The 62,042-nt window shown below is 60.3% G+C and overlaps 3 protein-coding genes and 1 long non-coding RNA gene across 5 annotated transcripts; 2 read left to right on the top strand and 2 right to left on the bottom strand.

The window, feature by feature from the left end:
* Positions 1–8,908: 8,908 nt before the first annotated feature.
* On the bottom strand, positions 8,909–14,041 carry LOC111146389. Of its 2 annotated transcripts, none has more exons than XR_002640533.1 (2): positions 10,923–14,041; positions 8,909–9,718 (listed from the first exon to the last, which is right to left on the bottom strand). It is a non-coding gene; the product is annotated as an uncharacterized LOC111146389 (long non-coding RNA). The 2 variants fall into 2 exon arrangements; XR_002640534.1 differs by having other exon boundaries at positions 8,909–9,721.
* Positions 14,042–14,142: 101 nt separating this feature from the next.
* LOC111146047 (proteasome assembly chaperone 3) lies at positions 14,143–16,465 on the top strand. Its single transcript, XM_022501424.1, has 3 exons — positions 14,143–14,163; positions 14,655–14,891; positions 15,442–16,465. Exons 2-3 carry the CDS (start codon positions 14,676–14,678, stop codon positions 15,592–15,594), a joined length of 369 nt encoding a protein of 122 aa, XP_022357132.1. The 5' UTR covers positions 14,143–14,163; positions 14,655–14,675; the 3' UTR covers positions 15,595–16,465.
* Positions 16,466–23,982: 7,517 nt separating this feature from the next.
* Positions 23,983–29,679, top strand: LOC111146344 (transmembrane protein 184A). The gene is made up of 8 exons (XM_022501860.1): positions 23,983–24,228; positions 25,982–26,147; positions 26,460–26,550; positions 26,657–26,732; positions 26,818–26,909; positions 27,972–28,141; positions 28,664–28,861; positions 29,444–29,679. The coding sequence occupies exons 1-8, from the start codon at positions 23,983–23,985 to the stop codon at positions 29,677–29,679; spliced, it is 1,275 nt and encodes a 424-aa protein (XP_022357568.1).
* A 2,788-nt stretch (positions 29,680–32,467) lies between these two features.
* On the bottom strand, positions 32,468–43,949 carry LOC111146076 (MAF bZIP transcription factor K). The gene is made up of 3 exons (XM_022501456.1): positions 43,926–43,949; positions 36,007–36,086; positions 32,468–35,096 (listed from the first exon to the last, which is right to left on the bottom strand). The coding sequence occupies exons 2-3, from the start codon at positions 36,040–36,042 to the stop codon at positions 34,662–34,664; spliced, it is 471 nt and encodes a 156-aa protein (XP_022357164.1). The 5' UTR covers positions 36,043–36,086; positions 43,926–43,949; the 3' UTR covers positions 32,468–34,661.
* Positions 43,950–62,042: the final 18,093 nt, after the last annotated feature.

Raw genomic sequence — 62,042 nt, forward strand, 5'->3', positions numbered from 1 at the left:
GGCCGGACATGCCCCCTCTTTCGGCCACCTGAGCCCCGGAGACAAAGCGCGAGCCTGGAGCACACGGGCTCTACCACTTCTCCCCAAACTCCTGCCACCTGCCGTGCCATGCCGTGAACGGTCCCCACACAGAGCACAAACTATGACGGCAGGCTGGGCGCAGCGCCCCCCCCCCCCATAAACATGGCTGTTGTTCTCCTGATGGGTGGACGGACGCGGGAAGGGAACAGTGCAGCCTGGAGGCATCTGGAAATGAAAATGCTTTAATTAACTTTCCTTGATGGATGTTTGCAAAGCCTTCTAGAGATGAAAGCCCTCCATTCCCACTGTGACTTCCCGAGCAAAATAATCTGCGTAATGGGCTGAAGACACACTGGGAGAGCCTGACCCCCCAAGGTCAGCCTAAGAAACCAGAGAGATGCTTCCTGCCCAGGGAGGAGGTGAAGGGGGGGCAGGGCTTGTCTTCATCGTCACACCCCCTCCCCTCCCCAGGATTGGCTCTTCCCTCCCTGAACCATCTACCAGGCCAGGATCCCCAAATACCTGTGTGCTCCTTCACTAGCAGCTCCGGAAGGGGCCCGGTCTCCGTCCTATGTGGTCACCCCCACTCCAGCCCCACCTCCCCACACGGCATGCGTCCCACCACCTCCCGGGCCCCCAGGAAAGCAGCGCTGTTACTCTCCCATTGGGCTCAGCAACCGTCGTGCACCTGCTCTCTCTCCCACCACCCAGAGGCTCTCCCAAGGCATGACCTCTGTGGTCTCTTCCTGCCACTGTGTCTCCAGCACCTAGCCCCTCCTGGTCCTGATAGAGGAGGATGGAAGGAAGCCGGCCGGCAGAAGGGAGGGGCAGTGCCCTGGTCTTGGGCTCTGACCCTCTTGTTGGCTGGGCCTTGGGACCATCTCAGAAAGGCGGGGAGCTAGGGGGCTATGAGCACAAGTGGTTCTGGGCCTGGGGTCTGCGTCAGTTAGGACTTTTCTCCTGTGGGGTTTCCTGCCAGCCCTACCCAGGGGACAGCTTCTTGAGGTCCAAGATGCCCCGTCTGGGCTGGGCTCCAGCTTCAATCCAACCTCCTGAGGATTCCTGCCTCAGCCTCGCTGTGGCCCAACCCCCTCTCTGCAGCCCACACCCTTCTCTGTGGCCCATCCCCCTCTCTGCAGTGGATCTGGTGCCCCAGGCAGGCCCCTGCACCCCCCAGGGAGGCCGTCCCAATGCCACCATCCCCAGCGTCCGCCAGCTCCCTGCTGGTATGTCTTCTCTTCCAGACAAAACTGAAATCCCAGGGACCTAGGCTCTGGCCCCGCCTGGGCTCATCCCAGTCCAGGTGACCTGGGCTATCACAGACCCTCCTGAGCCATGGTTCCTGGGGACAAAATGGGGTCCCCAGGGGCGCGGGTGAACCCTCAGGATTCCATGCGATAAGGCCACTGATGCTCGTGGAGAGCGCCCGGCCTACCAATGGGCTCTCTTCTTCCAAGAGGAAGGGCTGCTTCGGCCTGATCGAGCCCAGTGCCGGGACAGTGCAGACAGAGGGATGGACAGCTCAGTCCCACCATCACCAGCAAACAGCCCTGCAGGATCCCTTGGGAACCCGCAATCCTCCGCCCCACACGGGGTCAGGGAAAGTGTTCCCAGGCTACCCTGGCCCGGCCCAGCCCGGCCCACCACCCCTCTCTAGCCTTCCTCGCCCAGAACTGAAGCGTGGGGGAGAAGCGAGCAGACTTGGGAGAAGCCCAGGTGCATCTCGCCCTGTGGATAAGGCCATCAGGGGAACCAGGCTTGGCTGACGGGCCAGGAAGACCCAGCCCAGGAGGGGAGGGGGGTGGGCCATATGGAGGGGACGACCTGCGCCATGGGCACCACGGGGCAGGGAAGGACACTGGCTGGTGGCTGCTGGCTCTGGAGCAACAGCCAGCAGGAGCTCCGAGCCACACCTGCCTGGGGTCCAGCCTGGCCGGTCCCCCATCCCTGGTTCCTGGGTGGCCAGTATAGGTGTCCCCTGAGTGCTTCCATTGGCCCGTATGGATCCCGGGCCATGGCTCTTGTCTGCATTTCTGCCCCTGCCCACCCTCCTCTGAGTGGGCACTCCTGCCCGTGTCCCACCCCCACGGCAACATGGTCCCATGACCCTGCCACTGCACACTGGCCAGCCGTGACCCTGGGGGCAGACTGCCCTCAGAGATGGGCACAGGAGTCACTCCCCACCAAGAGGGTAGTGTCTTTCTCCCCTCCCTTGAGGTCTCCCTCGAGGCTCCCTGTGTCCATGGCTTAACCTCAAGAAGGCCCGTGATTTCGGTCTGGGCCCCTGGAAGCCCACCCAAGACAGCCCCACGAGGGAGCTGGTCTGGTTTCCCGCAGGCAGAGGCCCCACAGAGGAGCACAGGCCCAGCACCAACCCCAGCCCACGCGGGCCACCCCCAGACACTGCCGCTCAGCACGAGGGCCGACCACATAACCACCTGCAGAACCCCAGTTCCCCCAGCACATCTGGAAACACCCTCCCAATGTCCCCCAACTTTGCTTGCACGGGCACAAGAATGCAAGGCCGGGCCGGCCCCTCTCATCACTGCCCCCTTGACCGAGAGAGACTCAAATTCACCCCCTATAGAGTTTCCCTGGAAGCCACAGCCCTACTCCTTCCAGAAGGCAGGCCCCAGCCCAATCTAGAAGGCTCTGGGCCTGCTTTCCCTCCCGGGGCATCTCTGCCTGGTGCCTGGCCTCTGGCCTAGGCTCGCAGACCCAGTCTGGTCTCTCCTGCCTCCCCAGACCCTGGGGGCCCCGTCTCCCCTGCCCCCCATCATGCGACCGTCTCTGCAGCAACCGCGCCCTCTCTCTCTCTACACAGCATGACGTTGGCAATGGAAAGCAGCTGCAAACTCTTGTCAGCCTCCCATGGGCAGGGAGCTCTGTGTTTACCACAATGAGAACAGCCAGAGGGTAGGGAATGGGCGCTGTGGCCCTGACCTCAGGGGACCAGCAGCTTCCAGCTCCCACCTCTTGCAACACGGGCTCCGGGAACCCTGAGCGGCCATGACTTCCATGTCGGAAGTCTGGCCAAGCCTGAGAGGCCCCAGGCAGGAACCACAGGGGACAGTCCCAGCTGAGCCCAGCCCCTAGCAGCCCCCACCAAGGTGCCAGGCATGGGAGGGGCCCTCCAGACCTGCCCACGCTTGACCTCAGTACCACCTGGTGGCCTCTGGTCAATGACACATGGAGCAGAAGAACTGCCCAGCCAAACCCAGCCCAAATCCCAGACCCACAAAACCATGAACTTTAACAGAATGGCTGGGGCGGGGGCAGAGGTGTGTTATGCAGCAGGGGTGCCCGGAACACAGGGTAGACAGAGTGTGAAGGCATAGACCCAGACGAAGTCCTTCTCCCTGTCCCCACAGCATGCGGGGAAGTGGGAGCATTTGGGAGCATCAGCAACATCCCCTGCCCTGCGGGGACACGTGCAGGTCACCAGGCAGTGTCACCGGGGCAGCCGTGAAGGAAACGCCAGGCAGCACTGGGGTCCAGAGAGGGATCCCACCCCAGGTGGAAGGAACCCCAAGAAGAGACCCTCAATGGCCCTCACCTGTCACCCCTGCCTTGCTCCACCCACACTGGGGGGTCCCTGCCTTCGGGGTCTATGTCTGGGGACCCCCAGGTCTTCTCAAGGACAGCCTGACACCTGTCCAGCACAGGCAGGGAGAGGACTCCGGGAAAAGCAGACAGGGCCCCAACTCTCGAGCGGGGCAGCTGTGTGACCTCAACCAGAACCCCAACCTCTCTGAACCTCTCTGTCCTCCTCCGACCATAGGGGGGATAATCACTACCCCTCACAGGGCTGTCGTGAGGTGGGGACAAGCTGACATCTGCACATGGAGGGCTGGGCTCCTGGGTCACTGCCAGCATCTTCCTGTCTGGCTCTTGTCATGGGTCCCACTCACTCCCTGGGGCACATGTCACTTTCCTTCCCTGGGCCCCAGCTTCCTCCACTATTCAGCTAAGGGACTGGCCTCTATCCTGAGATGCCCCGCCTCCCCGAGCTCTTAGGACACAGGGTGTTTGCTCAGGAAGAAGGCCCCGAGGACCACCTCCACCCTAAATCTGGTTTGTCTCTGGAAAGGACAGAAGGACAAGCCCCCAGGTCTGTGGGGGGAGCCCTGGGACAGAGGCACATGGGTGGGGATCTTTGTTCTAGCACTTTCCCCACCTTGCCCTGCTCTGCCCTGCCCCACCTAATCCAAGACGGTGTATGTCCTGGCTGGCCGCGCTCAGCCCAGCTGGTGACCCCTGGGGGGGTGCGGGGCCCTCCTTGGGGACCCCTGCCACCCCTCGCTCAGGCTCAGCTCCTTCGACTTCAGTTGCTATGCCCTGTGGCCTGAGCCCTCCAGCTGCACCCAGAACCCCTCATCTTTCCATGACATGCGTGCACACTGCCAGAGAGCCCGAGGATGGGACGTGTCCCAGGGACGGGCCCTGGTGCCCGCACTGCCAGCGCCACAGGACTGACCAGCTAGAAGGTCATGGTACTGGGAAGAGCAACTGGCCAGGGCGTCTGATCCCAGCACAGGAAACAGCAAACCGCCAGGCCCCGCTCCCCCCAGGCGGGTACCACAGCCCCATCCATCACTCACAGCCGCCCAGAAAGCGATCCCAGCTCTGGGCAGGGACCCAGCCTGCCCTTGCCGTGACCCCAGTGTCCGTGTGCACAAGTCGTGGGTGCAGAAGGTACACTCACGGAGCCAGCTCAGCCCGCCAAGCCCACCCCGGGAGCAGCAGCGAGACGGCAGACGGCGGTGGTCCCCAGCTTGTGGCTCAGGCCCTGGCTGCCTCTAGGGTCTGCGGAGGGATGAGGCCAGGAAAGCAGGTCACCCAAAGCCACAGAGGACAGCTCAGTGTCCACAGGAGGGCCGCCACCAGAACAGAGGCTATATCAGGTCTCCTCCGGACACTGTGTGTGGCACCCCTCCCCCTGTGTCCCCAGCCCCCATGGCCACCACCCCCTCCCCAGGCAGGAAGGGGCCCAGATGCTCAGAGAAGGGCAAAGGGGCCCGGCGGGCGTGGCTGACCCCTAATGAAGCCATCGTACCACCATAATGAAGACCTCATGTACCTCCAGTGACACTTAGCAAATCCAGGCACAAATAAATAACCCAAGTCCAATTGAATTAACCTTCAACTGATCAGCACGGCTAAACAAATTATCCCGAGGCCCGAACGAGATTAAAAGGCCTGGCGCAGACTGGGATCATTCGGCGGGAGGGTTCATTGGCTTTAACGAGTTTAAGCCAAACCCCCGATGTTCTTTTTTCTGGTTTCAGGGCGCTCTGCTCCCCGAGTGCAGCCTTCGGGGGGCCATGGCCCCTGGGGGTGCTGCAGAGGAAACCAGACGCACAGCAGTGGGGAGAGAAAGCGGGACACCCTCTCGTGCACAAGAGGCTGTTGCAGGACTGGTTCCCGGGGACGATGACAGAGCCCAGACTGATTCCCCAGGAGACCAGCAGGTACTGGCAGCAGACACAGGGCCGTCCTTGTGGCCCAAACCCCCTGCAGCGCCACTGTGAACAAAGCCCACCTTCCTTTGGCCCCAGGCCCCCCTCCCAGATCCAAGGCCTGGAGTGTGGGGGGGTTCTCCCTCCCCAGAGCAGCCCCTGCCCGCAGCACCATGCACGGGGACCCCACGCACACGAGGACCTGGAGTCATCAGACTCACAGACACAGAGAGCAGACAGTGGGACTGGGGGAGCAGGCAGGGGTCCATGCATCACGGGGACAGGATTTCCATGGGGGGATGGAACATTCTGGAGCTGGACATGAGGACGGTGCCCCTGAACTGAACGCTGAGAAATGGTTAAAGGGTTTCTTATATTTATTTTACCACAATTAAAATTATCCAAAAAAAGCATGTGGCCCGTGAGCCAAGAGACAGGTCAGGAAGAATGAGGCAGGGTGGGCGGGAGTCCCCAAGCGGTTATCCACAGGGGAAGGAGGGCAGGGAAGGGGCTCTGGGGAGGGGGCCAGCAGCTACCAAGGGCGCACGGGGTAGGGAATGGGAGGCTGGACTGAATCCTGACCCCACGCAGCCCTGGGTCCCCTGCGCCACCCCCCACACACCGGGGACCTGATCCTGTCTCCCTTTTCTCTGTGGCTCCCAGGAAGGTCAGAGCTAAACCTGAGGCCCCATAATAGCAACTCTGGGGGGAGCAGAGGCCAGCATGCACCCCTCTGTGTTTGCACCGTGGCCTTGACTGTCTAGTCTAGCTTACGATTCCTGCTCCTGATTTCAGATGCCCCATCCGAGGACTTACGTCCCTCCTGCTGCACACACCTGACAGTCCCCCCAGGGAACTTCTCGCCCCTCTCACAGGGTGGCAGCACCGGGTCGGGCCCTGGGGACGGGCTCAGCGGGTGCCCGTAACAACACCTTCAAGGTCTTTGTGGTTAGGTGACCGTGCCGCTGGGGGGAAGGAGACACCCAGATACGACAGAGGCGGACAGAGATGGGGACAGATGGGAGCGAGAAGTTGAGACCTGAAGGACAGAGGAAGTGAGAAAGCAGATGGGCTCCTCGGGGATCTGCCCCCCAGAGAAGAGGCAGGCTAGAGGAACCGGGGGTGGGAAGCGCCGGGGTAAGCAGAAGCCCCTCTTCCCTGAGGGGGAGTGAGGACCACAGGACAGACACCAGGGTCCCTCCACCCACACAGGGCTCTGCAGGCCACAAGCGTTCTGTGGCCTCTGCTGCCGCCCAGAGGTGTTCGCTGGTAACACAGGCTCTCTCCGCCCAGCCTTCCCTGGAGTAGGGGCCGCAGCCCTCCTGCACCTCCTTCTGGGCCAAGACCCAGCCCAACCGCCTGGGTTCTCCATGAGACTGTGGGCACATCCTCGGGGCACGAGGCTCCCGGGCCACGGAGGTCATGAGCATGCTTCCTGCCCCATGTCCTTTCCTGACTATGAGAACAAAATACAACAGGGTCCACGTGTGCCGATGGAAATGGGAAATGCCAGCACATCTGCACCCGCTGCCCCACCCCACCCAGGACCAGCTCCTGACAGTGTCACAACCGGCCTTTCCCACCAGGCCGCAGACCCTGTGTGCCCAGGGCCACCCCACTGCGGCCTCCCTCGGGCGCCTTCCTCCTCCTTTCAGCCCCAATCCACCAGTGCCGTTTCGGTGCCGACCTCTCTGCCGGGACCTGCAGCCACCCGCTCGCCACCTGCCTTCTCTGGGCAGCCCAGAGCCCTCGCGCCAGCTCCCACTGCAAATGCTCAGCCAGTGGGAGCCTGAGAAACCTCTCTCTCCTGGACAGATGGACGACTACAGCCCCTTCAGGGCATCAGGCAGGGCGGGCCCCAGCGGCGGCAGGAATCAGACCCGTGTGCCCCAAGGGGCTGTGGGTGACACAGTCCGGGCAGGGCCCTGCTGGCGTCAGTGGCAGGCCACGTTCTCCATGTGGGACCCGAGGCAGGGTGAGACCTCCCGTCGGTTCTGCCCGTCAGGGGCCATGTCTGTTTGCTCCCACATGGTGTTCACTCTTCCTTTCTGCACAGACCCTGAGGCTGGTTTACGAGGTATGGTTTCACGGGTGCAGACGAACCCTCAGAGTCACGTCAGCACAGCCACGGCCGAGGTGCAGATGGTCCCCTCTGGGGTCTGTTGTCAAAGCCATCCCTGAATCCCAACCGGCCCCGGGAACCCCCTTTCGGTTCTAATAAGTGGGCCCTCGCAGAGCCCCAGAGGCGTGGTCGGGCCTCACAGACTCTGTCCGCTCCTTGCTCTCAGCACAGGCTTTGGGGCCCCCCCGTGCTGTTGCAGGAACCACTAAGTCCTTCACCTCTTGGGAATACACAGCAGCCTCCCATCACATGGATGCACTCCTCTGTGTCGGCATGCCCCTGCCAAGAGCGCGTGGGGTGCATGGGGGTCTTCTGCTGGCTGTAGACTGAGGAATGGCCCCGCCGGGACACGTGGGAGGTGGTGGTCACCTCTCCAGGGAACCGCTAACCCGCTCTCCAGAGTGCCTGTGCCATACCGCATTCCCACCGGCCCTGCACGCAGCCAGTTCTTACTTGGCTCAGGTCCATGTCTTGTTCCTTCTGGAACCTTCCAGCAGGACTAAGTGTTTCCCTGTGTTATCAGTTCTGCATGCACAGAACTACAGGCAATTTGGACTCAAAATCCCCCCAAACACTTTGCATCCAGCCCCCCAAATGCAGATATCCTCCCCATACCACAAGTCCCTACCCTAGCCGACCGACCACCTGGTCTCCATTCCCCTGAAAGGGAGCATACTCACTACCACCCAGGCACAGCCCTGGCGTTTCTGGTCGGCACGTCCTCAAGCCGAGGTCTGCCCTCCTCGAGCCTCCACGTGGAGCAGTGGAGCAGTCCACAGGCGTGGAACAGGCTTCAGAGCCGTGAGGCCGCCTCCCGCCTTCCCAGCCAGCTCCATCCAGTCCCTGCCAGGTTCCTTTTGCCAGAGTCTCTGGGCTGCCTCTTCCTCCGGGGCCCTGCCCCTCCCGTGGGGAGCAGCTGTTAAGACTGGATGGGAGGCACCTGGGGGCCACGTGGCCCATGTGCCCATTTTACAGTTGATGGTTTGCAGCTGGAGGCCCAGGGAGGGGAAGGGAATGGTCCAAGGCCACAGGTGAGCCCACTCTGGAGGCCCGGGTTCCCTCGACCTCGTCCTCCTGGCTCCTGAGCCCCAGCCCCTCGAGCCGAGGCTTGACAGACCCCCCAAATGCGGCCCAGTCCAACAAGCATGTTTTGAGGCCCCGTGGCACTCAGCACTGGCTTCCGTCTTCTGGTTGGAAACAGAGCGGGAGCCGGGCCTCCATGCAGACAGGCGAGCTTTGCGACAGGTTCCACGCCGGGGGAAATAACCACTTAAAATATTGAAAGAAAGGCTTCCCGAAATTGGGCATGGATTAAGGTTTCATTTATTAAGGAGCTAAACAAATACGTGGGTGCAAGGCCATTGTCAGCATTTCTAAGGAGGCCAGAAAATCTCGCTCTGGGAACAGAACGTTATACCGGCCAAGCTTTACCGAGTTCGAGGGGATCAATGCGCCGTCCAGAGTTCCCGGATCCAGGTGGGCAGGGAACCGGATCCAAAAACAAGGGTTTTTTTTTATGTTTACTGTGCGGCGTTAAGTGAAAACGGTCCCACCGACATAAAACTCCGAAGCTCGGGACCGGGTAGGCCACACAGCCCTTGCCTCCCACGGCTGAGCAGAGGCTACACCCAACAGGGAACACCACCAGCCTCCGCGGGAAGATGATGTTGCTCCTTCTTACCCTGTGCTGCAGACATTCCAGAAAAGATCTTTAAATGCTCCCTGGGAAGAGGATTTATCCCCTTTCCGGATGAACCGCTCCCCAGATCCTTATAAACTGGACTCAGTTTTAATGGTATTCGTTAATTTCCCTTGGGAAAAATTTGAATTTCACAGACACCCGGAATTTTGTTTTTGTAATAAAATATACGCAATTGTCGATTGGTTGCCTTTAATCTTTTTCTTTTTTTCTCCGAAAACCTTGGTGGCCTGTGTTTCCCTCTGCTTGGATAAGCCTGGTTTGGAAAAAAAAATCAATTGTTCATTGTTTTTCCAGAAAACCGGGTGCTGCTGAAGGTAATTTCTGTCTTGTGGAGAACCCTAATTAGAACCGCTTCTGATTCCGTGCCACTGTGTGTTCGAGGGTGTCCGTGACCGTCGTGCATGGCGTCACTCCCTGCTGGGGCACAGAAAGGACAGGCGTGGGTGGGGTAAATGCGGGACCCCCAGGGCAGGGCGTCCCCAGCCCTGGTGGCAGCGGGGACACCACTCAGATTCACAGACGGCCATGAGGTGGACATGCCCATGTGCCTGCCCTTGCCACCCCTGGGGCTTCTCATGCCCACTCTGTCCTAACCCTGCCCGGGCAGCCTCCAAAACACCACCACCTTTCCCCAGGGACAGGATCAGGGCATGAGGACCTCACAGCTTTGGCCGCATCAGGGCCTGCAATTAGATGTCTCCCGAGCCGTCTTGGGGGCATTAGGGGACCGGGTAGATGGGTGAACATGGCTATGCGATGACGTCAGCTCCCCACAAACGCCCCCAGTGCAGAGGCCACCAGTCGTGCGAGGTCCCGTGAAGGGAAGGCAGCCGGGGTGTCCACCAGGCCCTTGCATGTGACCTCGTTTAATCCTCCCAGTTACCGAGCAACCAAGAGCTGGTCTTTCTGAAAGAGAGAAGCCCCCAGTGCCCGAGGGGCATGCATGACCCTGGTCCACCCTGTGCTGAATGGATGGAGCCAGCCACAAAGGCCACGTGGCTTGGGGGGGGGCTTGCTGGTGTTGTCCACATGGGCAAATCTGTGGAAACACAAAGCGGGTGCATGGTTTTCGGGGGGTTGGGAGGGTGGGGCGCTCAGATAGTTTGTCAGGTCCGTTATGATCTCCTTTGACGTGATTGCCGACAAGGACTTGCTGACTCTCAGGTGTGGGGGGAGCTGCTCGTACATGAACTCATTTCCCCAAGTTTCCACAGGGTGGTTGGTTCAGGGACAGGCACGTGGCCCAGGCTGGTCTAGGGAGACTGGCCTGGATGTTCCCGGGGGATTGTGGGGAAGAAAGCGACAGCAGTTTCAGAGTTGAGAGATGGAGAGAATTGTCGGAGTGTCTGGGACTTCCCGGCTGTCCAGTGAGCCTGTCTGTCCTCCTTTGGAGCAAAGGTGTCTGTCCCCTCTGCCTGGAAGAACCCTAATGGAAACACCTCCCCTCATGCAGTCCTAAGTCCCCACCGCCTCAAGGGGGTAAAATGCGTTTATCTGATGCCGTGTCTCGGGCCTGCATCACAGGCATGATCTCCAGCTCTCCGAATCCCCGGGTCCTCTTAGGAGACTGGCCGGGACACGTGAGAGGGGCAATCATTTCCACAAGTAACACCTCTACCTGTCACGCCGGCTCACTGCCTGTGTAGACACTCCTGTGTCTATGAGCCCCTCCCTTGGGCAGACCCCCGAGCCGCAGCAGAGTCTCTCACTGGGGCAGATGGTGTTGGGGAGGGCGTGGACAGCAGAGACCCTCCCTCTGGCAGACTCGCGGACAGCAGCTCGGAGAGCCTCCTGCAGGCCTGGAGGGTCAAGGGTCTCGGAGTCTCCGAGGCTGATTTGCTTTCAAGCCGTTCCTCACCCGGCATGTGGCAGCAAGTTGTTACTCACCTGATGATGAAAGGACAGATGATTAATAATAAAGGTAATAAATAATGCACAGATATGTAAGTAAGTATGAATATACGTAAAGTCAGAGCGAATTCCATAAAGCTCCGGGAAACCACGGCACACACGCCACCTCACTCACTCCTGCCAGGCCGGCACATTCCGTTTCTGAGCCAAGAAGCTGAGGCCCATGGGGAAAGTTGTCCCAAGGCACCGTTAGTAAGGGCCGAGGGGGTAGATTCCGGAAACTTCCAAGGCTGACGTCTTAGGCACATGAGCCCATGGAGGGAAACAGAGTCATCACAACACAAAGCATTTCCCAAATGCATTGACCGTTTACAAGACCGGGCTCCCTTGAAATGCCCCTCCGTCTCCCCCACCCCACGCACAGGCACAGAGCTGCAAGCTCTGGAAAGCACGCTGTGAGGCTGTGGGCGAGCGGCGCATCGGGAAAGACGCGAGATTTCAGAAAGCTGGTGAAGGTCGATACTGGGGAACGTGGCGGCAAGTGTGGGAGGGCCTGGTAGTACCAGACAGGCAGGCGGCGGGGCCGGCTGGGGAGAGGACAGCATCCCAAGGGCAGACGTGCATATCACAAGATTAGGAGAGGCTCTGGGGTAAATGGATGGTGCCCTTGGACCACCCTCTTCCCTACACAGCTGGGAACGCTGCTGTCGGAGGATTTGTTGGGAAAATTATGACCCTGCCAAACCAACGCTTGGTTCTTTGGTGGCGCAAATTAATAGAGGATGGCATTCATAACCTAGAATTCCTTGAATACAAGACAATTTCAAGATATTTTCTTTGGTCGCCACTTTTTAAGATAAATTCTCGAACTCTTCTGCCCCACCGGTGACACTATCGCTACTTAGCTCTCATTTTAAGTGAACTCACTTAAGGGAATTTGCCACCCCCTGGAGAACGGCCAACTGCAGGCAATGAGCTGGGCCCGTTACTCTTAAGTGCCCACGACCTGCCCACACATCCACTCCGGCTGCCAGGAAGCCCCTCCGAGACTTCCCAGCTTCTTTCCTTCATATGCAGCCTCTCCCCCAGATCTAGACCAACAAACAGGCGACAGACACTTACATAACTGCTTAAGTGCCATCAAGACACCCGCCGCTCTGCGCTTGCCCATCTTTTATGGTGAGAACTTTATGTCAGAGTTGGGTTTGGGGGGGGGGTGGGGGGGTGTCACACTTGTGTCTATTTGCATAGAGAATGCATGAATAGGTGAACAGCAGTAAACTCACCTTTGGAATGTTTCCAACCCCGAGCAAGGAATTGGCCATTTGCTTTGAGGTGTGTGTGGGTGGATGTGGGTTTAAATTTAGCCCCAACAAAAACACTCTCCAGAGAAATTGATACCCTTCCTCCTTTTTGAGTATTGGCACCTGGAAAGTCATAATCTTTCCCTCTGTGAGCCTGCTGCAAGAAAGCTCACAAGTGGGTTCCTTTAGATTTTTATTTCTATTTTGATAATGTTTTGTATACATGCCTTTTATTTTAAGCCACCAGAAATCGTTTTGGAAGGCACATGCTTCATTGGACTTGACACGGGTTGTCTAAGGAGTCATTAAATCACTAGAAAAGGGAGCAAAGATTAGGGATGCCAAGGCTTCCTACAGGGCTCAGTGGGGTGGGCAGACCAGGTAGAGGGGAACCACACCCCCCGCAGGGGCTGTCAGGAAACTGGAGGGCAAGGCCTCTGAGTGTGGGGTGCTGAAGGGCTGTCACTCACAGGGCCTGCAGGCTCAAGCTACCCCAGTATCAGTGCAAGACTCCCCCACCCTGACAACACACTGCCAGTGTGGAGAGATGAGCCCTCACGGGCTGTCAGAGGTGGGGGTGGACCAGACATCCTCCTGCCACAAGGGCGACCCTGGTCCCTTCTCCCCTCAGGGGAGCCCTCAGACCAGAAACCCAGGGCAAGCAACTGAAGCCCGGATCCAGGCCTTACCAGCTTTAGGACCCGAGGCAAGCTTTCCCAACCTGAACAGCTTGTCTACAGGACACTTTGCACAACGCCTGTCACCCGCCGCAGCCTGAGGAATCTGATGGATGGGAGCTGGAAGGGTGGCTCAGATGGACCCCCAGGGCTGGGGCCCACGGGAGAATGGGATGGAGGGCGCGCGCGCGTACACACACACACACACACACACACACACACACACACACAACGCAGACACACACGCAGAGCTGGGTGCCCCCGGGGAGCGGGGCAGAAGGCTTGCCCTGCAGACTACCCCGGGAGAGTGGGGAGGGCTCGCCTCCGCCCTGCAGCTCGCCCCGGGAGGGCTGGGGGCCCCGGGAGAGTGGGATGGAGGGCTCGCCCCCCACCACGGGCCGTCCTCCCCCTGCAGACCGCCCCCACCCCTACAGACTACCCCGTGAGAGTGGGGAGGGCTCGCCTCCGCCCCGCAGCTCGCCCCGGGAGGGCTGGGGTCGCCGGGAGAGTGGGACGGAGGGCTCGCCCCCCCAACAGGCCGCCCCCGTCCCGGAGCCCTCGGCCCCGGCCTAGCCGTGGGGCCACCGCGCCGTCCCCGCATCCCCGCCCGGGTCAGCAGGACGCCCCGTTCCCTGGCTCCGGGATGGGACTCCCGCCGGACACACCCAGGTCCCTGTGCCCGCTCTCCGTGGGGCGACCTCAGCACTGCTCCGCTCCCACAGCCCCAGGGTCGCCATGTGGGGTAGCAAACCCACAGCTAGGCAGCCCCCCGACCTCCGAAGACACCCCGGGGGAGCAGCCAGAGGCCCGGCGGCCGAGACTCGCAGGTGGAGGATGCAGCCCCTCGCCCAGAACGGCCGGCCCCTCTCCGCAGCGTGGAACCCCGCCGCTCAGGAGCCAGAGGCCCCGCCGGGACCGGAAACCCCCAGGCGCACTTCCGGTGGAGGGGGCCGCAGGGCCGGTGGGCGGGGCCCCTGCGGGGGCGGGCCCGCGTCGCCCACCAGGCGTCACTTCCGGGCGCGGCGCGGTGAGCGCGGGCAGCATGGCGGGTGGGATGGGTAGCGAGGGCGCCCCGCGGGGCCCCTGGCCTCCCGGCCTCCCGCCGCCCCCTGCCCTTAGCCCTCGCGGGGGGTGCCTCCCTGTCCTGCGGGGGCGGTCGTCTTCCCAAGCGGAAGGGGAAGCTCAGAGGGCGGCTAGAGGGCGGCGGGGGCGCGGCCACCTTGTGCACCTGCGGCGGGTGGGCGTGGAGCCTGGTTCGGGGACAGAGACGGGCGAGTGCCCCGACGGCCCGCCTTCTCAGTGCAGCCCGCACGTCTGCACACGCGCGCCCTGGAGCGGCTTCTGAGGGCTCCCGGTGAAGGCGGCGGGCACGCGCGGGCGCCTGCTCGGGTGGGTTTGCTCGGGTGGGCGTGTTCGTGCCTCTGTGCGAATACCAGGCAGTGCTAATGCTGGAGCACGAGCACCTCCGACACGGTTTGAGTGACCTTTTTTCCTCTCTTTGCTTGGTAAACATTAAAGTGCCACTGAAAAGACCCATCCATGGAAGGCAAACCCTTGCTGACTTCCAAACAGAAGACGGAAGTGGTGTGTGGGGTCCCCACGCAGGTGGTCTGCACATCCTTCAGCAGTCATATCCTGGTGGTGGTGACCCAGTTCGGGAAGATGGGTACCCTGGTCTCCCTGGAGCCCAGCACCGTGGCTGGTGACATCAGCAAGCCCGTGCTCACCACCAAAGTCCTTCTTGGGCAGGACGAGGTAAAGTGGTGGAAAGGGGTCCCCACGCTGGAGGGAAAACTGCTTGTGTGGCTGCGGGTTGTGAGTAGGGGCTGGAGCCCACAGGCTCCACATTGTTTTCTGAGGCCTATGCCCCTGCGAGGGCACCTGCCTGCCCTTGGTGCATGCTTTCCCCAGCGTATCAGTGTTTTACCTAGCAGAGAGGCGGTACTAATTTTGTAAGATTTGGCCCTCTCGTGCGACCTTGGAGCCGCTGAGATTTGACAGACCCCACCCCAGCCCTGTAGAATACTTTCCATGATTCCTTCTGGATGACAGCCTGCCAGAAGAGACCAAGGAATCAGAAGGCACCAAGGAAATGAGTGTAATGGTGCCTCTCTAGCGTTTTGTTTAGGACTGGAGTGTTCTGGAGTCGGTTGAACGCTAAACCAGTGTTGCATTGAACTTACATGGAGGGGGTTGATTATTGGGGGTGCAGGAAGTCAGGAGGGTTCCTGGGGGACACTGTGAAGGCACTAAGGGAAAACAGATTTGTCACAATTAAAATGGTATTTCTCCTTCCCTTTACCAGCCTCTCATCCACGTCTTTGCAAAGAACCTGGTGACGTTTGTGTCTCAGGAGGCTGGAAACAGAGCAGTCCTCCTGGCCCTGGCCGTGAAGGACAGGAGTGTGGAGGGGCTGAAGGCCTTGAAGGAGGTGATCCAGTCCTGCCAGGTGTGGTGACCCTGGAGCCAGCAGCCGCGCCTGCTACTCAGCGAGCCGAGGGGACACGCGGATACCCTCTCGATATGGAAACACTCCCTCGGTTAGGCAGGAGGAGCAGCTCTGGCTTAACTCTAGAAGCCAGAGGAAATATGCACGTCCCAGGCAGACCTGTACTTTGGGCGCTAACATACCCGCGGATGGAGGAAAGCTGAGGATTGTGTCTTGGGGGTTTGTGAACAGTTTTTACTAGGGTCCAAACAGCTGCATGTATTCGAGACTGAGAGATGAGTCATTAGGTTGGAGTCCTGGCTCTCCGTGTGCAGTATCTGTCGTTGAAGGAAATTTTTTTTATTCACAATAAATGCCTATCCCCAAATAACTCACCAGCCTTCCTGGCAATACTGAGAACTAGCGTCCCAGGTGCAAGGTTCAGCACACTATGTGGAGGTGAGAGGAGACCTTGTTTGGCAAGGTTCACATGCTCTACACACTTCTTTTGCTCCTCCTTCTCTGACTTCTCTGGACAGCTATGAACTTCCATTCCGCAAACATCTCTTACTGTCCTGCTGCATGACAGGTCCAGTGAGGTGCTGGCTTTGGGATGGCTTTTGCCCCTGCAGACAGCAGCTTGGTCCCTCTGGGCTGGTCCTCATCCCCCACTAGCCACAGTGGCGCGTTGCTGTCCATGTTCCATGTGACTGTGTGAGTCCACCACACAGAATTGGAGACCAGAGAGGATGCGGGCTCAGGGTCTGGAAGCTGGGGTCCCAGTGTAAAGAGCGGCGCCCAGTTAGCTTGGTCAGTGGAGCATGCAACTCGATCTCGGGGCTGTGCGTTCTGGCCCCACGGTGGACATAGAGATGACCTAAAAATAAAATCTTAAAAGAGATCTTTGTACAGAAAACACCTTGGGTGGCGTCCATGTCCTCATAAGATCAGAAGGGGATGTATTTAATTTGGTTTCCCTCAGAATCAACAGCTTCTGAGACCCTGAAGTTCTTGACTTTAGAAACCCCTCTCCAAGAGGCGATGGAAAGGACTGGTTCAACCTGCCAGTCTGGTCTAGAGGCAAGCATGAGTTTGCCGAAGATGAGACCGAGGGAAAGTTTTCAAGGGTTCATTCTGTCAGCAGACAGTGCAATGTCACCATCAGCCCTGTCCCACTGGGAGCACAGACTGGCTGATGGTGACCACAGGAGTCACCCATGGGAATCCTGCCAACTTCCCAGAGTGGGTGCCGATGCTTGAGCAGGGAAGGCCCCTTGTGCTGCTGCTGCTGCTGCTGCTGCTGCTGCAGGGAGCCTGGGTGACCAGGGGAAACAGGCAAGCCCGTCCCTGAGAGACACAGGGCTCCTTTGTGGCCAGCTCTGCCCCACCTCCCGACCTCTCGGGCAGACTGCATCCAGCCTGGCCGCTCCCACCCAACCTGTGTCCACACTGCCACTCCCCTGGTTAGATTCTGGCCCCCAATGCCACTTGGTGGGTCCCTGGGCAGGACTGGGACCAGGGCCAGGTCTAAGGACACAGGAGCCAACTGAAGAAGGGAGGAGACGTCCACACACATGTGGACCCCCAAGGCCTGGGGTGTCCCGATGGGTGAGGAGGACCCCCCCTACCCCCCAGCAGAAGCAAAGGCCTGGTGTCCTCAGATTAATACTTCAAAGCAATAGTTATGCAGTGCTCATCTAAAAATTATGTGTTCGTGCTGTGGGACCACGACTCCTCCCATCGCACAAGCAGGGAACCCGAGGCACAGAGAGGGTCCCAGTATGAGTCTGGGTTCAGAGTTGCAGCTTTTGGTTTTCTGGTTTGGTCCCTAAATTCATCTCTATGGGACTAGCACACCTGCCTATCACAGTGACCAGGCTCAGGGTACAGTCCTCGCTCCGACCCGGGAACCTTACTCCTCTCATCATCCATGTGTTCCAGAGACGGAAATGGAGGCAGCATCACCGAGCTGCCCCGGCCGAGCCCGGACTTGACCCCGGGGCAGAGGACCTCTCACTGCTGCCAGCTGGCAGCCTGACCATGTGAAGGAGTGACACTCCCACCCCTGGCTGCCACCCTGAAGGAGAGGCAGTTGGGCGGTGGCATGGACACCGCCTGGCAGGGGGTGGTGGACCCGGCATGGAACTGAGAGCGGGGCCCCCAGGACTTTGTCCACGCCGCACCCTTACAGCTGCCGGAAGCTGTCTGGTGGCTGGTGGAAATCACAGCCCGGCACTACATGCTCCTGTCCCTGAGGCCTGCACGCTCCTTGGCCTTATAAATGCAGGCATGGGACGGGGTGGGAAGGTGCAGGGCCCTCGGCTTCGGCCGCCACTATTTAGGAGGAGCCATCGGTGAAGCCGCAGCTCCCACAGGCGGTGGCTGGCGCCATGCAGATTTATTCTTGTACATGGCGCTTAACCAGTGATCAGAGTGTCATCACACCTTCCAGCGATCCGTAGGCCCACAGAAGTAAAAGACGGGGGGCTCATCTGCAGCCCCCCCAGCCCAGACTATCAGGGGCTCCTCCGTCAAGGTCACGCCCTTGGACCTCCAGTGCCACCTGCCCTGTGCAGTTCTCCGCCAAGCTGCGCACGGTGGCCCCCCCAGACCCCGTCCCTTGCACGCCCTTCCTTCTTCTTAGTGGATGTAGGGATGTGGCTCAGAGCCGAGGGCGAGCGAGAGAACCCAGGGAGGGCGGCCACTGTAGGCAATCTCTCCAAGCGGCTTCTCCAGGGCTTTGCAGCCCCCGAGCCTCCCAAACCAGTTACGACAAGGAGCCAGTGGACTAAGACAGCCACGTGCAGGACCGCTGAGCCTCTGAGCATCTCAGTGCCTCGGAGTGATACTGGCAGTCAGGAGGGGCACGCAGTGAACGACTAGGATGCCCAGGGCATGTGTGCAGTCAGAGGGCCCTGAGTGACCAGAGATGGACTGCAGGGAGGTGCTCAGCCCCTGCGGCTTCATGGTCTGAACCCGAAGTGGACAGATGGGTCTACAGGGCGGCGGGGAGGGAGGAGGTGGGCTCAGTGGGAAGTGAGGCCCCACTGATTCCGAGAGATCGTGACGAGATGGTGGAAACCCCTCTCCTGCGGGAGCAGCTGGCCGTGGGCCATCCTCTCAGTGGCTCCGCGTCTCTTGGGGAGGCCACTCGGAGCCTCTGTGTGGGGTGCTCGAGCCAGGAGCCGTCCCTCTGTGAAGGCAGGCAACCCCCCATCTACCCCTCACTGCACCGGGGCAGGGGTGGATCGGACCACCACCCACATGGATGGAGAGATGCGGCCACTCAAGGCCACACCCGGACGTCAGAGACTCCGAGGCTGGCTTGTACCCCGCGCCAGACAGTGCACGACTGGAGGGATGGGAGGGAGGCCCAGGGTGTGGGCAGGGCACAGCAGAGGGTGTGGCCGGGGCTGCACCCCGCCTGGCAGGGCCGGCCTGGTGAGGTGGGTGGTGGCAAGGAGGTGTTTTCTGGGACCAGGGAAAGGCCGGCACCCCCCGCCCCCGAGGAGCAGCAGTGCCTTGGACCAGCCCAGGCTGCTGTGAGGAGGAGCAACGGAGGTCTAGAGGCTGCACATCGGGGCTGGACCCCCACCCCCACCCCCTGGGGCCTGGAGCCCTGAGCAGAGCTGCCCGAGGGGCCTGACCAGACAGCTGACCGAGCCACCAGAGAGGTGAGCACAGGCGCGCATGTGTGTGCAAGTGTGCACACCCACAGGAGGGGTGGGGTCCAGGCCGGGGTCCCATTCACTCTAGTGGGGCAGGGATTCCTGGAGAAAAAATCTTGCACTGTGAAATTCTGTGAGTCCAGGCCTCTCTGCCCCACCCCCTTTCCACCCAAGATGACAGGGCCCTGCCAGGCCCTGGGATACCACCTGGTAACCAAAAAGGGTTTCAGGGCTGCACCCCTGCCCCAGCCCCACATGGAGTGCTGCCCCTGCGGACACACCCAGGGCTGGCAACTGGCTCTGGGACAGCAGGCAGGTACAGGCAGGCTCCAGGGACACAGCTCCTCTCTGGGGACGGAGGCCTGGGGGAGGGAGGTGGCCCAGGGGAGGGACACAGGCTAGGAATGGGCAGCACAGAAGGGACAGAAAGCCCCAGGAGGGAGTGAGGTCCCCGAGATCCCACAGTGGGGTCCCCCCTGGGCTAACCAGCCTAGAGGCCGAGAGAAGCCCTGGGACAGTGATCTGGCCAGCAGGATGCAGGTTGACTGAGACGGCTAGTGCCGCAGAGCGGTCCTGGGCCTCAGTGACCTTGACTGCAGAGCAGTGCTGGGCCACACTGACCCGGACCTACCTTTAAGCAAGGGACGGATGCTGACCTGCTGCAAGTGGGGTTCCAGGTGCAGGGGACACTGAGGAAGGTCACAGACACCGTGAGGGCCACGTCAGATTCCCAGCCCAGTGTGTCTGAACCAGGGCCCTGCTCCTGCAGCTCTGGGGCCCAGGACCCGGCTTGCCCACCACACAAGGAATCCCAGAACTGGAGCTGGAGGGACCCACGGTCCCCGCTGCGGACCCAGAGGAGGGGAGAAGGGGCTTGGGTTCCCCGGGATGTAGGTTCCTTCCATGGCCTGCAGAGGCCCTGGGGCCCCACCGCTGCTCCCCACTTCTCCCAGCTCCCACCTGAGTGGCTTAAAGAACTGAGCACCCAGGACCCTTGGTTGACAGTGGCCCCGGGCCAGTCACCCCCAGGCCCTTGGCCACAGTGGCTATTGGTTAAGTCAAGGGCCGTTGCGGGTGCCGGGACCAGAGTTCCCCAGATGACAGCAGGAGGGCACCCCTGGAGAGCCAAAGGACCCCGGGGGTCTGGCCTTGGGAAGCGTAGTGTCCTGATGCCCCCACCGTCCTCCCCCAACTTGTCTCTGCCTGCCCGGGGTGGGGGGGTGGCGCGCTGGACTGGGCCAGCGGCAGGAAAGGAGCCACAGGCTCCCAGAGATGTCCCCAGATGGAAGGCTGGCTGAGAAGGGGGCCCCTGTGGCAGGGTGTGTCTGGAAGGAGCTCCAGGGCCAGCAGAAAGGCCAAGGAGCCATGGGCATTGGGTCACCAGTAGTGAAAGGCAGGTGTGGGGATGAGGAGACAGGTCTGACAGCGGCCACAGCGTCTCAGCCACCCACGCCCCAGCTACAACCTGCCCAGAGCCTCGTCACCTGGTCACCACAAACAGGGGTCAGAGGCCCCAGCTCGCCGGACCTGGGCAGGCAGGTCTGTCCTGTGCTGGGCTTGGTCAGCGTCCAGCCCCAGGCAGGGAAATCAGGCCAGGCCGGTCCAGCCACCTCTGCTGAGTGCACATGGGCCATGACACTGGCTGCTGGAGGCAGGGCCAAATTCGGGCAGGTCAGCTCTCCTGCACCTACCACCCGGTGACCCCGGTGCTGGAGCCCAGCACTCTGTGGGGCAGAGTCTGGCTCCTTCCCCTTCCCATCTCCCACGCCTCCCTGATCTGGGCTCTCGCTGCTCTCCGTGTCACACCCGGGCAGCCCTGGGAGGGCCAGGCGGCTCAGGTCTTTCCCAGAGCTCAGAGCAAGGCAAAGGGGTGTCCCAGGCCCACAGTGATGGCAGGGACCCACCTGCTGTACCCCACGGTGCAGTGGGAGAACCCCAGACTCATCTGTACAGATGGGAAAGAAGAGGCCCAGAGAGGTGAAGGGCTCTGCCAAGGTGACTGCCGAGAACATGGGCAAAGCATGGCACAGAGGGCTAAGGCTGCCCCTGGAGCAACAGGTCAGGACCCAGAGAAAGGGGTTGGGGGCAGAAGGCCCCCATTTAGCAGAGGCCCGGGATTCTACAATACCTACATGGCCTGGTGCCAACAGGAGGGCCCCTGAGCAAAGCCATGCCCGGGAGTGCGCAGTGTCCTGGAGTGGGGAGGCTTCGGAGCCAGGGATCCCTGGAGGCCTTCCTGGAGGCAACGGCTGAACAAGGCTTCAGAGTAAGGCAGCTGCGGGAACAACCCAGAAGTGACACTGGGCCTGGCCTCCACCATGAGAGCAGGGATGGCCCTGGGTGGCAGGGGCTTCCCAGGATCAGGGACCCCTGGCCCCCCTTGCTGCTGGCAGGCGGGCCTGACCCTCGTGTACAACCTGCAGGTCAGAATCCACTGCCCTCCCCTACAGTGTTTTCTGGCTCTGAAGAAAGGGCCGAGCTCCAGAAGCACCTCCGTCTTGTCCAGGGTCTAGGTTTCAAGCCTCCCCAGGGCCAGGGCCCCTCAGCACTCTCCCAAAGGCCTGGCCCCACTGGGTCCAGCAAGGAAGCCCTTCTGACCTGAGTGCTTCCTGCTGCAGGCTCGGTCCCCCAGTAGCATCCAGGGAAGGCCCTAGGCCTCGCTTCCCCACCTGTGGCATGGAGGGTGGGGTGTCCCTGGGCCCCTGCCAGCCCGTCCATGTCTCCATAACTAAGTGTACACCCTTCAGGGTCCCCAAGCCATTGTCACCAGGGGCCGTGAAGGGTGCTGCCTCCACACGCGCTGACCCACGCTCCTGGCACCCAGGGCAGGTGGTGGGATTCGGGCACATGGGAAACTTACTCTGGCTGGATGCGGTGTAGACCACACCCGTCGCCCCAGCCAGAGCTGGTGGGAGCCACAGCCAGAGGGCCGGCTGCACACTGGGCCTGGCATAGGGTTCTGGAAGCTCCCACGGAGGGAGTGCTGGCAGCGAGCGCAAAGCCAACAGGTGGACAGGAACTCCGGGTGGGATATGGGGGGGGGGGGACAGTATTGAACGGTGACATCTGAATCAGTAGGACAAGGAGACAGCTGGAAGAGAAGTCAGTATGGAAGTTTCCAGGCAGTGCTCAGAGGAGGCCTGCTGGGGTCTCCTGGGGGGCAGGGGGCTGGTGGGGGTGGAGGGGTGAGGAGCGGCCTCATGGAGGGGCGAGGAGTGGGCTCATGTGTCCAGGGGTTGGGCCTGCAGCCTCCCACACACCTGTGCACACCGGTGTGGATGAGCCTCTCTGAGCAAAAAGGGATCAGTCATTCCAACAGTTCAGCCCTTGACCCATGGCCCAGGGCCACAGGGAGAGTCAGGTGGCCACAAAGGACATGAACGTGTGGCACCATCAAGGGCACAGAGCAGACCCTCCATCCTGGTGGCCCCTGGCATCGGCAGCGGGGGCGGCGGCGTGAATACGCAGAGCACGCCCCTACCCGCTGGACCCTCCAGAGACAGAGTTGGGGGAGCCTCTTTGCAAAGAAGCCACTGGCATCCGGCTGAATGCAGGGACCTGCCCTCTCCCGACTCCACAATCCCAGCAATGTTTCCTGTGCACCTCGTGCAGACTGGGCGAGATTCTCACAACAGAAAGTCACCTGTGTTTAGGCAAACACCAGCCCGGCCACCCGAGACCCCTCCTGCCTGCTTGGGGCCCAGGCAGAGGCCACATGGCTGCCCGTCTGCCACTGGCAGGTGAGGGCACCTGGCGGCCCGCAGCTTCCTGGGAGCCAGCTGCTGCTGAGCAAAGATAGAATGTCAGCAGCAGCGGGAGGGGACAAGCCTCTGCTCCTCCCCCTCCAACCGGGTCCCTCCCTGCAGGCGGCAGCCCTGGCGGGCCCCCTCCCCAAGCCTGGTACAGACTCCAGAGAGCAGCCCTGCCCCACCCCCAGTGGGGCTGCCCTGGGCCACGTGGCCATGCAAATGACCAGCCAGGCTTCCCTGGAGGCCGGGCCTTCCAGGGCCGGCCAGAGCTTCCTGCCTGAGAGGTAGGCACTGGGCCCCTACCTGCCGTGGGCTGGAGGCCGGGGGAGAGGCCGGGTCAGCCTCTGGCATGGGAGGAGTAAGGTGTCTGGTGCCCTGGCTGGCTGGCCAGTGACCAGAGAGCCGGCATCCGGAGCGAGCGAGCAGGCCTGGGGAGCTGAAGGGCCCCGCAGCACAGCCGGGCACCCGGACAGCCAGGCAGGGCCCGGGGAGCTGGTGGCTGCTGGGCTGCTCCCCTGTCGGCAGTGGCGGGCAGCACCAGTCCGGCCTTCTCTCCGACTGCCCTCCCCTCCGGGCAGGCAGGGCAGCCGGGATCTCTCACATTCCCAGACATCTCGGGTCCCCAAACGTGGGCTCCCACAAGTCTGAGCAGCAGAGACGGGGACCACCCGATACCACGGTCTGCTCCCCGATTCTGCGCCCAGGCGGCCGAGTCCCACCTGGGAAGGAGAGCCCAAGTCAGGGGAGTAGGCACAATGGTCAGGCTCGAACCACACAGAAGGGATGGGGAAGGACGCCCAGGGCAGCCCCGAACCACACAGAGGGGATGGGGAGGGACGCCCAGGGCAGCCCCGGCCTTTCAGTGGCCTGTGCGTGGCCACCAGGAAGAGCTCCTCCCGCCCTGCCCCAACCCCCTCCTCCCTGGGCCGGCACTGGGGCTGCCAGCTGCCTGGGTGCACCTTTGTCCTCACTCCTCCCCGTGTCCTCCCTCACCTCTGCAGATGACTAATGCCTCAGGGCTCCTGGGAACAGCCCGCGGCCCCCTGGTGTCAGCAACCTGGCCACAGCCCAGCCCCCCTCCCGCCATGCCCACCGTGCCCTCCGCGTCCTCCGTGCCTGGCGGGCCACAGATGGACCCCATGGGGAACAGCTCCCAGGGCGCCTCCCGCCTCTTCCTCACCACTGCGTTGGCCCGTGGCGTCTCAGGGGTCTTCGTGTGGACTGCCCTGGTGCTCACCTGCCACCAGGTAGGCCCTCCCTTCCGCACCTCTCTTGGGACCCTGCTGGCCATGGGACATGGCCCTGGCTGACCGTGCTGGGATCCGGGGCAGCCACCAGAGGCCCGGCTGCAGGGAGGGCCCTCAGGGGTGGCAACAGGCCAGGGTGCAGGGGCGGCGGGGGGAGCTTTCCCCCGAACGCAGGGTGTGGGAGCCAGGGAGGACTGGCCTTTGGGATGGGGAGGGAATGAGTGGGGGTGTGAGCTTGGGGCAGGGGTAGTCAGCGGGCCGGCAGGCAGGGAGGGGTGAGTGGACTCCTTTCTCAGTGAGAGCCGCCTTCTGTGTGGCCTCAAACAAACACATCAGAAGTAGACACAAGGGTATGAGGGGAACTGGGGGGCACAGTACAGGCAAGAGCAGTGGGGGCCAACCGGGAGGGCTGCCCGGAGGAGGCAGGATTGGCACAGAGTCTTACGGAGCTGCTCCTGGGGCTCTGGCCGGGAAGACTGAACTGGTGGGTGGTGCGTGTGCACTTGGGTGGCGAGTAAAGTCCGGGGTAGGCCGTGACTTAGGGGACCAGGATTAGCAGGGGGAGGCCCCAGAGTCCTGAGTGGGGGTCTTGGATGCCCCCTCTGTGTGAGCCTAACCCCAGCACTTCTGCATGTCTGTCTCTGACTCCTGGGGCTCCCCAGATGGGCAGACAGAGGCCCCGTGGGCTGCAGCCCCGCCCCTGCCCCCAGCCCCAGACCCTCTGAGATATGAGGGCAGCCGTCTCCGCCCTTCCAGAGCCCCCAAGGGCAGAGAGGAACTCATCCTCTGGCTTTAGGATGGGAAGGTAAGGGGGGGAGAGGATGGAGAGGGCCTGCCAAGGCCGCCCCGCCAGGTAGTGCCAGCCCCAGGACAGAAACCACGTCTCCCAGGGGCTGCCTGTGCCAGGCGCTCCCACTGCCTCAGCCAGACGGCAGGGACTGATAAGAGACTGTTCCGGATGCCAGTCTGCCCCTGCCACTCGCTGCATTGTGCCCTCTGAAGACCGGCGCACGCAGGGCTCCACACACAGCCTGCCCTGCCACGGCCCTCTCTCCACCTACGCTCAGTGGCACCTCCTCCAGGAAGCCTTCCAGAGGTGCCATGTGCCCGGCTTCCCGGCACCTCTTCCTCTTCAAGACCCTCTCGCTGCTTTTCCGCCTCCCCGTAGAAGACGTGGACAGTCAAGAAAGGTCTCCAGACAGACTATAATCAGCTGTATTTCCCACCGCCCAGGGACAGGACAGCGCCATCTTTCCTTTCGTGTTCACCCGATGTTTCCCACATGCGTGGGGTCACAACTGCTTTGTCCTCTGATGCTTCCATGCCCTATTATCGCACAGCAGGTCCCCCGTGGACAATTTGGGATGCCCCTTTCACTGGCCATCCAAGACCCTGCCAGCCCCACCAGCGTCTACCCCCGCGTCGCTGCGAGGGTCGGTCTCATACACAGACCCTTGCTTTCCCGATGTACCTGCCCCATGGGGCCAATCCCGGAAAGGGCACCAGGGGGTCAGCCCTTTGCAGACCCCCCCATGCTGAGATGCCAAACTCCGGGGCCACAGACGCTTCCCGGCCCGGAATGAACGAACACGGGAGCAAGAGCGTGAGCGAGCAGGCGTTCCCGCGGCAGAGTGTGCGGGCAGAAGAGGCCAGCCGCGCCTGGGGGAGCTCGCGCTGCTCCACACGGGGGTGGGGGGGTGGGGGGGGCACATGCCCATCGTGCCCCAAGCCTGCCCTTGCTCTGCCTGCCTAGATCTACCTGCACCTGCGCTCCTACACGGTTCCCAACGAGCAGCGCTACATCATTCGCCTGCTCCTCATCGTGCCCATCTACGCCTTCGACTCCTGGCTCAGCCTCCTCCTCCTGGGGGACCACCAGCACTACATCTACTTGGACTCAGTGCGTGACTGCTATGAAGGTGAGCGCCGTCTGGCTCCGGGCTCCTGCGAGATCCAGGGAGGGCGCAGAGAGGCCTCAGCCAGCTCAGGAACCCCAGCCTCCAGGGCCGAGTCAGCTACCCTGATGGTCAGGATCGGGGGTGCCAAGGGTGGGGGCCCTGCAGTGGGGCTGGCCCAGGGCCTGGATTGAGGGGAAACGGGGGCCCTCGACGGGGTGGGGCCTCGCTGCCACAGGGACTGCTGACAGCCGGGGGTCAGCAGGGATGGCGGGGAGTGGGGGGTCTCGGGGAGCCCAAGCTCACTGCTGCCTGCCCCGGCCCCCTGCCCTGCAGCCTTTGTCATCTATAGCTTCCTAAGCCTGTGCTTCCAGTACCTGGGGGGCGAGAGCGCCATCATGGCAGAGATCCGGGGAAAGCCCATCCGGTGAGCATCTCGCCCCAGAGCCCATGGGGGCCCCCCGCACCCCGGCAGCAGGGCCGGGCTGGGGACGGGTCCTTGCGGGCCCTGCTTCACGGACTTGCACACTCAGGTCCAGCTGCGTCTATGGCACCTGCTGCCTGCACGGCATGTCCTACTCCATTGGCTTCCTGCGATTCTGCAAGCAGGTGAGTGGGGGCGTGGGGGGCTGGCCTGCCCTGCCCTGCCCCTCCCAGCTACACCCCCCATCACTCCTTGCTCCCTCCTCCCCAGGCCACACTGCAGTTTTGTATCGTGAAGCCTGTCATGGCCTTGGTCACCATCGTCCTGCAGGCGTTCGGCAAATACCATGACGGGGACTTCAAGTAAGGCCAGGCTGCTGTGGGGGCTGGGAGGGGTGGGCTAGCCTGACGGGAGAAGGGTGCCGGCCCCGGGTCAGGGAGGGGGTTCAGCACGAGTCCGAGTCCTCACGTGCACTCCCGGGAGACTAGCCAGGGTGAGGCCGCAGCAAATGGACCCAGAGGAGTGGGCCCCTGACTACCAGGGCTAGGATCCTCGCTGCCGTGGGTTAACCCCCAATCCTGGCCTGCAGCCCGCCCACCTGAAGGAGAGCCAAGGGGGAGTTCAGGCCCTCAGGCCCAGGGAGCCACTGGCAGCGCCTCCCGGACAGCCCAGAAGGAGCCCCACGCCAGGTCCACACATGTACACAGCAGGTGCACACGCACACACACACACAGCAGGTGCACAAATACACACACGCTCACACGTGCACACGCACACGAGCAGGTGCACACATGCATGCTCACACACACGCTCACGAGCCCATGCACACACGCTCACACATGCACACAAGCCTGCACGCGCATGCTCACACACGCACACGACAGGGCACACATGCATGCACATACACGCATGACCCCCTCACACACGCTTACACGCACGCTCACACAAGCCCCCCCACGCACACACGCATGCACACGAGCAGGTGCACACACTCACACACATGCTCACACGTGCACACGAGCAGGCACACACGTGGTTTCACGTGAACACACATGCTCACATGCTCAGTGCTGACACGCGCGTGTGAACACACCCACAGGTGCATGCATATCACGTATGCACTCCTACACTAGCACACGCCTGCCCATGTGTGCACAGTGTAGAGGCCCGGTCCTTCAGTCTGCGCACAGCCGGACCAGGGAAGAGGGACGGAGGGTGGCCTTTGTAGGGAGAAGGGCTACGTCTTCACAGCTGCGTGGGAACACCCCCAGCTCCCTGGCCATTGTGCTCGGGTGCCGCCCACCTGCCTGCCTGGCCTGCAGGGAGGGTCCAGGCCTGGGTCACTGTGAGGGCCCAGGCTGGGATGGCAGGGAAGGCACAGGGCTCGGGGCCCGCCCTGACCCTGGCATCTGCTCTGGCCCCAGCATCCGCAGCGGCTACCTCTACGTCACCCTCATCTACAATGTCTCCGTCAGCCTGGCCCTCTACGCCCTGTTCCTTTTCTACTTCGCCACCAGGGAGCTCCTGCAGCCCTTCGAGCCTGTCCTCAAGTTCTTCACCATCAAGGCGGTCATCTTCCTCTCTTTCTGGCAGGGTGGGTGGGCTGTGGGGGCCCCGGTGGAGCCTAGAGCCGTTCCCCATGTGCCCTCAGGCCTGGCCTCAGTTTCCCTGGCTGGAGCACAGGTCAGAACCACCACCCCCTCAGCTGGAAGCCACAGTGCAGGGAAAATCTCGAGTCCCCCGCCCAGCAGGTCTGGCCGTTGTGGGTGGAGAGGCCCAGCAGAGGCTTGGGGCCAGGATGGGGGTGCTCCCGGACCTCACCCCACAGACAGTGTGTGGGGGGGCAGGGGTGAACCCCAGCTCTGGGATCGGGAGGCCAGAGCAGACATGTGGGGAGTAGCCAGATGCCCACTGGGCCATGACCCTGGTGTGGGAGGTACCCACACCCCTGAACATCAGCCTCTCCCTCCATGGAACAGGACCACGGGGATGGGACATCCCAGGGCCACCCGGGGGAGCCTTTGCAGGGCCGGAACCTCGTCCTCCCCCACAGACCCCACGCAGCTCCCAAGGCCTGTGCAGGGTGGGTGCCTGAGCGGCTGTCACCATCCCCCAGGGATGTTGCTGGCCATCCTGGAGAAGTGTGGAGTCATCCCTGAGGTCCAGGTCATCGACGGGAGCAAGGTTGGGGCTGGCACGCTGGCCGCTGGCTACCAGAATTTCATCATCTGCATTGAGATGCTGTTTGCCTCCATTGCCCTGCGCTATGCTTTCAGCTGCCAGGTGTATGCAGAGAAGAAAGAGAACTCACCAGGTGCACTGGCCGGGTCCTCTACAAGAGTGGGTGGGCACATGGACAGTGGGCCCGGGGAGGAGCACAGACAACCCCTGGGGAGAACCCCAGCCCTAGACGGGGCCCACATTTGCATCTGGCCCAGGCCCCAAGCTCTGAGTGAGATGGGCTGGACTGGATGTCTGGCAGTGGGGGGCTTGATACCTCCCAAGCCTGGGGGCCCTGCCCACCACACCCAGAGACCCAGACATCCCTGGGGAATGACGCATTCGGGCAGGGATGGCCTGCCCTGCTCCAGCTGCCTGGCGTTACCACAAGCATAAAGGGCTCACTCCGGGCTGGGGAGAAGGCAGGAGCCAGCCAAGGTGGTCTCTTGATGTGTCCCCTGGGGAGTCTGGGCTGGGACAAGCCGGCAGGGGGTTGAGGGGAGGAGCCAGGCTGGGGTTCGGAGGTCCCGAAGTCACCCCCTGCTGGCCAAGCCCAGGGCCTGGGCAGCCCAGAGGTTGGTGGGGAGCAGGGCCATGTCCCCAGGGCTGGGGTCTGAGTGCAACATGACAGGTCTGGGCACCCCCCCGACCCCATACATGTGCCGTTTGCCCCCAGCCCCTGAGGCACCCATGCACAGCATCTCCAGCGGCCTCAAAGAGACCATGAGCCCACAGGACATTGTGCAGGACGCCGTCCATAACTTCTCGCCGACCTACCAGCACTACACCCAGCAGGCCACACACGAGGCCCCGAGCCCCAGCGCCCACCCCAGTGCAGCCAATGGCCCCGGGGGGATCCGGAAGAGTCGGAACGTGGAGAAGCGGATGCTGATCCCCGCGGAGGAGCTGTAGGAGGGCCACGGGTCACTGGATGCCTGGCTGCCACCTGTCTGCCCGGGGCCTCTGGCCAAGCACAGAGCCCCTCACCCACCAGCCCTGTTGCCAGAGGAGAAGCCCCTTCTGGGAGCCTTCCTGCCAGGAATGTGGGGCCACTGTCCAGCCTGCCTCCCACCTGCAGGCCCGTGGCTCCAGATGGGACATCGGAGTTTATCTGATGAGCTTGGGACTCGTTGGGCACCCCTGGCCGTCTGCTCAGGGGCTGCTGTGAAGCGGGCGCCAGCAGGATGGACGGACTCCAGGCTGGGCCCCTGCAGGGAAGGGCGGCCTCCGGAGAGTGAGCAGCCACCCCGAGATCATGGGAGCTGTGGGTGTGGACAAGTGGGCCAGTAGGGGCCTCAGCTGGGCCTTGCCAGGCCGCCGCGCAGCCCCTCCAGCCAAGGAGACTCCTGAAAGTCCCCACCCGACATGTGGATGTGGGTCTGGGAGGTGTCCGGGGCCACCTGCACAGGGACTTCTTCCTGACCAGCCCGCAGGGCACAGGCGGCTCACAGATGAAATCACACTTATTTGTACATAAACACCTGGCTTTTCTAGAGACTCCAGCGGCCTCTGTTCCCGCGGGGTCAGCCCTGGAGGAGCCAACTGTACTGGGGTGTTCAGACAAGCCCCACGGTGCTAGGTCTGCAGTTGGGGGAAGGATCCGGGGCGCTGCTCAGAGCCCAGCGGGGCACAGAGCTCACAAGCAGACCGAAGGCCATGCCCCGTGCCCTCGGGAGACCCGGAGTGTTGCCCTTCCCTTGGGAGCTCAGCTTCCTCCTTAAGATGGACCTCCAGCCAGCCCCGCCTGCAGTGGGTCCATGAAGGCCACAGATGGACTCAGGCCCAGAGAGCGCAAGGGGCGCAGGATGGAGCTCGCAGCTTGAGCCCGCCTTCCCCCATCCTTCTCTCTTCTGTGTGCCAGGCCAGTGCCTAGGGAGACCCCTGAGGGTCAGAAGAAATGCAGCCCGGCCCTGGCCAGAAAGGGGGCCGCCCCACAGCCTCCCTGCTCCCTAGGCCTGCAGACCTAGCACTAAGGCCGCAGCTTCTCTGAGGGCCCCACCGGGCTGCCTGGTGAGATAAGCCAGGCCACCACCCTGCCACCCAGCTGGAGAGCACCCCCCCCCACACCGCCTTATCATGCCATCCCGGCTGCGGGACCACAGTGGGCCGCACTCCGGCACAGCCGGCTCAGTCAGCAGCTCTGGGAGCAACCAGGACAGGAGGTTGTCTGGAGGACTCAGAGGGGGCCAGTGCCAGACGCCCTGTGGGCAAATGGGGGTGAGGCCCTGCAGGGCCCTGCCTGGGGAGGGTCACCCCATTAGGGCCCCAGTTGCCTAAACCATGTGTATGGGGTATGTGGGCTGGGACCCCCTTCCAGTGACCACACTCAGTGCGGGCTCCCAGTTGGAAGGCGCCTTCAGCACAGGCCCCAGCAGCCCCTTGTGCTGTGTCCACAGTGTGCTGAGGGCGGGGCCCGGACCCCAGCCTACCCTGAATCCTCACAAGCCCCGGGAAAGGGGCCCGAGGTCACACAGCCGGCAATAGACAGACTAGCCCCAGAGAGGCAGCTCTCACACTTGTCCAGCCCCCACAGACTTCTCTGTGGGACGAGGCCTGGCTTCTCCTTCAGACACAAAGTCAGGCTGTGCCCCACCGCCCACAGGTAGATCACAGTTGCCCCCACCTCGCTGGCTTCGCCCGCTCCAGGGGGGAGTATGGGCGCTCTCGAGGAGGAGGGAGGGAGGCACGTCTTGCCATCCATGATGACAAAGTGGGCTCCCAGTTCTGGGCCCCACTGCACAGGGCCTTTCCCGGCCTCGGTGCTCTCACCTGGGAAATGGCCCCAGCAATCCACCCCAAAGGAGGCAGCCCAGAGAGACGGACGGCTGGGCCGGGAGGAGCAGCAGCCTTCCCCAACTTCCCAGGGGCCCTGACAGGGCTGGGGTCCAGCCTGCCCTAGCTCCAGTCACCGGGACACCGTGCAGAGCTCTCGCAGGGGGAGCAGGCCTGGCCATGTGGGGGGCCACAGCGACCCCACAGGGCTGGCACACTCCACTCCCCGCCCATTTCACAGAAGGGAGCCAGCGGACTGGAAAGGGAGGGAACAGGCCCCCCCAGAGGCTACCCCCCCAACCCGAGCTGCTGGCAATGACCGTGGGGCGGGAGTGGTCCCATCAGCTCAGGCAGAGGTGAGGTGGGAGGGCCGGCGGGTCTTGGAAACCCCAAGACCTGGCCTGCAAGTCTGCCCTCCTGCAGAGGCTGAGGCCAAGTGCTGACATGTCTGCCCCTCAGAGGGACGGGGGTGGGGAAGGCCCATGGGGAACGCACAGGCCCCGGGCGCCGGCTTGCAGGAGAGCCCGCTTACTTTAGGCACCCTGCTGTCTACCCCAGGCGAAGTGTCTGTCTCCCCGCCTGCTGCAGGACCTGGCCCAAGACTGGGGCACATACCACCTGGTGGGGGCGGGGAGGGGAGCCATCGGAGCTGGAGAAGAAGGCGATGTCCGAAAGCTGGAGGCTCCCGGTTGGGGCAGACAGGGCACTTGGGAATTGGGCCCACCATCGGAAAGCCAGCCCGGCCGCCTCCACCAGCCTGACCCCCTCCCCACCTCAGGGCTGTCCCGATGGACCTCGCAGCAGGTGACGACCACCGAGTTGGGGCACGGAACATGGAGGCAGTGGCAGCCCCTCACGAACAGCGGTGCCCTGCACTCAGGGACTTGGACCCTCCTGGCCCCGCACCAACCACACAACGAGGCAGGTCTGAAACCAGAAAACTCTTTATTGCAAAGGTACAAAAGCGTCACGGCAGAGATGTACAGCAATAAATTAGGTGGTGGCCGTGAGGGGACGGGGCAGGCGCGGGGCAGGTGTCGTACGGACAAGGACCACAACGTGGGGTCTCTTCTCAATAACTTATACCATGATAAAAGTAGCACAAAAATAAATATTGAAACGGAGCAGCTGAGCGGCAGAGGCGAGGAAGCGGGAGGCCCTGCCCCCGGGAAGGACCCACACGTCTGAGGCCCAGAAGGCAGGGGGGACAGACCCCAGGGACAGTGGTCCTTGCCTTTTCTCTTACATAAAGAGCATCCATACATTAAACCTGTGACAGTGGAGTCTCAGCGAGCCGGAAGGCAGAGCACGAGAAGGCTCTGGTCTTCCCTCCTCCTCCCGGGTTCCCACAGGCGGAGCAGGCGGCGGGAACAGGCAGAGGGCAGGCAGCTCGGGCCTCCCTCCCCAGAGCCGGGGACAACCAGCTCCCACCCCCATCCCAACCCCCACTGTAGCTCTGCTCTATTAGGGATTTACAGTAAAAACAGGAAAATTACGAAAAATCTGTACGATAAAATGTGTATATAATTTTATATATATATATACTTTCTCTCTTTTAAATATTTCCCCATGGTCCTTATCGATATCCAATGTGGATTACCTACCATGGCTATGGTATCAACAGTTTTTTTTTTTTTTTTTAACACACTGGGCCTTTTGCTCTGTAAAGATCCAGCGCACCCCAGACCCTTCACCTCTCCCCAGGACAAGGTGAAGGCCGCATGCAATGCGACGGAGGCCCCAGACCTTCACTGGTCACTCGCGACAGCAGACGCAAGAGGAAGATGCAGCCCTTGGGGCCATCAGCCCTGCCCAAGCCTCCTCTTCCCGGGCGGGGGGCCTGCGGCTTGCTGGGGGTCTCCCTCCGTGCTGGATAGCAGGGCCAAGAGGAGGCCGGGAGCTTGCGCTCACCGCCCACCCCCAGGCCCCGCAGCCCCAGCCTCTCTCCAGCAAGGCCGGGGAGAGGCAGTCCAAGCTCAGCATGTGGGAGCCGGAAGTCCCAATCAATCGAGGCTTGCAGTGGTGGGAAGCCCCAGCAAGGATCACCAAGGTCATGGGGCTCCAGGTGCCAGAAAGAGCAAGTAAAGGTTCCGGGGGAGGGTTAAGCACCATGGTGGCTGTGTCCCCTTGTCCTCTGCACCAAGAGACCACCCAGGTGCCCCAAGGAGGCAGGTCCAGGCCCCGTGCCATGTCACCTCCCCTGTCACCGCGCCCTCCTCACTCTTCAGACCCTGCCCGTCCCCTCCAGCAGAGCCACAACCCAGTCCTGAGGCCCCTGCCCACCTCACCCCACGCCACACAGAACCTCCGCACATCCACTCCAGGCCCTGCCACCCCTCCCTGCACAGGGCTCCACCTCCCTGGCCCGACAGGGTACTCCCTGGGGTCACTCAGACAGAGGGACGGTTCCCAATGCCCCTGCAACTCCTGGTGCATGGACCCCAGAGGCCCCCCAGTGACCGGCCCCCTGAGCTGCTCCCCCAAGGGCCTGGTGCTGCTGGTGCTGATGCAATGGCAGGCACGTCCCCAAGCACACGTGCACGCGCACACAGCCCCTTAGGCAGCCCCCCTCCCTCCCTCTGCCTTGCGCGGCGCAGTCTCCGCTAAGGCTAAAGCAGGCTCGTGGTGCTTTCCGTCCCCACGGACAATCGGTTCCTCCTGCGGCACCAGAGCTCAGGGCAGGGAGGGGGTTCCTGCGGCAGCTGGAGGACGGCGGCAGCCACTCCTGGGACACGTGGAGAACAGAGCCCCCACCGTCTGGGCCACAGGGCCAGGAACCTCCAGCAGACCTTCCTTCCATACCTCCCGATGCCCCCTTGCATGAGACAACCCCCCCCCCACCCCGGGAAAAGGACAGTCTGGAGAGAGCTGGCGGGGCCCAGAGGAAGGCCGAGTGCATACGTGTGCGCGTGTGCGTGTGCGTGCGTGGGAAGGCGTGCAGCACACAGTCTCACAAGACCCCATCTTCAGCCAGCAACCTTGTCCCCGCCATGAGTCTATACTGGACTCGGGTGTTAAGGGGTCACCTCCCCATGGGACCCTCCGACGGGCACGAGGGAGGTGCCCCCCCGCCCGCCCAGCGCCCCGGCCGCACCCCCCAGACCCCCACCCCTGGTCGGGCACTAGGATGCAGCCGAGAAGGGCACGGAGGTGGAGGAGATGTCGGCAGACTTGACGATGGTGATGACGCTGGTGGTGGCCACCTTGGTGGGGGTGACGGGCCCACGGGCCACAGTGCGGGCGAAGGTCTGCAGGGCCTCGTACTTGGAGCGCAGCGCGTCGAGCTCCAGCTTCATGCTGCTGTTCTCGCGGGCCAGCTTCTCCACCTCCTGCTGCAGCTCCACGCGCTGCCGCTCCAGCTCCTCCTTCTGCGTCACGCGCTTGATGCGGCAGCTGGCGGCGTAGCCCCGGTTCTTGAGTGTGCGCCGCCGCTGCTTCAGGCGCACCACCTCCTCCTTGGTGAGGCCCCGCAGGTGCTGGTTCAGCTCCCGCACTGACATGGACACCAGCTCGTCATCGCTGAGCACCGGGGCGTTCTCGCCCGCCTCCTTCTTGACCTGCGGGGGCCACGGCACAGCGGTCAGCATGGGGGCGCAGCAGGAGCCTGGAGGACGGCTCAAACCGTGCGGGCATGGGAGCCCGGGTCTGGGCCGGGGAGAGCTGGCAGCAGGCCCCCCGTGGCACGAGCGGGCCTGCGGTCTGCCGGCAGGGCATGGGGCTGCTCCCTGCAGGGTCACCTGACGCCAGCACCCAGTGTCATGCTGACGGTTCTCGGATGGGGGCCGCTGGCTACACCTGGCCATTGCCTGGTTCCCACCAGCCACCCAGACTCTGCAAGGCTGCGGCCTGCATGTGTGCCCCGCTCTGTACATCTCCCAGGCCCAGGGCAGGATGCACACAGGCAGGTGGGGCACGGGAAGGCACAGCAGCCCATCCTTCCACACCCCTCAGTCCCAGCGGGACCTCAGAAAGGGCTTGGGCGTGCTTGGAGAGCCCCCTCTCCCGCCAGACCCAGCTCTGCTCCCAGGATGAGACAGCTGACTCCCCCAGAGGCGGGGAAGGCCCGAGGCGCCGGCACACACTGTGGCTGGCCAGAGCTGGGCCCCGGGAGCCCGGGCATGTGCTATCTGGGCCCTGGTTCCACGGGACGGAGGCCACACTGCCCATGCCTGGGAGCTGGCGTGATGAACACCTCCTAGCCAACGGGGACCCACCCCTACCACTCGCTCCCAAGGACTGATCCCCTCAGATGTCAGAGCTGCCCACTCCCAAGGCCACGACCCCCAATTCTGTCACCACTTCTCTATAACACGTCTTCTAGCTGACAGCCCCCTTTCAGGGAACAGGGCTTCCTTCCTCACACTCCGGGCCATCCTGGGAAAGAGGCACTGCTGGAGCCGGAAGGGACCTTTCCTAGGCCTGAGCCTGCGACAGAAACGGGGCCTGCTTACCCGCACCCCCACTTACCTTTAACGCCTTGTTTGGTTTGGGATTAGTCGTCATAACCTGGGCACAGTCACCCGAACAGAAGGGCTTGGAAATTGGAACTAGAAAATCACACAAGAACACAGAAATGAGTGAGGTTAGGTGCTGGCCAGGCTGGGGACAGGGCCTACTGCCGTCACAAGTGACCTAAAGCGGGGACATCCCCACCGCAGAGTGGCTCCGAGGAGGCTCATCTCCTCGTTCCATGTCACCCCGAAAGCAAGATAGGAGCCAGCCAGTGCTGAGGGACTCCCCGCAGGGTGGGCAAGCTGGCCACACCCCCCACTCCAGCATCAGACCGTGGAGCAACCCAGACCCCCCCGGCCGGACCCACTTTGGCCAGGCGCCCAGCAGCCACACCACAGTCCCATGCCGCCCAGCCTGCCAGGTCTCTGCCACCAGCGCCTGGGGGCCACTGGGTGAGAGCAGCTGTGACTTCCTGTTCTCTCCCTCGGAGCTGAGACGCTGGCACCACGAGGCACAGGATGCCACGTTTAAGGGCCAAAGTGCACAGCAGCAGAGCCCCCTCCCGAGATGGGCCGCACCCAGCACCTAAAGGGCGTCGCTGGCCCCCAGGACAGCACCCTGCCCAGGCAGAAGCCCCCAGTCCCCCTGACCTAGCCTGGCTGGAGAGGAAGGGGCCCTGGGGGGAGCACGCCCCCACCCTGGCCCAGCCCCACCCTTCCCAGCAAACCTACCTCTGCACAGGGCACCACAGCTGTGACATCACCACCCGCCCTGGGCTGCCCCACAGCCCTGACCTGAGGCCCACCAGGTGGGCGGGGTCCCCCTCCAGCGGCCAAGCCAGGATCCGGGAGGTGGGGAGCCGCCACTGTGCGAGCTCACGAACCGTCTGGCGGGAGTTGTCCCTGGCGCCCGCCAGCCCCCGCCGTAGCCCGCCCTTCTAGTTTTCGCGTCTGCATTGTGTCACACATTCTAATCATTCATGAAAAAGCCAGCCAAAGCATCCCAAGCATGATTCCCCTCTGATAGTTGCCATGGCGACCTTGGGACGTAGCCAACCCCTGATGGTCGTCATGGAAACGGAGAAGCCCACAGCAACAATGGCTTTGGGCAGCCGGCACAGACATCACAGGTTGTGGGACAAGTAAACAAACCCGTGCGCCCCTGAGGCTGGGGGGGAGGGTGGGCAGAGGGGACCGGGCCCTAGACTTGCTGGCACACTCTGTCACTGGGTTAGGGACCAGGCAGGATGAACTGAGCTGAAAGAACATCAGAGAAACGCACGGCGGAGGAGGGGTATGAGCCTCACCAAAGCCTCCATCTCCAGCGTGAGCAGGACTCCTGTGGGTGTCTCCACCTCGCCTTCTTTCGCCCACAGCCCTGGGACCCCGGCGTGTGGCACGGCCTAGACACAACTCCCACTGCTCCTGCCTCCAGCACCTTGCCTGCCTGCCGTTACCGGAGGGTGTCGGTGCCCAGGCCACTGGGCCCCCCCATCGCCCAGGCAACACGGCCACTTTCCCTGGAGCTGCCACTGGATGACAGCGAGCAGCGCAGCAGGGTCGGGGCGGGGCCCACCCTCGGGGGGCTCCCAGCTCCCCTGCGCCCCCCACACATGTGCATGAGACAGACACACAGACATGCAGCAGCATGGGGGAACCGCAGCAGGGACCAGGAGCTGCCTCCTGACAGCAGCCTGACCCCCAGCCTCTGTGGTGGGGGGGCCACAACCAGCACTCCTCCCTCCAGGTGCAGGGGTCCTACTGTGCCAGATAGACCACCTGGAGGGCCGGCAGGAGCCAGGCAGCTGGGAGAGCCCTGAGAAACTTTTCCACGGGCTGGGTGTCATCCCAGCACACGTCAGCGCACAGGGCCTGGAGCAGCCAGCACATAGCTGTGCGGTGAGTCACGGCTGTTTACAGAGCGAGGAGCTCACATTCCCACAGACCGAAGGCCCTCCCACCCCGCACGCACCGCCCAGCCCGCCTGACGAGAACAGGGAGGCCCCAGCACAGGAGGGACCTCCGCTCAGACCCCGAGCAGCAGGGGCATCCGTGCCTCCCCACACCGGCGGGCCCGCTCAGTCAGCACCCGGGGCATGGGGCTGCATTCAGGGCGGGTACACCTCCTCAGAGAACCTGCCCTCCATGACAGTGCCTGGGGGGATGTCCAGGCAACCAGGACGGTCAGGGGACAGGGCCACAGCACTCCACAGGCTCGGCCCCCTCCCCTCTGCAGAGGCCCCAGGAGGGTCCACTGGCTATGTCTGCAAGGTTGAAGTCACCTGGGCAAAGCCCCATGTCCACCAACTCTGCACCCCATCTGCCTTCTGGGCACAGGACACAGATGACAGCCCCGGCATAGATGGGAGAAGAGTGGCCCTGGGGCCCACCTGGGGTCCAAGCGAGGAGGGACACCTCTCTCTGTGGGAGGGTGCCACACTGGGGTCTGACCTCTGGGGACCCCCAGCCGTCCTCAGAGCTCCTATTCAACAAGAGCGACGTGAGGCCTAAGAGCAAATGGGAGTACACATGGAGGTGATCATCGCCTTGAGACAAAGTTGGGGGACAAGCCATAAAGCTCTTCTCTCCACAGGCCTTATTCTCCTCCTCTGAAAATGAGGGGATGGGAACTAGGGGTCCCAGGGTTCTCTCCAGCTTGCAACCTTGGTTGGGCAGAGCAGGTGATGTCAGGATAGACCCTGACTGGAGGCTCCACCCAACCCCCAGGGGCCTGGGGCCTGCACCGGGAACCCCCGGTGAAACCAGAAACCCTGACATGGGTGGGCAAGTCCCGGGCAGGGGCAGACACTGTCCCACGGCCCCCTGCCCACCAGATGCTGGATGGCTCGGGGAGTGAGGAGTAGGCCGGGCACTGCCCAATCTCTCCTAAGCTCAGTACATGGGCAGACGCCGCACCATCACGCCCCTCTGCCGGGCCCGGCAAATACAGACAGCGGTGACCTGAGGTCCCTGCTAACACGCAAGGCAAAAAACCCAACAGTCTGCTTTTGAAAACAGGTTCAGAAACACATTTCAAACGTGTGCGAGTTTGTACAACCACTGATTTTAGAACAACTGCCCTCGAACGGCGCATGTAAAGCCCTGAACCTCATGCAACCTCGCGGCTGCCAGAGCGCGTGCAGGAGGAACTACCTTCCGGCCTCAGCCAGACCCCAGCTGGGCTGAAAGACCGAGGCCCCGACAGGCTGGGCGAGAGCGCCAGCCACACCGCTGCCCCTTCTGCCGCAGCCACCAGCCGGCGCCCACCTCTCCAGCAGCTGCATGAGAGGACACTGCGGGCACCGAGTCCTGCCACCACTGACTGACAGAACCTCAGCCACGCATGCACGTGCTCCCCATGGGCTTTCCTGAACTCCAGTAAAGTCGCCTCCCGAGCAGCTCCACGGCCAGAGTCAGGCAGGGACACCCCCGAAGGCAAGCGTGAACCTCCACACTCTGCTCCCACAGCCGTGGGGACGCTGCTGGTCAGAAGGGCTGCGTGGTCAGCCCTGAGAGCTCGAAACACCTTCTGGGGGACTGCTCTCCTGACTGAGGGAGACTGGTTTCAACCCAAGGCCTGGTGTGCAGCTAAACAAAGTCAAGGGAAAGACGGCGCTAAAAAAGAAAAAAGGGACCAGCAGTCTAGATGGGGAGTCAACTCTGGGGACGGCACAGCTGGGAACAAGTTAGGGAGTCCTCCCTTCGGGCTGCGCAAAGAACGGGCCAGGTCATCCAGGTTCAATAGTCCAGAAGGGCTTTCCCAGGGCCAGGTGAGCTAGAGGCAAGGATCCCCGATTCTGCATCCCCTAGCAAACACTGACTGCTAGCCCACTGTCTGACTCAGCTCATCTGGGGCGACTCAGCGCCCAGGCCATCCGCAGTGCGCTCTGGACCTCACTGGGCTGGATTCAGGTTCGGGACCCTGAGGGGACATCTGGTCCACCCGCAAAGCCAGGCAGCTGATGGGCACAACGGCCCCACCTAGACAGCCCAAGGTCTAGAGGATGTCACAGAAAAGGGGCTTTTGGAGTCTGACAGGGCTCTGACCCTTACCTTGGTTGGACAAGCCCATACCCCGCAGGGTGGGCTCTCAAAAACTCTCATTCTTGTTCTGTGTGGAGTGAAGGTGACTGCCGCTCCCCGTGCCTGCCCCCTCCAGCCCTCCCAGGCAACTGTTCTACGCCCGCTCTCCCAGCTCTCCAAGGGGGTCTCCTTGGGGAGAGGGAGAAGGGCAGGAGGAAAATGGGAAGGGACGAAAAAGGTTCTGTCCTGGAGCAGATCTCTGCGCCTCGCAGAAAACAAGCACCTTGACTCACCCTGATGGGTGCAAACCCCAAAGCCAGATGCCACCATGATGTGACCACCTCTGTTCTGGGGGGCTGTGGGCCTTCTCGGGGAGACCCAAAGCTGGGCGCCCCTCCCAGCTGGCTGCACAGTGGGCCCGTGTCCCACAAGTGCAGGGTGACAGAGACAGCTTGCCCCCCAAGCTGACGCCTCACCCAACTGAAGATAGGTCTCAGGACCAGGAGGGATCGTACCTCCCACCCCTCTCCCCTCCATGTGGGGGTGTACCCCACCAGCCCGGCCCACACCCAGTCCGCAGGCTGGCCCTGGCTGGCCGCCCTCCGCCAAGACATGACTGTCTGCCTGGCTTGGAGGACGTCTGGTCACCTTGCGTTTGCAGTTCGAGGAAGCTGTGTCATCCTGGCTCTGTCTGGAGGTGACTCAGGCGGCTGCTAGGCTGACAGCAGGCTGACTGCTGGACCTCCCTGGCCACACCCCAGCCCCTCACTCCCCCGGGAACCCTCAGGGTGGTCCTCCCGTCTCCAGGCTCCACTCTGGGGCTCTGTCCATGCCATGGCTGCCCAGGGGTTCGACCAACCCCAACCTCCACATCCAGCCAAGGTTACACAGCCCACATGTCTGACAGGCCCCGGAGATGCGCCCTGTCCCCATACCTGCCCGCCTCCTGTGTCTCCAGTGCATGACGACCCATCATTCCACTCATGCAGAAATCATCCCCTATGCCTCACCTCTCCTTCCATGTCCACCTGCTGAGCCTGGCTGGCTAGCCTCAGCCCATCTCCCTGCAGAGGCTCTGGCCCTCCAGCGCTACCTGGCTCAGGCCTTGGCTGCTTCTGTCTGGGCCGTGGTCCCTCAAATGAGGGCCCCAGAGCAGGTAGAAGAAACCCCTGCCCGAAGGCCCTCTTGAGCCCCTCACGCCCCTGGCCACCTGTTGCCTCCAGGCCCCCACCTCTGGCTTCCAGAGCCTCCACGATCAGTGCTGGGCTCCCACCGTCTTCCCCCAACCCTTGCTTCACCAGAAGGCCCCCTCCTGCCCTCCCTGTGGTAGGCAGGTACCCTCTCACAAGGACACATCAAGGCTGAGCCCAGAACTTAGTCCTCGTCTTTCTGTCCCAGGTTTGCCTCCCTTGCTGGATGGAGGGCAGGGGACATTCTTAACTACACCTGTTCCCCTCAACTCTCCTCAAGGGAGAGGCATGCCACCTGAGCACACATGCCAGCACTGCACCGAAGGGAGGGGATTGGGGGCACCCCAGCTCAGGACCTCCTGGCTCCCCTCATCCAGGGCAGCCCACACATGGCGCAGGAAAGCAGGCAGGGCGCTTCCCCACCCTCCGGATATCAGACTCTGCCACCACAGGCCAGGTGGGGAGGCTCCGGGCTCGGTGTCCTCATCTAAAGTGGGGGTGCGGGAAGGTGTACTGTGTGATCCCTACATTTATTTCCACCTGTTCTAAGGATCTATGACTTGAAGAGAACACTTTCAATTTCCTGAAACTGGAAGAAAGAGGAAACATGACGAGTCTGTGACTTACAAAAAGCAAAAGTAAACACGGGAGCCATGCATCTTCCAGCAGCCGGGAGCAGGGAGGCGGGGAGCAGAGGGGAGGGTGAGTCACTGTTTACTGCTTGGAGCAGCCACACAGAGAAGCTCACAGCTGCCGGGTTCCATTTCCCGTGTGGACTGGACCCTAAAGCCAGCAAGTCCACTCCAGAAACCTTCAGACTCGGGAACAGCCAGGACTCAGGCTGGACTCCTCCGCTGCCAGGAGCCGGTTCATAGACTCTCCAGGTCCCGGAGCCCCCAGAACGGGCACGTGTGGGGCCACGGACATGCGGAGGGAAAACGGTGGGTCAGGAAAGCAAGCTCACTCGGGCAGCTGGGCCCCGGAGACAGGGCTGGGACGCAGCAAGCCCCGGAAACGGCTTCCCTGAGTAGCTCCAATTCAACTCCCATTTTTAGCAACCACCTTGAGTGAGTGGGGCTGAACTTGGATCGCGTCCCTCAAAGTCCAGCTACGTTCAAGCACAGAAAGTAAACGTGTTCCGAAGAGAAGCCCTGCATGTGTTTTTGAGTCAGGGACTGTATTTTGGGATCACGAGAGGACCAGCGCTAGGCTCTGAAAGCAGACCTCCCCCTCGAGCAAACATGCCTACTGGGCTGCCCAGGGAGGGATGTTCTCCAAAAGGTGTCAGCTACCCACAAAGCAACCAAGGCTGGAGGTGTGCCTCACCCACCTGCACAGCCCACCTTAAACTTCCCAGACCCCTCCCACCTGCTTAGAGGGCCACTTTCAAAAGCCCCACCCCAGAAGGCAGGGTGCTCGGAGATGGCCCAGCTCCCAGGGCACACAGCTGTGCTCGGCCGTGAGGGCTGGAGCAACAAAACCGCGCCAATGCCAATAGCGGGGACAGGAGAGGGCGGCCAGGCTGGGCGGCCAAGCCACACCGGCTCAGGAAGCCACTGATTCTATCTGCCGTACGGGGCGTGGGTGCACCAGCCGTGGGAGCTTCCTGAGGCCAGGCTCCTGGCGAGAGAAGGCGGCTGAGCGTGGGGACCTTCCCGCACTAACAATTCATTCAGCATGGAGCATTCCTGCCTGGCCCGGGAGAGCAGCGTGAAAGGTAAACAAGAACACAATCATTACTGCAGGACAGGGAGAGCAGGGAGCTTCCAGCAACCCCAAACACCAACTGCCCCACAACTGTGTACCGCTTTGTGAAAAGACTTCACAACACGTGGCCAGCGAGAACACCATGACAGACACAAGGCAAAGCGGTCTGCAGCACCTTAGAATTAGGTGGAGAGTGAAGCATGCCCGGGACCCCTCCCAGCCTCCCGGGGACCCCTGCGGAAGCCAGCGGGCAGGCACACCACGTCTCCACAACTCAGCAGGGTCACAGAAGAACCCGCAGCTGGACTTGAGAGAGATGGAGACCCCCACTCTCAGGTGGGGAAGATGAGACCGCAGGCCGTGGGGTTTAGGGAAAGTGACACGTTTGCCCTGCCCCCCCTCCCCACCCCAAAGCTTCCACACTAAGGCCTCCCTCCGGGGAACCCTTGGCAGGTCAGCTGCTCTGAACGCGACATCGGTCCTGAGTCCCCTAGTCCTGGCGCTCCCGCCCTCTCTCCCATCCCCGCCGAGGGCGGGTGGGAAGCCACCGCCTGGCAGGGCAGCACCGGCCGGGTCGGCCCTGCGCGACCACGCGCTCCCCTGCACGTGGCCGTTTATTTTCAACCCCCGCCTTCCCGCCTCGGAGCGCATCTCCCAGGGCTAAAGCCAAAGCAGGCGGTGGGGGGCTCGACAGGGGGCGCCGGGCCCGCCGGCACGCCCCGGGCTCCCCCAGCGCGGCCCCCGGGAGGACACACCGTCTCCCGCTCTAGCTCGGGGTTGCCCGGGGGTCGGGGCGCGCTCCCGGGCCTGAGAAAGAGGTCCCCGGCCCGCGCGACGCGCTCGAGGCAGGGCACCTGACGGCAGGTGCGCGGGCCGGGGTCCCGCCCAACTTCGCCGCGGGTCCAAGGCGGCGGTGACTCAGCCGCGCGCTGGCCCCGGCCCCGAACCGCCCCCGCCCCGCCCCGCCCCCGGCCCCCAACCCGGCCCGGCCCAGCCCCGCGCGGCCGCTCCTCACCTGGAGTCGCGCGGGGGGCGCGGGCGCGCGGCGGCTCCTCGCGGGCACGCGCTCTCCTCGCGCTCGCGCTCACTCTCGCGCTCCTTTTCGGCCGCCGCTTCCGCCGCGCTCTGGGGCTCCGACTTCTCGAAGAACAACAAGTCCCCCCCGCCGCCCGCCGCCAGCCCGCCCGCCCGGCTCCCCAGCATCTGACACCGCTTCCGGGATCGGCGTCGGCGCGCGTCACGCCGCCCCGCCCACCGCGCGCCGCCGCCGGGCCTGCCCGCCGCCCCGCCCACCGCGCGCCACGCCCGCCACCGCCCAGCCCTGCTCTCGGCCCCGCCCACCGCTGGGTCCCGCCCCTCGTCTGCGGAGCTCCAGCCCCGCTGCCCCGCCTGTGGTAGGCGGGCGGTTGCAACCTGTGCCCTCAGGTGTCCTGAGCGCCCCCCACCCCGTGATGACAGTCGTCCCCACTAAGTGAGCCCACCAGGGAGCACCCGCACTTCCCACCACAGCGCGCCCTAGCCGCGTTGCTCTCCTCTGGAGCCCCACTTCCCCGACGGCGCATTCTCTCATTCCCATGTCTCCCTGCTGTCCCCAGCGGTGGTCCCAGCGCGAACCTGCGGCTCCCCAGAGGAGTCCAGCTGGAGTTCACGCCCCAGGGGACAGTGCTCTGACCAGAGAGGAGTGGACGCATTTCGGTGCACACACCCCCGTTCCAGGGCCACAGGCCCACAAGTGAGGAAAGGGCAGCTGGCATTGCGCCCCCCAGGGACATCCCCATCTGTCCTTTGATTTCCCTCTGTTGATCAAGAAATGGGTAAAGAGGGGTATCTGGGTGGCTCAGTCAGTCAAGTGTCTGCCTTCCACTCAGGTCGTGATACCAGGATCCTGGGACCCAGTCTGGTATCTAGCTCCCTGTCTGCTTCTCCCTCTCCTTCTATCCCTTCCCCTCTGCTTGTGCGCTCTCTCTAATAAGTAAATAAAATCTTGGAAAAAAAAAAGAAGAGGATAAAGAGAATTATTTCTCTTCTATAGGTACGGTGATAAACAGCTTTGGCCCAGGGCCTCAACACGAAGGACTCCAAGGCCCCAGGGGCCTGCAGAAGAGTGCCTGGCTAGAGCCCCAGCTCATGGTTGCAAAGGCAAGCCAAGAACAGTGCCCCTGGCTCCAGAAGGGAGTAGCCTGGTTCTGTCCCAGGTAGAGGACAAAGCTGGGGAGAGGTCCCTTCTGTTAAAATCCAAAACAAGCGGAGACTACCCTGGAAAAGTCCCTGAACAGACAAAATCAGTTTAGTCATTGAAAGCGTCATTGAGCTTATTCTGCAAGTCTAAGATGACCCAGGTCATACCCCTGCTTCTGCAAATCATAAGCAAAACCGAAACTGCTTCTCAAGGTTGTCGGGAGAGAATCACGACCCAGGTCCCTGTCATGGAGGAAACTTCTGGTATGATAACCACTAACCCCATGAACAGAGCACTCACTATGCTCTTACCACGGAAGGTGCTGTGTGAGCCCAGAGTCCCACTCCATGCCTGGTGGGAGCGCTCTTGGTTCCCCTGGCTGTGCCCCATGTTCTGGTGGGACTGCTCCTGGCTCCCCTAAGTCCTGCCCCTTCTTTCCATGGGAGTGCTCCCAGCTAGCCAAGTGTCTTTTTGGTGTGTGTACCATATACTTAGTAAGTCCTACTTGGGTGATTTGTTGGTTTTCCTTCTGTTATGTGGCAACTTTTGACATTTCATGGTGTCAGAAGTGGGATTAAAAAAAAAATCCTCCCCCTCCCCCCACACACAATGACTCCAAGGCTGCTGTGCAGACAGGTCCTGGCTCCCACAGAGCCCACAGAGCTCAGTGCTTTCTCGCCAACCCTGAGGTTTGCAGGTGAGTCTCTCAGATCTGAGCTCTGCTCTCTGGTGTTCCAAGCTCTCCAACCTCAGTGTGCATACTTGCCCAGATGGCCAAGGGGTTTTGTGAAACATTCTCTATTTTGCATCCTGCGAGGACCCCTCTGGAGCTGTGTTTTGGAGTCCTTTCTTCTTCTAGCAGCTTAAGCATGCCCATTAAAGAATGCATCCCCTTGTCTCCGAATGAGTTTTTGGACAGAAAAAAGTAAAAAAGACATGGGTTTTTGTTGTTATTGTTTTGTTTTGGTTTTGGTTCTGGTTTTGGGGGTGGCAGTGGATGTTGGTAAAGGAACAAGAAAGTAATTTCGTCTTAGAGCAAAATGATTATTCTGGAATAAGAAAGGAAAAAGATAGGAAAAACCTAAATGGATATAGAAAGTTGCAAGAGGTTTGTGGAAAAAGATCTTGAAAAAGCAATTTAATGTGTGGTCAAGCGGGCTAAGATTGGAATGGATTTATTTAACCTCAAAAAAATTAAAAAAAGAATTTTAGGGGGTGCCTGGCTGGCTCAGTCAGTAGAGTGAGTGACTCTTAATCTTGGGGTCATGAGTTCAAGCCCCATGTTGGGCACTTAAATTAAAAAAAAAAAAAGGATTTTTAATATCAAAAGTACACTGGTACAAAGTTAGAATTTGGTTTTTCCTTGGTTAAAATCACAAAATTTTCTTTTAGGTTATCTGTCTGCCCCTAATCAGAAATTTTAAACAAAGGATTCCTTTACTTTTAATGTAAACAAAGATTCTGTATTTTAGGAATGAAACAAAGATTCTGTATTTTAGGAATATAATTTTCCTGTACTTAACATTGTCTTTACCAAGTCTTTGATTACCTAGAAAAAAACAACTGAGTCTTCTCTATTAAAAGAACTAAGGTCATTTTTGCAACTCAGTAACTTTCTGTATTTGCTTTTGAAATTTTTAGCTGTCACTTTGGTACCAATGGATGACTAGGCACTGTTTTCATGGCGAACTGTGATGCTATCTGAGCAAGTGTTTTAACCCTTGGGCTATTTTTGACAAACTTCTCAAAAACCAGATTCTTTTTTTGTTTGTTTATTTTAATCCATGTTCTCTTTTTCGAAAGATTTTATTTATTTACTTGACAGAGAGAGAGAGCACAAGCAGGGGGAGTGGCAGAGGGAAAAGCTGACTCCCACTGAACAGGGAGCCGGATGTGGGACTCGATCTCAGGATCTCGGGATCATGACCCAATCCCAGATGCTTAATGGACTGAGCCACCAGACATCCCACAAAAACCAAATTCTAAATAAAGTTCTTTTGACCTCAAACTAACTTTGGGATTTTAAAAAGGGCCCCTGGACTATCTTTGTTCTCTCTCCTTATAACAGAAAAATGCTGAACTAATTAGGCTTATTTGATATGTTATATTACACGAGAAACGTTGTCAAATAAGATGTGAAGATAAACTTTCTTTAGCTTACATTTGTACAAATACATGTTAAGAATATATGCATTCCAGAAATTCTATGAGATTCTTGAAAACCTGACATGTCCTGCTATAATTTATCCATCATGATTCTAGTTACTGTTTTAAAATGTATCACAGAAATAACCAACCTTTCTTGTCAATGGCATTATAACAAATTCTCACAGATCTTTAACCATGGCCATTTTAAGTCTTTTTGCCATTTATAGACACTCATCGTTTTGCTCTGATGCTTTTGCAAAAATGTTCCAGCAAAAAATGCTACTTTTCCAAAGACATTCCCAGGAAAGATTCTGACAAGCATTCTAGAATGCAGCCCTTCTGATAACCTCAAGACCGTAGCACTGAACTGAGCGAGAATTTCTAAAACTTTAATGGAAAACGGATTGATTCATAAAGCCACTACCCCGAGATGAAGCAAAGCAAAAATTGATTACAAAACATGGGATGAAGGGATGGAGAGGACTGTAATTTGGATGACCTGGATTACAGCACTGCTGGTTCTTTGGTGTCTTGTTTTCTGGGTGTAAAGGACCCCTTTTCTCCTCTGTCTTAAGCTATCTGTGATGTACAGCAATTTGGTAAAGTTGTTCTTTACAGCAGGGGTTGAAACCTATTTCTTTTTTCCACCTATCTGATCCTCCAGAATTCAGAAACTCTTACTTTTTTAAAAGATTTTATTTATTTATTTGACAGAGAGAGAGATCACAAGTAGGCAGAGAGGCAGGTGGGGGGGAGGGGAAGCAGGCTCCCCGCTGAGTAGAGAGCCCAATGCGGGGCCGATCCCAGAACCCTGGGATCATGACCTGAGCCGAAGGCAGAGGCTGTAACCCACTGAGCCACCCAGGCACCCCCAGAATTCAGAAACTCTTATTAAATATTCTTATTTTTCATGACAATATGCGTGTTAGCATTGGCTGGATAATAATCTGTTCTCCCGATAACAGGACATAACTGGCTTAGCTTCCTGGCCTGGAGAGGTTCTTGAAAGTCCAATCTGAGTTTCCTTGTGAAAAGTTCCAGCAAAGCAGAGTTAAAAGCATCTATATGATCGATCACTCTTCTTGTGAACTTGTATAAATAATTGGACTGAGCCTATTGAAGCTGGTCTTAATTTGTGAACAAATTAGCCTTACTATGGTTATCTTTGATAGAAATGGGAGATGATTACAGAGAGAAAAATTGTGTTTCAATAATAACAGTCCTTGGGGATATCAGATTCTAGTGCTGTTTCTTGTCTTGGAGGTTTTGTTTTACAGCTATAGATGGGACTAGATCCTGAATTCCAGTATCCTCCAGAATTTGGCTAGAATGCTCCAAGCTATCATCTCCAGTTCCCCCACTCTCTTGACTCAGAATCACTATGAAACGAAAACCGTCCCAGAGCTGTGCGACCAAAAGTTTGACTCCTTAATGTCAACCTCGGAGAAATCGCCACAACAGCTGGTGTGTGGACAGTCTCTGTGTCTGCTGCCATGTGGCTGCTTAGAAAAATTACTGGAGACGTTTGCACTGCAAACCAGGAAGATGGGTTAGATCACCGTGGCCTGCAGTCGCCCCACCTGAAGACGCTCCAAACCCAATATCTAGAAACTCAGCCAGCTGCTCTCCAAACTCAGAAACTAATTTGTAATTTGCCTGAAGTACTAACCTTTGTTTTTCCTGTGTTTCTGTGGGCACGTCCATCATTAAATTACCTGATTGCTTACATCGTTTGGGGACCTGATTTGGTGGAAGCCCACCTACAACAGGGGCTCCTGACGGACGGTGTCCTCAAGTTCTCCCTGACCTGCGTGACAGTGAGGCTGCGGGATTGCTAAGGCTCACGTATGCCTTTGTAAATAACCTCAGACAATTGTAACCCATTTAGTGTATTTGATTGGTGAGCTGTTGGCTCCCGGGAACCTCTGTTCCCGGGGACTCTTCGATCCTGGCTCTTGTCCTCCTTACTGTGGTCAGACTGACCTCTCCAATAGGTCGCACACTCTCCAGGGTTTCAATGCTGGTGGGCAGCCACCCATGTGCCAAACGGTGTCCGTGAGGACCAGACACCTGGATGAAGTCAGCAAGAACCACAGAAGCAATGAAGATGGGGACGACACGACCCTCCGGCCTGAAGACTCAAGCAGCCAAGGCAAGAGAACCCCACTGACACGATCACCAACAGGGGAGAATTGCTAAAACCCAAAACAAGAGACCAACCTTGAAAAGTCCCAGTTTAGTCATAGAAGGCTCCATGGAGCTTATTTTGCAAGGCTCAGCTGACCCAGGTCATCCCCTGCTCATGCTTCTGAAGTCATAAGCAAAACCGAAACTGCCTCCTGAAGTTGTCGGGAGAGGATGGTGCCCCAGGTCCCTGTCATTTGGGAAACTTCTGATATGATAACCAATCACTGCGAACAAAACACTCACTGGGGTCTCACCATGCAAGGAGCTGAGTGACCCCAGAGCCCCGCCCCGTGCTCCGGTGGGAGTGCTCCCGGCTTGCCGAGTGTCCTTTTGGTGTGTGCACAATAAACTTAGTAAGTCCTCCTTGGGTGATTGGTTGTTTTTCCTTCTGTTATGTAGGAACTTTTGACACAGCCCAAGGGCACGTGCTCCTAATCTCACTTTCCCCAGCTCTGAAATGGGCTCGGTGAAACAGAACGAGGATGGATTCATCAGTAAGTGACGTTGGAACAATGTGATGACCCTTCACACAGCACCCCAGCCCTATACACCACAGCTGGATCGAAGACGTATGTTTTTAACAAGAAACCAGACATGATGAGAATGTTCTGGAAACGGGTGGCAGATGGTTGCACAGCCATAGGGGCGTACGAGTGCCCCTCAACCATGCACTCACAAGTGGTTAAGACAGTAAATTTTAGGTTATGTATATTTTACCACAATAAAAAAAATGAATTTTAGAAAGCCATTAAAAATAATTGCAGAGAACATGAGCGTCTCCCTTTAAAACTCCAAGGCGGGAAAAATGTTTTTAAATCCTGGTTCAAAACCCAGACACATGAGAAAGACTTAAGGGAAAAATTAGTCTAAGAAAAGTCCTAGCACAAAGTACACAGTAGGAAAAAATATTTGCAACCCGTGTCGCACAGATCTATCTCCCCAATCTACAAAAGGCCCCTGGGAAGGAAGGAAGACCAAATGGAAAGGAGCACAGGTTGGGCACAGATCACTCATAGAAAAAAAAAAAAAGCCCTAAAAGACGAACATAGAGAAAGGTGTGCATGATCAGAAATGCATATTAAAGCAGAACTGAAATCCCGCTTCTTGTCCATCAGAGCCCAAGAATAGAGGAGTGTCCTCTGACGGCAAGGCTGCTGGTGGGGGTGCAGGAGGGCAATCCGGAGGCACCTTCTGTCCTTTACTTGACCTCAGACCCAGCCTCCCCCCTTTGAGAGCCCCGTGCCACAGGTGCACCTGTTCATGAGTGAACCTGGGGTGTCCGCGGCTCACGGTGGTGGCACTGGGCGTCATAGCTAAAGGCGGGACCATCAAGTCATCACTGCTCAAGCGCCAGCTAAGTGAGCACTGGGCCCAGGGCACCTGGGCACCAGGCAGGAGAGAAAGTTCCACGAAGATCCATGCGCAGGGGCGTAGGGCACAGGTGTGCGGGACGTGGGGCATGTTGTGAATGACTGGCAAGGTGCCCAACACTGTATACACTGTCCCGCCTTCAGCATGAGGAAGGAGGGAGATAAAACGGGTGTCTGTACATCTGTCCCTGCCAAAGGGAGACTGCAGGAAGGACAAGCTCATAGCAAGCGTCTGCTTATACCAGATAAAGTGTCCCTCTTCACCCTGGGCGTGGTGGGGGAGATCCGAGGGTGCTGGGCCCTGGGGAGCAGCAGGACTGCCCCTTGGCCAGCTGGGCATGCTGCCCCGCCCTCCTTCCAGATAGCTGATGTAGGGAGTGCCACAGGGCAGACTCAGGTGGCCCTGGGCAAGGTCCAGGGCGAGGGAGGGACGCCGATCACTCTGGGGGAAAAGGAGAGGCAGCGGCTGCTCTAGCTCTAGCCTGTGGGGGTGACTGCTCCCCCTGAAGGGGCCCCCGTGGTCCCAGCCCTGACCCCAGGAAGGTGAGGGGTTAAAACTTGGATAGGCTGGCCTTGGGGACAACCTGCTGCACGAACCCCCCCACACATCGGGCGGGCTGGTACAGCCCTCTAGGAAGTCAGTGGGGCGGGGTGTTTTACCCCACACCCTGTAAGAGGGCAGCCTTTGTAGACGGAAGTTTGCTGACCTGGAACAGATGACTCATGCTTCTGTGCAGGGCCAGCAGTGCTCAGCGATGCCCTTCCCTCACCCCTTGCTGTCCAGGACTGCCCTTGAGGACGAGGGAGAAGCCCCCCTCCCCACGCCCCAGGTGGCATGCGCTTGCCTTCACCTCTGCCTCTGACGCCACTATGCACCTGCTCTCAGGGCCGGGACTCAGCCTAGCTGGGGAGTTCCTCGGAGCCTCAGCGCCCCCTCCCCAGAGGGGTGCCTGTCCAGCCCAGTTCCCTGCAGCTGGGCTCCAGCAGGCTGAGTTCTCTGCCACAAAGTGGCCGATGGCTACAGTGGGAGCTTGGGGGTGGCTAAGAGCCTTTGTCTGCTTGTCCCCTGCTCCCTTCTGGGGGCAAAGGAGGTGGTCGGCTCAGCTTGGGGAGGGGCCGGTCTTGAAACCACCTTTTTTCCACTAGCAGAGGGGAAAGGGATCTCTCTGTCTTTCAGATCCTGGGGGGGAGCAGAAGCAGAAGTGGGCTTCTAGGTGCTCCCCTGGCATTGGCCAGCTGTGTGGCCTTGGGCTGGTCGCCCGGTTGCTGAGCCTGTCTGCACATCCTGACCCCGGGAGTAGGACTGACTGAGGATCAGACGTGGGAAGGTCTTTGTAAAATGCAGAGTTCTCAAATGAAAAGACTTCTGTTGTTGTGATGATATTATCATGTTGTGATGATATCCTTTGAGAGCAATTGGGTCAAGATTCCTGAAGAAGATACTTGTCCCCCCACCCCTCCCATACCCTCGGGGGGCAGCAGCCACCTCCTGTCTGCAAACCAGTGAGGCTCCTGCTGCCTCTGGTCATGATCTCCAGCCCACCAGTCACCAGCATGCCCAGTGGACAGGGAGCATCTGGCCGCCCTCCTTGGCAATTCATGTCCGTGGCCACCACCGTAACTCGGGGCCCTGCCCTGTTCAGTACTCAAGAGCCACAGGAGAGCTTGGCCTGCTCCATGGGGGCAGAGGGCACCTTGCCTGGCACCTCTGGGGCAGAGGGACTGGTGCCACATTCGCTCCCTCCACCCCGGGACCCACGTCGTTTACGCTGCAAACACACACCCCGTTCCCGCCTGTGGAACATGGAGACACTTTGGGCAGTGGTTCTCACCCACAGGGGGACTTGACCCCCAGAGGACCTTTGGCCAGGTCTGGAGACATTGTTCCATCCTCGGTAGTGGCAGCTGGGGGCCGGGGGTTACTATTGGCATCTAGCGGGTAGAGGCTGGGAATGCCACCGCACACAGGATGGCCCCTCACGCAGAGACTGATCAGGCACCAAATACGGATATTGGACCAGGAAGCCACCGTCCGACAGCCATCTTCCCCTCACCCCCAAGGGCCACAGTGCTAGCAGTGGACAGCTGTGAGTCTTAGTCCCTCTTTTGGGCCAGACGCGGGCTTAGGTACCTGGCATGCTTTTGCTTGACTCTGCTGATGAGCCTGGCCAGAAGGCTTGGTCATCTCCAGGTTGGGGAGCATCAGAGAGCCAGACCCTGGGCCCAGACGCAGCCGTGCAGGTGGAATCTGGATCGAGTGGGAGGCTCCTGGGTGAGCGTTTCTCTTGGCCTGACTCATCATCTTGCCAAGTGGGATCACCCACATGTCCCCCAGCCAGCCGGCGTGGGCCCTTGACTGGATGTCTGTGGTCGTGGCAGGCCAGGAGCCACGTTCCATGACTGTAGCGCACCCCAACTCCCAGGGCAGCTGTGGCAGCATCTTCCTACCGGGAGCGGACCACGTGGCCTCCCAGTAGTCTTGACCTATGACAGACAGTGGGCTTGAGGTCCAGCGTTCTGTCTGCCCAAACACCCACCAGTTCTCCAGCTCTCCAGCACCTGCTGGGTGTCCCACAGTTCACTGCAGTCCTCCATGACCTCCCAGGGTTGCATAGAGCAGGGGTGAAGGGCTTGGTCCCACCAGCCACCCCCATGACCTCAGGCACCCGTCACAGGCCCTGGGCCCCCAGGTCACCCCCCTTCTGTCTGCCGACAACAAAATCAGGCTCAGGCTCAAATCGTAAAATGCAGGAGCGCATCAAACCTAGAGGTACGGTGTTACCATAAAGGAACCTGTGTGGCAACAGCCAGAGAAGGAGATGCGGGGGAAAAAAAGGGGGAGAGGGATACTCCACTTCCCACCCTCCCCAGGCCGTGACCCTGGGCTAGTGGAGCTGTTCCAGTCTTTGAGTTTGCTTCGAAGATCAGTTAGGGGAGCAGGAACGGACTAGCTGGCTGGCTGCCTCCGCCCCTCCCCTCCCTGGAGGCCCAGGCCTCTAATCAACGCCACCTAGACCATCCACCATCCCCATCCTGAGGCTGTCCGGGGGCCCCACCTGCAGTCACCTCCTTAGCACAAACTCAGGTAAGGTCAAGGGGGCTCTTCAGGAATAACAAAAGAGGCTCCTACCATTCAGGAAATTTCAAGGGCTGTAGGAGCTTGGTGCCAGAACCCTGGACCAAACATATCCTCCTTGTTTCCACGTGTTTCACGGCCATGCAGCTTCTGCCTGGCCTCCTGCTCGGGGAGCCCCGCACTACATTGGAGGAACATGACCAGCCTCAGGCACAAGCCCAGCCGGGCCCAGTGGACCCCGGCCGTGACCAGTCACCGCAGAGGCCCCCTGTGCAAACGTGGGTTGTAAACGACCAACAGCACGAGCAATGCCAACCTGCAGGAGACGTCAAGACCCCTGGAAATCGGACACACCTTGTCCTCCGCGGAGCCTGAGAACGTCACGTGGACTGACGGTAATCGCTGCCCCACAAGTCAGGATGCGGGACGTGGCGTGGGCATGCAGTGGTGCTTCTCCATAAATAAGATAACCCCTGGCAACTGCGATTAGGACACGAAATTTCTGGGACATGCATTGCATGGATGTACCTCCTTGTAAGAAAAGTCGAGGAGGGCCTTTTTCTCATTTCGAGTATACCACATGCTCTTGGCAGAAAATCTGCATGAGGACAGACAAGGAAACCAAACCGTGTGTGGCCCCCGCCCTGACAGCATGGGGACACTTGGATGGTGCACAGGGACAGTGAGACGAAGGCATGGAGTCAGGTCTGTGCTGCGCAGGGCAGGAGGAGGCCATCATCACCCCCGTGCCTCCCCCCCCCCCCCCCCCCCCGCCGCCGGATGGAGAGAGAATGGGGGCACAGGCCCAGGGGAAGGGACCCAGGTTCTCCATCTGCCATCCCCCAGGGGACAAGACTCTCCCCACCCAGGCCACCTCTCGGTCCTGCCTGACGTGGGCTGCAACCTCCAGCCTAGCCAGCCCCATGCCCATGACCTCTGCCCTCTGCCTCCCACCACAGCTGACTGGTCACAGGGTGTCCTCAGGGGCGCGGGTTCCCACCAGCCACCAAAGAAAACCTCAGCCATTCTAGGGGAAATTTCGGAAGGTGGGCGGGATGCCGGCTGGGAGCGTGTAGCCAGGCTGTGGGATCCCCTACTCAGTCTGCAGCCACGCTGTCATTGGTTCTTAAACTGTGTTCCCCGGAACCCCAGGGTCCCATGGGGGCAAGCCATGCTGAGGGGCCCTGAGGTCCCCTCATGGTCTTCCAAAGGTGGGGAGCTCACAGCTGGCTCCCAACAAAAGCGTGGGCCTCCTTCTCCTGGCGTTTGCAGGCTGCTGAGCCCCTGGATGTCGGTGTGTGGCACTGAGAGCTGCAGCCTGATGCTAACTGAAGGGAAAGGAAAGCTGAGGCTCAGGGAGAGGGATGCAGGGCCTTCAGATGGGACCACACGGATCCCCCTCACCATTAGTTCTTTGCTCTGCACACCCGCGATCCCAGAGAAAGTGCTCTCTGCCAGCTCCCCGCCCCCCGCAGCATGACTGGGAGAAAGGTGCCTGCACCCCTCCTGCTTTCTCATCTCCAGCCCCCAAGCATTTGGGGGGAGGGAGCAGCAGGTGAGAAACGAGGCTCAGGGCCTGGCGGTTTCAGACACCTTGGATCCCCTGCCTGCTAAGCAGTCTTCCTGCTGCTGCTTGCTCCCTTCCCGTGACGGGAGACTCATTTCCTCGTGAGCCAGCCCGTTCTATTTTCAGACAATTGTTGGAAAGCACTTCCCCGCCTCCAGCCAGAGGCTGCCTCCCCAGAGTTTCCGCTCGCTGGCCAGCGTCTGCCCAGCACAGTCTTGGATATCTCGCCGCCCAGCCTTCCCCGGGCACCAGGAGAAGAGCTGTCCTGACGGCCTCCTCGGGCGCTGCCAGTGGGCCCCACCACAGGGGCGTCTCACTGGTGGATTCCGGTCTTGAGCGCTCCGTTTCACAATGTTCGCTGGTGGAGAAGTGACCCAAACGTCCGCCTGAGTGTAGATGAGTCTCCGAGTCGTCCTGAACCCCCCAGGACATGGGCGTCTGAGTCCTAATAACTGCCGCCACAGGGCTTTGAAACCTAGTCACTGGGGCTTCCAGCATGGGTGAAGTGCTTTCTAAATTTAGCAGACAAAGTAGTTGGGAATTGACCAGCCCCCCCAGGGCACCCTGCGCCTCATCTCACTGTCCCCCCAATGTGAGCGCTGGGAAGGGCCCCGCCTGGTCCGGGTCTGGGGACACCTGACCCAGGCGGGGAGACCTGGACCCCAGGGAGACACAGCCCAAGTCCAAGCCCAGCCCTGGGGCCCAAGCCAGGCAGCAAGAGCAGCTGCTTCCTGGCCTAGAGGTCGTTAGACCGCAGGCAACTGCAGACCTGTGCCTCCCCAACTCCTCCCACTCCCCGGAGGGGCGCCTAGGCCAGCCCCTGTTCACCTCTGCCCCCTACCCTGCTGGCCACTAGCCCCCGGCATTTCAGGTTCCAGGAGGGGCTGCCCCGTCTGGTCCCCGCTGCAAGAACCTCCCTCCTTCCCTCTCGGGGCCACGTGAGCACGCCACACAGCCGCTAGGTCAGGGCCAGTGGTGGATAAGATTCTCATGGTGACCCAAGGCCCCAGCAAAGGGGACTGGGCATATGGGCCTCAGAGACCTGTGTTTGCCCACCTGATGCACCCCTGCAGCTGAGCCCAGCTCTGAACAGTGATGGCTTTCCTGCTTGGAAGCTTGCTCTGTGTGGGGCTGTTTCTTAGTCCTGCCCATGTGTCTCACGCGTGGCGTGTGGCCTCAATGCAACAGGAGGTGGTGGCCAGGGCCGCTGGGGACTCGAGTCAGGCCACCTGGTGGGTGAGAAGCAGTGACCAGAGGGGGTCAAGGTGCCAGCCAGGTCCGGGGGTGGGGGCGTGGTTGTGGGTGTGAGGGAAGAAGGCCACACTGAGCAAAGACCAGTGAAGGGGAAGGGTGTCCGTGGGCATGCCAGGGGCTCCTGACATGGAAACAGGAAGCAGACCCCCAGCACCCCCAGGTCCCAGTATGGAGCAGGGGCCCCCAAACACAGAACGGGCCTTACTGGGAAGCAGAGTCCTTGCACATGTAAGTCAGGTAAGGGTCTGAGATCACCCTGGCCCGGAGTGGGCCCTCCATTCACTAGGAGGAACAGGCGGCAGGGACACAGAGGCCATCTCCGCAGAAGAGGTGGGAAGAGGCCGCAGGGGCTGGGCGAGGAGCAGGCCCCGGGGTGGGGGGCAAGCAGTGCCCCCCACCCCCCAGGAGCTGGGAGGGACCAGGAAGGACCCTCCCTGGAGGCCTGGAGGGAGCGCAGCCTATTGCCACCTTGATCTCGGGGTTGGGCCTCCAGCACTGGGGGAGAATGAACTTCCATTGTTCAGCTCTCCCCAGCAGCCCTTGGAGGGGACTCAGCACATCTCCAGGAGCCTAGGGCCTTGGTGTCCGTGGGGAGCCCATGGAATGCAGACACCTGGGAGGCTGACAGCCCTCACCTCTGGGGTGGGGCTGCCTTCATGTCTGGTCCTGGGACCCAGGCAGACCAGGCGGCCCCCTGGTCTCCGCGGGTCGGGGTCTGATACAGCCCACCAGCCTGCACACACCTCTTTGCTTCCTGTCAGAAACTTCCTTTTCTCTGGGAAATCCACCTGATTGCAAAAATGGAGCCACACGTCCCTGTGAGCTCCGCGACCCGTTCCTTCCCACTTGAAACAGAGGTGGTCGCAGCACACAGACGGGGCCATAAGCAGCTCCCTTTCCCCGCCGTCTGGTCATTTTGGCACTGGAGGGTGGGCGTGGGCCTCTCACAGAAGCTTTGGAGGTGCAGGGCCCCTGGACACCCCGCAGCTGTACTGAGTGGTCAGCATGGCTGGACGTCGGGGCCCGTGGTGGTCAAGCTGGAGCCTGCATTTCTGCACATTTGGGCTCAAACCTGGGATCAGAGGTCAGGCACAGTTCGCTCTCTGATGGCTCTTGCCAGACGTCCCATCTTGCCCACACACGGTTGGCAGCGGGCGGAACCTCGGTTGGGGTCTGGCCCTGGTTTGGCCCTTCTCGCCGTCCCCCGACCCTGCAGCTGCCAGCAGCCCAGATCCACCCACCACAGGGAGGCTTGAAGATGGGGAACCTGGAAGGGACAGGTGGGGAGGCTGACAGCAGCCCCTCCTGCGTCCAGCACACTTGCCTCAGCTGCCACCCGGCCTGTGCTCCCACACCATTGCTCAGGTGACCAAGGATGCCCCACTCCCTCCCTCCTCTGATCCGTCTGCCCCTCACTCTTCATCCTCCAGCCCAGCCGTCTGTACCAAACAACCTCCACGCTTAGTGGCTTCACAGAGTGAGGAGAGGGGAAAATAGGAAGGACGAGTTTCATAACGATGAGTTGTGTTGGAAGGCTACAAGCCACAAGTGAGCTAGGCAGGGCCCCACTGTCCAAAATCTGGGGCATTTGTGCCTCAAATAAATAATGATGGTGAAGGGTTACGCTAATCTGCTGGGTAAAGAATCCCCGAGTCCATCCTGATGGGAAGGTAATGGGTCGTGGGGAGGAGGGAAGCTCCTCCAGACATGGGAATGCCGGCCCACAAACCCAGGATGGAGAGGGAAACCAAAAACCATCACTTGCCAACGGTGATCAGTGATCCCCAGGACGGAGTCATGTGAGGGTCCCAGAGGAAGCTAAATCTGAGTGGCTTAAAGTTGCGGGGGGTGCAGTGAAAGAAAGGAGAAATCCAGCAGACACCCCTTCCCTGCCCCGAACCAAGTAATCAAGTTAACTTTGCCAGGAATGAGATAAACTACAGTTAAGTTAAAGTCGTGTGCCTGTTGATTAGATGGGCGAGAAGTTAGCATCTGTGCACTATTCCCGCCAGAAGCGCAGAACCAGAGCCTAATCGTGAGCCCGTGTGCGAACCTGGACGGGAATTCGACAAAAGAGCAAGCCAGACACTTCAAAAACGTCAGTGTCCTGAATGACCAAGGACGGCTGGGAGACTGTTCTAGAAGAAAGGTTGGGGGGGCTGCAGGGGATGGGGCCAGGGAATGCAGTGCAGGATCTCGGATCATCTCTGCCACAAAGATATTGCTGGGACAATGGACAGTGTCTCCCAAGGCCTTAGGTGGACAGGAGTGTCGCTCTGATGTTGTTTCTTTGATGCTGGTAACAGCGATGTCCTCATGTAAGAGTTCCTTGTTTTCAGGAAAGACATGCTAAATGTCTGGGGGTTAAGGGAATCTTCTCTTTATTCTTTTTTTTTTTTTAATTTGACAGAAAGAAGTCACAAGTAGGCAGAGAAGCAGGCAGAGAGAGAGGAAGAAGCAGGCTCCCCACTGAGCAGAGAGCCTGATGCAGGGCTTGATCCCAGGACCCTGAGATCATGACTTGACCTGAAGGCAGAGGTTTAACCCATTGAGCCACCCAGGCGCCCCATCTTTTCTTTATTCTTAAATGGTTCAGGAAAAATTATGGGGAAAGAGAAGAGAATAAAATGAAGACAGCACACGGTTAACATGGAGGGATTTGGGATAAGACTATCCAGTAACGCTGGGCTCTGTTCTTACAGACTCTTTGTGTTTGAAATCACGTTCACCATTTTTTTAAAAACTTAGTGATTTAAGGGGCATCTGGAAGGCTCAGTCCATTCAGCATCTGACTCTTAGTTTCAGCCCAGATCGAGATCTCAGGGTCCTGGGATTGAGTCCCACTCTGCTGGGCATGAAGCCTGCCTCCCTCTGCCCCTCCCACCAAAGCCTCCCTCATATAAATAAATACATCTTTAAAAAAAACACCTTAGTGAGTTAAAGTAACAATGGTCACCACCTTGCTCATGGGTCTGTGCTCTGGACCTCTGCCACCCCCTCCCTAGGGTCCCGTGTCACAGACTCTGAGATGTGGCTGGGTTCCAGGAGCCGCCATCCCAGGAACAGAGCACGGCGGCGGGCACGGTGTCCCAGCTGCTGAGTTCTGGGTGCCAAGCACTCAGGGGTGCCAGCTCCAGAGGGACGCAGCGGGACCCCACCTCTGGCCATCGGGGGGCTCACATAGCTTTGTGTCAAAACCACTATACGCTATCCAAGCAGTGACCAGGTGACACCAAGGAACCAGGAATCCACAGGATTGCAGGAATCATTTCACAAACAGCACATATGTCAAACGTCACGTTCTCTACCTTATACGCTTATAATTGTTGTCAATTATACATCCATGAAGTTCGGAAAAGCCCATTTTTTTCTCGCTACAGGAAAAAATCCCCACTACTTATCATCGCACCTGCTCCTTTCTCAGTAACTTCGGGGACACAGACTGTAACGTTTTCCATCCCAAAGCACATGATTCAGCAGCTGGTAGTGCATTCACGCGTCCTGCTTCCAGCGCCAGCATCAAATACCAGATGAGTTTATTGCCCCCAAAGGAACCCGGGGCCTGTGGAGCAGTGCCCCTCCCCCACTCACAGCACACCCCCCACCCACCCAAGGCTGCTTTCCGCCTCTGTGGACTTGTTCCAGACATCTCATATCCCTGGAGGTGGACAACACAGGGTCTTTCGCGTCTGGCTTCTCCCAGCATACTTGTGGGGTTCATCGTGTCGTGGCGTAGATCTGTGCTTCCTTCTTTCTCCCGGCTAAATAATACTCCACGGTGCAGACAGACCATGTTTCTGTGTCCCTTCACCCGTTGACGGACGTTGGCCCCACCTCTTGGCGTCTGTGCGTGGTGCTGCCATGAACACCGGGAGCGGGTGTGCATCTGAGCGCCATCTCTCGGTTCTCTGGGGTCTGAGCTCAGGAGTGTACCTGTGGGGTCCTGTGGCAGCTCCGTTCACACGTGACCAACAGCCCATGTCCCACCAGCACCACGTCCTTACCCGCACTTGTTAGCATCTGTCCTCGCCGGGGTGATGGGGTGCAGCGGTCATCCTCCCACCCTGAGCTCCTATGCAGTGCCCATCCTGTTCTCCGAGCTCAAGCACGTGGGTCCTGGCGTTCCCGCAGGGGCGGGGGCTGTGGGTGGGGGAGACAAGGAAGGCAGTCGGTGGTGGGGGGCTGCAGGCAGGTGTGGCTGGAACCTCAGGAGGCCTCTGGTCGCCTCTGCCCTGTGAGTGCCACACACGCCTGCTGGAACTAGCACCCTCGTCTCCCTCTCCCAAGGCCACAAAAGCAGGAGGAAGGCTTCGGTTCCAGCTGCTACAGCATTGTACCACAAGGGGCCCAAAGCACAGACACTTCCTTCTCCAGGTTCTGGAGGCTGGGAGTCGGAGATCCAGCTGCCCACAGCCTTGGCGTCTGGTGAGAGCAGGCTTTCCGGCCTGCAGACAGCACCTAGCTATAGGTGCGTCTGTGTGTGTGTGTGTGGGGGGGTGCTGTTGGGCCAAGCAGTGGGAGAGGACTCACCCGTCTCTTCTCAAAAGGACACTAATCCCATCACAGGGGTCCCACCCTCTAGCCCTGGGGTAGCACAGACCCTGGGCCTTAGTTCCTTCCCTTGCTCACCTCCTGGCCTGCTTCCTGGAGCCCAAGGGTCTGAGTAATGACAACAACCACAGCAGGGAGAGTGGGCGCTGTTTGTGGGAGTACTACTGGCCACCGGGTATCTCCCACAGGCTTTCCAATTTACACCCTACACTGCCCCCAGCAACATGGCCCCAATACCACCTCCCTTCCTCTGTGGAGGACAGAAGGGCCCCACCAGGCACACCAGAGTGCGGTTCTGGGCTCTGAGTGATACCCTCTCCCTGGGACAAAGGAGCCTCCCTCCTGCCTGCCAAGGCCACCGGTTCTACCAGTGCCCATAGATGGAGGGACTCCAGGCAAGGCCAACACAGGCTTGTAATGGTGAGCTTTCCTGAATCCCTCTGGGATACACACAGGGACCCACTGCCATCTCTGTGGATGGGACCATCAGGAGGCTGGGCCCCATCTCCCTTCTCTGGCCACCGCCCACCCGTGGACCCAGTTAGCCGTGCCTCCACGGTGCGTGCCCTTTGCCAGTCTTCACCTGGGCTCCACACTCTCCTTCTCCCCACTGAAGCTAGCCCTTCCTGCCCGCAGCCACGATGGACTAAGGTCTCTTAGCCTCTGCCTTGCTGAAGCACGCGTGGTCTGGTAGGAGCCTGGAGCTCAGTGTCTGTGCACAGGCCTTGTCCTTTCAGGCCAGGCCGTCCACTCCATAAAGAAAGGCACTAGCTTGTGAGTGCGGGGCTGTGGGCCTGGTA

Source organism: Enhydra lutris, unplaced genomic scaffold (assembly GCF_002288905.1).
Source record: "Enhydra lutris kenyoni isolate GAN:26980312 unplaced genomic scaffold, ASM228890v2 scaffoldscaffold13, whole genome shotgun sequence".
NCBI lineage: Eukaryota > Metazoa > Chordata > Mammalia > Carnivora > Mustelidae > Enhydra > Enhydra lutris.

Excerpts from the sequence above, each read along its gene's own strand:
- LOC111146047 (XM_022501424.1), top strand. The coding sequence starts at position 14,676 with ATGGAAGGCAAACCCTTGCTGACTTCCAAACAGAAGACGGAAGTGGTG. Across the intron at positions 14,892-15,441 it reads TCCTTCTTGGGCAGGACGAG|CCTCTCATCCACGTCTTTGC; the intron begins GTAAAGTGGTGG and ends TCCCTTTACCAG.
- LOC111146344 (XM_022501860.1), top strand. The coding sequence starts at position 23,983 with ATGACTAATGCCTCAGGGCTCCTGGGAACAGCCCGCGGCCCCCTGGTG. Across the intron at positions 24,229-25,981 it reads TGGTGCTCACCTGCCACCAG|ATCTACCTGCACCTGCGCTC; the intron begins GTAGGCCCTCCC and ends CTGCCTGCCTAG. Across the intron at positions 26,148-26,459 it reads AGTGCGTGACTGCTATGAAG|CCTTTGTCATCTATAGCTTC; the intron begins GTGAGCGCCGTC and ends CCTGCCCTGCAG.
- LOC111146076 (XM_022501456.1), bottom strand. The coding sequence starts at position 36,042 with ATGACGACTAATCCCAAACCAAACAAGGCGTTAAAG. Across the intron at positions 35,097-36,006 it reads AACCAAACAAGGCGTTAAAG|GTCAAGAAGGAGGCGGGCGA; the intron begins GTAAGTGGGGGT and ends TGGCCCCCGCAG.